This window comes from Amphiura filiformis, chromosome 13, assembly GCF_039555335.1.
Source record: "Amphiura filiformis chromosome 13, Afil_fr2py, whole genome shotgun sequence".
Lineage (NCBI taxonomy): Eukaryota > Metazoa > Echinodermata > Ophiuroidea > Amphilepidida > Amphiuridae > Amphiura > Amphiura filiformis.
Window position 1 is genome coordinate 50759154 of NC_092640.1, and position 72089 is coordinate 50831242.

At 36.2% G+C, this 72089-nt stretch overlaps 1 protein-coding gene across 1 annotated transcript; it reads right to left on the minus strand.

Moving 5' to 3' along the window:
- Positions 1 to 8230: 8230 nt before the first annotated feature.
- Positions 8231 to 38434, minus strand: LOC140167750 (roundabout homolog 2-like). Its single transcript, XM_072191044.1, has 19 exons — positions 38361 to 38434; positions 36244 to 36414; positions 33874 to 34096; positions 31075 to 31110; positions 28568 to 28707; positions 27833 to 27974; positions 27154 to 27281; positions 26224 to 26371; positions 25753 to 25838; positions 25685 to 25720; positions 24684 to 24808; positions 24083 to 24245; positions 23227 to 23338; positions 22278 to 22450; positions 17241 to 17525; positions 16655 to 16867; positions 15833 to 15962; positions 15246 to 15410; positions 8231 to 10329 (listed from the first exon to the last, which is right to left on the minus strand). Exons 1-19 carry the CDS (start codon positions 38365 to 38367, stop codon positions 10137 to 10139), a joined length of 2676 nt encoding a protein of 891 aa, XP_072047145.1. The 5' UTR covers positions 38368 to 38434; the 3' UTR covers positions 8231 to 10136.
- Between the last annotated feature and the right edge of the window lie 33655 nt (positions 38435 to 72089).

The following is a 72089-nucleotide window of genomic DNA, read 5'->3' on the forward strand; positions in this document are numbered from 1 at the left end:
ATAGAATTATTGTTTATTGTTAAAATTATATGTTTTTATTATTCTATTTTTATTTTGTATTCTACCGTAATCAATGTAGTAATGTCCGATTTGTTTTAAACAAAAAACGTATTGATAAGTGTACTAAGACATCCTCAAGAAAATGCCTAATAAAATACATAAACATTTAAGAGAAAGGGTATGAACGTTTGGACAGTATTTATTGTGGGACATTTGAGCAAATCAGACATATCGAATTGCATTCTGAATACGAAGAATGTCCTTCTGATATCAAATAATTTTGATTTTTGAAATTCGCAATGTAATACACATTTTATGGCAAATCATTAAAATTGATATTTTGATATTTAACAGTACTCGAAGTAAACTTTTATAAATCTGATGATTTCTACCTAAAGTGTATGTAGGTGCGATGAAAAGCCGACGATCAATTGAAAATTTTGACCTTTCGTATTGAAGATATTTTCCCAAAACACCAAAAAAAAAAATAGGTCTTTAGGGAAAAAATCCATATCTTCAATATAAAAGGTCAAAATTTTCAATTGATCGTCGGCTTTTCCTCCCAACTACATACACTTTAAGACTATATTATTAAATTTATAAAATTTACTTCGAGGACTGTTATAAAATATCAAATTTTAATAATTTGTCATAAAATTTGTATTATATCGTAAATTTCATAAAATGAAAATTATTTGATATCAGAAAGACATTCTTCGTATTCAGAATGCAATAGGTCTGATGTGCTCTCATGTCCCACAAAAATGCTGTCGAAACGCTCAAAGCGCTCATTCCGGTTCCCTTAACTGAATGTGCACTTTTCATCATTCCTAATTTCTGATTTATTCCGAATAAGAATATTATGTTGGTGACCTAATACGTGCGCTCAATTATATTACGACTTGTTATGTGGTCGTTAATTTGCTCAGGGTTAGATTTGCTTTCACGATAAAATATAGGAAACTATTCAGTTAAAAGAAGTTAATAAAATCACACATTTCAGAATAAAATCAAGGTCAGGAAGGAATATTTGACACTTATTGAAGACGTTAAATCGACGATAAATTTAGATATTCTTCATCATGATTTGGATCGTTAAAGCCATAATGTACGATTTCCTGCAAATTTTTAATTTTTATTCTTTACTCAAAATGGTGAGATAATACTGGTAATAACACACACTTGCTTGGTGTATGTTTTAAAAGACCACTTACTGCATGACAGTAATCAACCTCTTCAACACAACCTGGGAGTCATTTGCACCATAAAACATCGCGCCCACGCCATCTCTTCGGACAACGAGATTCTGGAGAAAGAACTTAGTCACATTCAACAGTCCCTCTCTGTGTGTGGATATACTAAGCAGGTATCATGAGGTATGGGACTCGTTTGCGCGTAACAAGATCACTCCTAAACCGAGTAGACCAGACTACACCGCCCGGTAGGCAGTATAGCCCTCCCCTACAAACAGGGTGTTACAGAAGGCCCCAGGTAGCCTATACGTAAAGCGGGTACTAACTTAAGAAATGCGACCATGCGATATCAGAAGGACATTCCTCGTATTCAGAATACAATTTGATATATCTGATGTGCTCTCATGTCCACAAAAACATATTGTGCAAACATTGTTACCAGAGCCCTTAAGTCCAGTTCAGAGAACAATTTACGACGCAAGTAGCTACAAATTTAAATATCAATTTTACTATTGTTACCATGGTTACACAACAGATACAAGCTTTTAGAATATTATTCCTTCTATAATGATAAGCAAGTATAAAAACCCTCAGTCTTTGGACTAAATATTATTTCAAATGAAGTACATTTTAGAGCACATCTTACTGAGCTCAGCTATAAAATTTAAATTTGCTATTGTAATTTTTTTTCGTTACATTACGGACATGACAGATAGGGCTTTTAGGGCTTGGTTCTATACTGAAAAACGTGATAAACATATTAAAAACGAGCCAAGAAATTGTCAAGTTTTGAAATTGTGATTATATTTGCAAGTGTAAGGATACTTTTTAGCTCAGTATACTACAAGGTATGGATCTACAATTAGTGATATTCGTGGAAACACATCGTCGCCAGAGTGCTACACTATCGAAAGTGACATTTTTGGCCAAAATGAGATTTTGACGATATGGCAGGCCATATAAAAACGCACATTTTTTAATTAATAAAATAAAATATCGTAAGTGCAATGCAATTTTCATTAATGCCTGCAAGACTATCGTATGTGCCACTTACGATAGTCTTCCACGCTAATTTTGTTTTTCATTTGCTGCAAGACCATCGTATGTGCCACATGCGCTACTTTATTGGGCCTAAACAACAAAATCACGGAATGCTACACCATCGTAAGTGCAAAAAGTCTCTAACACATCACGCTGACGGCTGTATGCGTTGTCACCATGCTGGCTAAGTTCATAGCTCCCATGACTGGTAATAGAGACGATAAATCCGGTGTTTTTAGTTTTAGATTCAGTAATAACAATAACATTACGGCAAAAGGTGTCATACTATTGTAAATAGTATGTGCCAAAATAAATTAACACTTGTTAAGAAACATAAAATGACAAAAAATTTGGATATTTGAACCGATATTACGCATATCCTAATTTAGCAATGCATGCTACACTATCGTATGTGGCACATACGCTAGTGTTGCACTCTACACTTATTTCTATTTGAGTGTAACACTATCGTATGTGGCACTTACGACATCTAAATCAGTAAATAATTCATCGATTTATTAACTTTAACACCATGTATATAGTTTATATTATTAAAATCAAATTGCTTTACATTCCCATGTCATTTTATGGCTACTTGGACACAAACGGCTACGCTAAACACAAAAATGCTCCTCTTGTAAAACTGTCCAAACTGCACTTACGATAGTGTAGCACTCTGCCGCCGACATTTTTAGTAAGAATGGTAAGCCTGAAGAAAAATCTTATTCGGTTATCCCTTTTGAAGGACGTTTTGTTGAATCAATAATAATAATAATAATAATAATAATAATAATAATAATAATAATAATAATAATAATAATAATAATAATAATAATAATAATAATAAAACAGTATTTATATAGCGCATTGTGAATCTCAGACCCCTCAATGCGCTGTACAGACAAAGTCTCGTAAAAGTGGGGACAGAATTAAGTATATTTTGCTTTCTATTTATCTGAATTAATTCCAGTTCATAGCACATCTCACAACAAAAATTTTGTTTACTTTTGTTACACCACAAATCATAGTAAAAGCTTTTATGAAAGGCAAGTACAAAAAACTTATATGAATAGAAATTGACGCAATTAAGAAGTAGCTACAAAAATTAAATATCAATTTTCATATTGTTATACCGCAGATAAAAGCTTTTAGAATTTGTATTCCTTCGATGATGAAAAGAAAGTCAAAATCCCTAACTTTGACCTTATATTATCTGAAATTAAGTCCAGTTCAGTTAGTTGTTTTGTTACCCTACTGATAAAGCTTTTAGAGCTTGGTTCCTTGTTTAGTGAAAAAAGAAAAGTTTTTGTATAGAAACCTTTTCATATGTTTTGCCACAGTCTAAAGGCCCTATAGTAGGCGTTAATACGTACGTTATTTGCTTTTAGAATTCGTCAAGTTTGTCAGAGGAAAATATGTCCTAAAAGGGGAGAGAGAATTAAGTATAATTATTTTGCTTTATATTTACCTGAATTAATTCCAGTTCAGAGCATATCTCACAACACAGGTAACTAAGAAATCAAATATAAATTTTGTTTACTATTGTCCACCACATGTCATAGTAAAAGCTTTTATGAAAGGTACAAGTACAAGAAACTTATCCTTTAACTTATATGAATGGAAATTTACGCAATTAAGAAGTAGCTACAAAAATTAAATATCAATTTTCATATTGGTTATACTGCAGATAAAAGCTTTTAGAATTTGTATTCCTTCTATAATGAAAAGAAAGTCAAAATACCTAACTTTGACCTTATATTATCTGAAATTAAGTCCACTGAGTTCAGAGCACATCTTGTGGCACTATAAAATTAAATATATCGTTTTGCTATTAGTTTTTTCTTTTGTTACCCTACAGATAAAGTTTTTAGAGCTCGAATATCAATATTAAAAATGTACACATATATAAACTTAAGGGCTGGGGTATGAACGTTTGCATTCTGAATACGAAGAATGTCATTCTGATATCAAATAATTTTGATTTTTTGAAATTCGCAATTTAATACACATTTTATGGCAAATCATTAAAAATTGATATTTTTTATATTTAACAGTACTCGAAGTAAACTTTATAAATCTGATGATTTATACTTTAAGTGTATGTAGGTGGGATGAAAAGCCGACGATCAATTGAAAATTTTGACCTTTCGTATTGAAGATATGGATTTTTTTCCCAAAACACCAAAAAAAATTAGGTCTTTTTGGGAAAGAAATCCATATCTTCAATATGAAAGGTCAAAATTTTCAATTGACCGTCGGCTTTTTCCTGCTACATACACTTTAAAATATATCATTAGATTTATATAATTTACTTCGAGGACTGTTATATATCAAAATTTGAAAAATATCAAATTTTATAATTTGTCATAAAATTTTATTATATTGTGATTTTCAAAAATGAAAATTATTGATATCAGAAAGACATCTTCGTATTTAAAATGCAATTCGATAGGTCCGAGGTGTTCTCATGTCCCACAAAAAATACTGTCGAAACGCAATAAACGCTCATTTTAGATCCCTTAAATGAAGAACCTTGATTACAATTACAATTTATGTGCATAAAATTTAGGTATGTTGAACTACATAGATGCTAAAAATCAATATGAATTTTTATATCACAACAATCAATTGTTGCATGATAATGTTCACGATTCAATTATATGTTGTATACTTACCTGTACAATTAGCTTAGATTCTTGAATTTTTAAGATATTTGAAAAAAAAAAAAAAAATGTGGTCAAAGTCATCAAAGAAAAGTGTTAGCACAGCTTTAGACCTAACATGATTTATACTTTTCAAATTCTAAAGTTCAATTTAAAACCCCATTTCTTTTCAATTTTGGTCTTTTTCCGCGATATTTTTTTATAAAAAGCCGTAGAACGTCGGGTACCATAAACTTTTTTGAATCAATCCATTTAGAGCAATGGGGAGTAGGGGACGGATGTCACAATGCGCAGAGATAGTATTTATTCGACCATCCGCATCAGGAAGTATTGTCCAGCAAAATATTTGCCAGTATGCCTAATTTGTGTTGAAACCCTACTGTGAAACAATACGTTATTATGTATGAACTAAGGTTTTCTAAAATAGGCACAGCTTATATAAATACATTCCTTGCGTATTTATTTATTTATTGTGCGTATGGGTCTGAGAATGGGTCTGAGAAGGTGTAGGCCTATAGGCCTATTATAAAACTACACATTTATTTTCAATTTGTTATTTCGTTTTATTTGTTGAATACAAACTGAAAAAAAAAAACGTGAAACAAAAGAAAAAAAAATATTATTTAAAACAATCAGGTTACAGAAAACAATTCTTGTAAAGTCACTGTATCTGAAAATGTCAAGCGAATGCTGATATTCTTGGGAAGGAATGGTGGTATTTGTTTAAAAACAAACTCAATTTACATTGAAAACCAGTTGAAGAACGTAATCCATAATTTTAATGTAATTGTTTAGGGAAAAATAATGCTCAGAATAATGTTATGCATAAAACGTAATCGCGGAATATAATTTCGTGTAACAAAAACCGGTGGACCATCATCACCTATAGAACCTATCCAATACCGGAACGGTATAACAATAATTGAAATGGCAGGACAGAATGGTGGACAGATTGTTTTGCTAAATTGAATAGGGTCTATGCCCTAAGTTGAGAATGGACCGTCCCACTCGATTTCGGTGGACCCAAATAACTGCCTAAAATGAGGCAAAATTGAAAAGAAATGGGGTTTTAAATTGAACTTTGGAATTTGAAAAGTATAAATCACATTAGGTCTAAGGCTGTGCTAACACTTTTCTTTGATGACTTTGGCCACAAGTTTTTATTTTTCAAATATCTTAAAAATTCAAGAATCTAAGCTAATTGAACAGACAGTAGTTCTTTCAAAATGCATGATATTGTACAGAAAATTCCATCAAGTAATCAGTATTGATGCATTTTAACCATAAGATATCTTGACGCATATACATTGTATAAAGTGTTTAAAAATGCTGCATAATAATTTATGAGATCGAGAGTATGCACATTTTTCCTTCTCCACTTCTCTTTCTCCATTTTTCTTTTTGCCTCTTTTTCTTTTTCTTCTATATATTTCCCTTCACTTTTTTATATTTTCTCTTTACTCCTTCTCTTCTTCACCGTCCACAAATTAGAGAAGACCCACGGATAATTGGCTAGTCTGGGGAGAAGCCTGAGGGTATCCCCTCCTCGGAGTAGACATTTTGCACAAATTGTCAGTGTTAAAGTCACCTAAAAATGGAGCGGGCCGGTCCCATCCCCGAGCTCCTTGCTTATATAATGGTCTCAAAGCCATGTATGGTAAATATATCTGAGCTAAACCACCTTCTTCTTCATATCCAGCGCATTAAGATATCATTCAATTTTTCGAGTCAAATTTGACCTGGTTGGTAAAATCCTATAGACATGATTTTGGTTCCAATTTGACTCGAGAAAATTCATTAGAAATTAACTTGGTCGTTCTTTAGAGTGTATGTTTCTTTCTAGGGCTATTAAGGGTCCGAGAGTTACTAACCAAGCCGAGCAATATCCTCATATTCGTTCTCTCCATGAACGATCTTTACGGGACTTACATATTTATCATCTATGGTATACCGATATTATTTACACTCGGCAACCCTTACGGGGGAAATTGGATGCCGTTTGAACTCTTTGAATATACTATTATTTTGAGTAATTTACTTTTAATCGCAATAAGCTTCGACCGTGTACTTCTGGCTGCGCTTAACTATTCTAAGTATGTTGCGTTTCAGACTTGGCGTGCATTAATCGAGATTGCCACTTTTGTAACAATAGATGAATACAATTTTTGAATATATTGCCCTGCGCTACAATGTTCTTGTGGTACCTATGCATTGAACCGCAGATGTCAAAGAACAGGGATAAAGATCTGGATCGTTTTTCTGTAGAATGATTAATATATTCGAAAAGAGTGGTATTGTATTCAATCAATGATTGCAGCCATATACAGGTGATGAGTGCAACCTACTTGTAGTGCAGGGCGATAAATTCAAAAGTTGTATTCATATATTGCTATGGTAATTAAGATGTGTACGTACTGTGTCAGTCGTGAAAAAGATGATTGTTTCAAATGTGGTGTCATTGTAAATGGGAATACAGTATATATCCATTGATATGCAACATGATATGAACGTGTCACAAATGATCTGACAAATAGATGTTTGAAAAAACTTCCCAAACTTTTGTTGAGGAGTTTTATTATAATATTTAGATATTGAGCCGCGCAATAATGTGTACCTGTTGTGTCAAATATCGCTAATTACTCCCCACACCTGATTGTCAAACAATTCATTGGTATACCAGCCTTTGGGTTGTCAAACATCATGCCCGGGGGAACTTCCATACAGATGACGGGTATTTTGATAATACCAGCCCTCAAAATAAGAGCCTTTCGGTTTAAATTACATTTTCTAAGGGAGTCATTCCGCCGTACAAAACATGAAAAACTCGAGGGTGGGGTGGGGGTATTGTATATAAAAGTGTAAAATGTGGTAGTTACTGCGGGTAGCTGATTTGAAGGAAATAAGGGGTCTTTGGGTTGCTAGAAATAAAAGGGATCATTAGATTGGATGTGTACTTATAATGCAAATAAAACCACAGTAGATCATATTATACTATATTTAAAATTGTATTTTATTATTAATCAAAACATATAAACAATAGAAGTTGTAGTTTTTACAAGTATCTGTAACCTTATCAATTAAGCCATATTATAACATTCTCATACACAATAGACTTCTTTGCCATACAATTTTAGCTGTTACTGTATATAGATAGATATATATTTTAGATATATCCCCTTTTAATTTTGAGCCGAACAACTAAGGGAAAGCAATGAAAGTTGGCATTTACTACCAGCGCCGATGTCGCCAATACGTATCACTAATTCGGTCGTGTTACGATACGAATCATACGATCCTTTGTTGTGTATATCACCGTCCCGCACGCCATGTACGTACTGTGTTATGAACATCGCGTATGCGTTCGACTTATATTTCCATCGTAATAAATAAAACGACGGTTCCTGCGTTTTATTCAAAATCTCGGATTTTGACAAAACTACAGCACCTATGGTCTTGATTTTTGCAGGGTATGTTGCTTTTAATAAGGTACAATATAATCGTGTAAAAAAACGAAATTTTGAAAAATATTGAGGGCGTCCTCCTCAGCAAATGTTATTATATGGCTTCAGTGGCAAAAGTATTCCTACTATATTTATTAAACATGATTTAATAAAGCATAAGACCAAGCTTTATATTTATGAATGTAGATAAACATAAATAAATACTAAGTAAACCAACTACTAGTATCTTTTATACACGTTATGCTGACCAAGGTGTTTTTCTATAAATTTGGTATGTTTCATGTTTAGCCCCTGCACACGTGTAGTCCTATGAAAGAGTCAGCATGTTTATAGTGGGAGCAGTTTTACCGTACTTTGGCGTATAAATTCTGTCCGGTCAGAAATTGTCCGGTAACTTGCTCACTAAAAACACTAGCCGTGACGCCGGGCCGTGACGGGTATCCTTCTATTAGCGCAAGATATTTGCATTATAAGCACACGAAGATAAAATTGTGTGCTGTATCACCGGAAGTAGCAGCCTCTTCACGATGCGTTGGATGCGCGCAGGGCATTTGTAACCTCGTTATTTGTTTATATAACGTAACTCGGTTATTATATAGAGCAAATATTAATGTCTATTTCAGTTCCAAACTGCATTTTGTACATGCAGAAAGCCAATTTCTTCTACGAATCACATTTTGACCGAAATACCCATTCCATGAAAACATTCCAAACAAACGTTTGAATGAATTCAATAACTTACTATAATATACAAGCTCATACATCATGATACATGATTAAGATGCGGTAAACAACGAATTAACCTCGTTTTTGCTTTCAATTGAGAATAAAATCAACACCGTACTACATCTACACCAACAATTTTAGCCTTTAAGCAAATTTAAAAATGGGATACCACCCTACATTATTACAAGCAAAATGATTTTTAATAATTATTACTTAACTTATTAGCAATGTACAGCTATATGTAAAACATATCAAATGCAGATCAATATTTATACAAACATCACAATAATAGACACAACTTTATTTTGTATATAAGGCAAAAACAATACTGGCATCTTATTATATCATTTTGAAGATACTAAGGCGTATAATAAAGGGCGCCACCAGAGGAAAAAGGTTTTATTTCCAATGACCGGACTTATATAAATGCCCTGTCGGAGCTAGTCACGTGCCTGACAAAAATAGGCATAGTTGGAAAGGAACATAAAAGATTTCATATTACACTATGAAATATTATTACTTGGATCACAGAAGTGCAATACAACAGGAGTGGCGTAGCCAAAGCAAGGGGTACCTAAACCGCATCTTGTTTTTTCTCTCTCATTCATTTATTTGATCTTTGTTTACTCATGTGTTAATAAATGAGGGTACACCTAAATAGGCGTGTAAATCCGTGATGCCAGTTTTGAGTCGTTGTAACGTATGAACATCTAGAACAACAGTTCAATTTGTTTACATTTTGCACTCTAAGTAACAAAATGTGCTTTAGATTGGAGAACGGATGGTTACTTTGTGAATGAGGCCTCACGAAGTTATCTCAAATCTATCAAAAGTATCTCTCTCATGTAATGCTCTCACGGCTGACAATCAAGTTAGAGCATTTTCTCGAAGCTGATAATCCTGTTAGAGCAGCAGCGATATTTACACAATACAAACAGGCAAAACTGCCAATTAAGTTACCATCCACATTTGCCCAAAAATGTGAGAAAACATATTGTAAATAATAATATTACTCAACTCAGTCAGATATTAGAAAAGACATAATTCTGTTCTCACGAAGGTGGAATAACTGGTAATCCAAAGAAAGGATCGACTCTCCTTTTTCTACATTTTCTCATTTCTTTGCGATCTCCCGGTGCTTTAAACGTAAATTGATCCATGTATCCGCCCTCTATATGTCCAGCAAAGCCATCTTCTGCCGCCTTCATACACCATACGTATTTGTTGTCTTCAATTTCGACGCACCTGATAGAATATAAAAAGTTAAAAGAACATGAATACAACGTGCATATCATTCATTACATAGTCGATCACCATGATCACTAAAATAATACAAAAGAGGCAAAATATCCTGATAAACTGCGATTTCATTAATTGTTGAAAATGCATTGTATTTAAAGTTTTATGGCAGTCTGATAATTGGTATGGTACATATTAAAATAACACTAAATTCAAAATGTTCGTATAAATAGAAGCGATAATAACATGAAATAACATAATTCCATTACAATAATCTTTGAAACGTATTAAAAGAGATGGAAGAAAATTTACTTCGGTTGAAAGGAATGAATACACAAGAGCTTAATTTGAGCGGTATAGGACATATTGAAATAATAATAATAGTACCATGTAAAAATAGGAAATACAACAACATCATACTCTGAAAGCGAGAGGTAGCTTGTGGAAGTGGTTATAACAGCCTGAAATATCAAAGGACCTTTAAAAGTATTGAAACAAAACAATAAAGCGTTTTAATCAAATTCAGTGTGTTACATACAAAAAAGTAGCCAGACAATATGTATTGAGATACAACATGTAACTAAACAAAAAAGTGAGTTCCTTGCTCTTCACTGAACTAAACACTTGATTGTAATACTCATGACTCATCCCATGTGTAAAATACTATAATCATTCCCGAATATCCTCCCGTGTTCCCTATATACGTTACATGGGATGCTATTCGCCAGCGTAGTGTTACGTGTAATCCGATTATCACTATGTCAACTGGAGTTGCCAGTTTGTTGTCGCGCCAAGAGGTTGCACTAGTATATCAGCTGGAGACATGCTTAAGATTTTCTACTGAAATTAGTTTGATTTTCGCCTTGTAAACTTAACTACTGTATGTTTGTAGGACCAGGACAACACCTGACTGTGTCATTTTATGATTTATGGTGCCACTTTCCTGCATTTTGGAGACATTTTCTGTGTTTGAACCTACATCAATTTCAACTGATCTCCAACACACAGTACAGATCTGACCAGTTGTCTATTTTTTACTACTGGTCAATATAATCCTTCTCAAGTAGCAGTTTTGATTTTAGTGTTTTCACACTTGACTCTCACCCATGGCTAGCTTGCTTTGGTTAATCATCTTATTTTGTACAGTAACTGTGAACTATACTGTCAACATGCCACCTCTAAGCTACTGTAGAGAAGAACTTATGCAGTTAAAGCCTAAAACTGGGATAAGAGTACCAATTGATGTGTACAAAACTATCAGAGAACTTGATATTTGCAGTGTAAAACCAACTAAAAGAGGTCACCGCTCCTTTTTGAAACAACAACAGCCAATTTCTACTGTTATAAGTAACAGACGAGTATGCACCGGGCTCTCAACTGAACGTGGTGTCAACTTTTCAAATCTCAAAACATTTCAAAATCATGACTTAGCCCCTACAAAACTCTATGTCTGTCTTTGGAATGTGCAATCCTTAAGAAACAAGGATGTCTTATTCACTGATTATATATTGGAACATGACATCGATGTCATGCTTGTTACTGAATCATGGCTTAAAGCAGATGAACATGTTGTAATTGGACAATGTACTCCACCTGGATACGAGTTTTTACATATTCCGCGTCCAGCAGGGGCTGGATATGGTGGGATCGCGGTTGTGTTCAAAACTCAACTGAACATTTGTCTTAGAAGTAATCAGTTGCAAACAACATACTTTGAGTCTGCCTGCTTAACCGACAGTTCTTGTCAACTGAATCTAGTTGTCATTTACAGACCTCCACCTTCGAGTGTGAATCATTTCAAGGTTTCAGATTTTCTCAATGAATTTGACAGCTTTCTGGACGATATTGTATTATTACCCGGTAAACTTCTTCTCGCTGGCGATATGAATGTCCACTGGGATGAGCAACAAAAGCCAGATGTTAGACAGTATATTAACATCATCTCTTCGGCAAATCTTGTGCAGCATATAAACTTGCCAACTCATAGGTCTGGACACATCCTTGACCATGTGTTGACCTACAAGGATGACGATCTTTTCGTGGACTATGAGGTTCATGAGAACATAATCACATGGCATCATTGTGTTAACTTCAAATTGAACCTGAAGAAACCAGCTCCAAAACGTATTACTAAATCATTCCGGAACTACAAGAACATTGATTCTGATCAGTTCTCAGCCGCTCTTAGTGACCAATTAAATCCTGTTCCTGAGAGCAATGTAAATGAACTGTTGAACTGGTACTGTTCAGTTTCTAGTGATGTCCTTGACAAATTTGCTCCAGCGGAGATCCGCACGTGTACAGTAAGAAATCATCAGCCCTGGTATGATGATGAAGTTCATGCCACACGACGTGAAAGACATCGTGCTGAACGGAAATGGCGGCATACACGCTCTGAAGATGATCGCGATAAATATGTATCTGCCAATAAAGCTGTTAGTGACTCCATCACAAAAGCAAAGAAATCATATTATGCTGACAAACTTGCTGACGCAAACACCAAAACCGTCTTTCAAGTTGTGAATTCACTTCTAAATAACCAAAACAAACATTTGCCCACCTTTGATGATCCTAAAGATCTTGCCACACGATTTACTAGATTCTTCACGAACAAGATCAGTGACATTCGCGATAATCTGGATAATGATCCAGACAAGCTTGATGTTTCACAGTTCATTGATTATAGCCCAGCAAACTGCGGCCCTCTCACTGGATTTGTTGAAATGACTTGTGACGAAGTTCGCAAAGTGATAACTGCTTCATCAAATGCGTCTTGTTTTCTAGACTCACATCCAACTTGGCTACTTAAGCAACACATTGACCAACATCTACCTGCAATCACTGCGATTGTTAACAAATCCCTCTGTTCGGGTATTTTTCCATCTGCTGCTCACAATGCTATTGTGACACCGCTCATCAAGAAGCCTTCATTGGATAAAGAGATACTGAAGAACTACCGCCCTGTGAGCAACCTGAGTTATGTTGCTAAAGTTATAGAGAAGTGTGCTGCTACCCAACTTGTTGAGCATCTCAACTCAAACAATCTTACTGATCCATTGCAGTCAGCGTACCGCGCTCAGCACAGTACGGAGACTGCTATGATCAAAGTACTGTCTGACATTACATCTGATATTGACTCAAGACGGTTTGTTTTTGTTGTACTTCTCGACATGAGCGCAGCTTTTGATACTGTTGACCACAAAATACTACTGGACCGTCTTGAACAGAGCTATGCAATCACTGGTACTGCCAAAGCATGGTTTGAGTCTTATCTTAAAGGCTGGGCTTCGAAGGTGTGTATATCTGGCTCGTTATCAGAACCTGTCACTCTCAGTTATGGTGTGCCACAAGGGTCAGTGCTTGGCCCTCTTTTGTTTACTTGTTATTCCAACCCCGTTGGGGAAATTGTGCGCTCGTACCAATTAAGATATCACATCTATGCTGATGACTGCCAGATTTACGCATCTTTTGATCCTCGCATTCCTAAAGATATGGAAAACACTCTCATCAATATAACAAACTGTATCGCTGAAATCAGGAGATGGCTGTCAGCAAATTACCTTAAACTCAATGACTCAAAATCCGAGTTTTTCATCACTGGATCTAACTACAACTTAAAACTTGTTGATACTAAAAACACCGAACTTGTCATTGGTGGCTCAAGTATCAAGCTCTCCCCTGTCATCCGGAATCTTGGCTGTTTTCTTGACGTAAACTTATCCCTCACGGCTCACGTCAACAATCTTCGCAAGACAATCCTGTTCCACATAAAAAATCTCTGGCACATACGTAGATTCATTGACAAAGAAACATGTCACCATGCAGTTCGTGCTCTAGTTATTTCCAGGCTGGACTATTGTAATGCTGTCTTCACTTTACTATCTGCCAGGGATAAGGATCGTTTACAGCGACTGCAAAATAATGTTGCACGTCTTGTGTTTGCGGTTGGACGTCGAGTCGAAGCTAAACCACTTATTCATAAACTGCACTGGCTGCCTGTTGAGCAGAGAATTCTGTTCAAAGTCCTTTTGTATGTATACAAGGCTTTTAACAACTTAGCTCCTAAGTACATCGCTGAACAATTTACTGTTTATGTTCCATCCCGGCCCCTTCGATCAGCCATGGACACAAATCGGCTTGTGATACCAATGTCTGAATTGGTCACTGTTGGTGATCGAAGTTTCAATGTTGTCGCTGCAAATGCCTGGAACTCTTTGCCGAGACAACTGCGGACTGCTGGATCTACAGAAAGTTTCAAGGGAAATCTTAAGACTTTTCTATTTTAAGAACTTTGTAATTCATTTATTTGTTGTAAACGCTATGGTACCTTGTGAATAGCGTCCTAAATACCTGTTTGTTGTTGTTGTTGTTGTTGAAAGACCGATATATCAATTTGGACACCAAGATGAAATTCTATAATGCCTGCGTTCATTCTACCCTTCCATATGCTTCTGGATGCTGGACTCTCACTGAGAAAGATGAGTCCAGATTAGATGCATTTGATATGATATGCCAAAGGAAAATTTTCCGCATCAAATGGACTCTGACAAAGCAACAAGAGCTCACCACCATCATTAGAAAGCGCCGCTTTATACAGTGGTTTGGTCATCTGCTCAGGATGGATGAGAGTCGCATTCGATCCAAAAAAAATCTACTTCTGGAATCCAACCCACGGGAAGAGAAGGCCTGGACGCCCTAGGACAACTTGGAAAATGTTATTCAAAGAGACTGGATAGACTTGGCACCAGGTGGTCTGTATAACAAGCTGAAGTTGCTACCAAGGACCGGGCCATATGGAAGTTTCTCCTACGTCAGGCAGCAGGTGCAGAAATGCATGATGCTGTCTGGTAGGTAAGTATGTCGGATGAAAACAAACCTTCTTAGGGCGAGGGTTAATACTATTTAATATAATTAAAACGTACCTGCAATAGTCGTCGCGCCCATCATTGTCTTCATCTTTCATATACCATGTATTGGGCATTCCCTGGTCAAAGCCTAGCATCGATACATAGTTGTACTCGCTGTCGCCCGCCGTTCCTGCTAGAGCACAAACTAACTGCATTCGACCTTCTTCTGGTTCAATCATTCTGTAGAGATTGAGATTATGTGTCAATAGTTTATACCGTATGTTTTGTTTGTTTGTTTATTTGTTTATTTATTATTTTTTTATTTTTTTATAAAGAAATTAATGACCTTTGATGCTTTGTTGCATGAAATGATTTGAATTAGGAGTGTGAGCGTTCATAGGCCCAGGGTTTATAAACAATGTTGTCACCGACTGGCCAGTTGGAGCTGAATCTATCTTTCATGTACGCGTTCATGGGATTAGCCTATTCTAATAACGTCATTGAGGGATTGTTCGGTTTTTTTGTTTTTTTTATTTAGCCATCATTGACTGGCCGATAGTAAAACTACTTTAGTTCGGAATCAGGATCAAGAAACAATATCCACTTGTGAAAAAAGGTCAGCCTTCAACAGGAAGAAAGGAAACATCTATATCTCAGTATACCTGCAGAAATCATTGGCGGCGCCCTGTCCCAACACATCCACCCAACCTCTGAAATAGCCATCTTTACCTATGTCGGTGATATCGTATCGCCGTGGTAGAATACTTTTCCCAGTACAAGCTGCTGGTTCCTCTGGAAAGAATATAATAATTGTTTATAAATTAGTGCCAGTTAACGCACAGGGGTGTCTAATTAAAAATATTTAATAAAATTATTATTAACTTCACTTTCCCGCTAAATTAATTAATGCGAAATTTAAACATTTTTTGTATACTTAGATCAGATTACTTTAAACTAAGTGATTTTCTTCTTCACACCATTATTATAAGAAACTGAAATGAAAACTGAATATCCTTACTATAAATTTTAAGTTTCTAGCAAAGATATTAATAATCATGTGAGTCAAGAGCTTAGGCAGGATAATAGGAAACCACGTGACCAAAACCAAAACTAAAACTCAATATTTGAAATGAGGCACTGCCGGCAAAAGTCTTTCAAAGTACCTTTTGTCGCGAACAATAGTATTTCACCAAACAAGTATTGGATCGATTCCGGTTCAGTGGTTAATTTTACTCCTCATACGGAGGTTTTCTCAAATGAGTACTGAGGATGGCAATGACGTCCTCGTTGAATACCGAAGTTTTTTTTGAACAATCATACTCAAGGTAATCAATTAAAAATCATTGAATATTATTCAAAGCTTTCCGTATCAAAATGGATACCGCACAAAACAACTGAAAGAGTAAATCGAATTTAAAATCTGATGAAGAACAGCCGGCCACACAGTAACTAAGTGGCAACAAGAAGTGCTAGCCAATAAATACCTTCACATGGTGGACAGGTCAATGTATTTCCTTCCGGTACAGTTCTCATTGGCTTGACTTCCGGTGCCTCGGTAATAGGCATGATAGTGCCTTCTACAGGAGGCTTGACTGTAAGTGGAATTTCTGCCTCTTCTTCAACGATATTATTGCTTTCCTCGAGTGTTTCAGCTCGTGTGGTGGTTGTTTGTAGGGTTGTTGGTGCAAATGTTGGTACTTTTGTGGCGCAAAATAAACACACATGTGAGTATTAATTAGTCATCACTTCAAAACATCAATCATAAAGCATTCATTTAATCATGCAAGTTAATCATAAACACTCATTTTGGTGGGATGAATTTTGACAATGTTGCTAAGCATGCGATATATGGCCATTTTCTAATTGTAATCATGATAATAATGGTACTTGATTTATTAAATCCAAGATACAATAAGATATGACGTATATAGATAATATAGGTCGAAACACTATTACGCTAAAATTTCACCTTTGACCTCAGTCAAAGGACAAACATGTTATGCTCAATCTCTAAATGTTTTTGACAGGAAGCGCATGCATATGTAGACATTTAAAAATGGGGGAATTTACCAGTATCAACTACAAGCAAAGCGGAAGCAGAGACTTCTAAAAGGTCGTTGTCGAACACGCATTCATACAGTCCCGCGTAGAATTCCGTGACATCTAGTAAAGTCAGCTCTCCCCCTTCTAAAATAAACTGTATGTAATCGTCGTATTCTTCGCCTAGAATAACACCGTCGTGAAGCCACTGAAGACGGGGTTCGGGATCGCCCTTTGCTTCACAGACCAGTATAACGGTGTCGCCCTCTATCACGGTGGCATTTTCTGGCGCAGCAAGGAGCTCAAGCTGAGGTTCTACAATAAGGTGTTAAATATAAAGCAGGGTGCAGTTTGCCATCTTATTATGCAATGATTAATATAGGGTGGTTATAAATAATGCTAAAGTCTGCACAAAAAGTAACTCAGCTGTTATAAATACGCCTATAGTTTCAGAACTAATAATTGTTTTCACAATATTTCAACATAGAGAAGGATGATTTATTTACACGCATTTTGATACCCCATTCATCAAATGTCCTTCAATATTAACAACACAGTAGTGCTTTTACAGAAAAATACCCAATTTAAAAGTAGCAGTTTACAGCGATCAATTGTTATGATGCCAGCACTGTAAACACGTAAAGCCCGCCATTATCTTCGCGCTTTACTTCAAATCAATACAAATAACTGCAACTTTTAAATTGGGGCATTTTTCGTTCAAAACACTGCTGTATTGTCAATATTAAACACAATTGGACAAATGGGGTATCAAAATGCGCGTAAATAAATCATCCTTCTTTCTATGTTAAAATATTGTGAAAACACTTATTAGTTCTGAATCTATAGGGCGTATTTACAACAGCTGAGTTACTTTTTGTGCAGACTTTATAATACGTTACTATAATGTAAAGCGTTATAATTATCCTCGTTTTCCAAGCATAAAATAGAGACTATAATATTTTGCAGTTATTAAACCACCTTTGAAGAGCGCGTACTACCTTGATGTTGCAAACTCGGTGCTAGCAACGCGTACGGCGCGAAATTCATTCATAAATTTCCACTCGGCAACAACAGATCGCCTCAGCAGACAATCCGAGACAAGTACGTTTCAACGTAGTAAACACATGATGTACGCTTCAAATACGCTCTCGCCAAAGGTTTACTGCAAAATATCAGTATCCAAGCAAGCAAAAGGCTTTCCCGATGCAATAATGTCTGTCAAACCCTGCTCGGTCCTCCACTTAAGTGGAAAAAGAAACAACAAACGGCATTTTTTTATCGTTCTTTCAGAAACAATAATTAATGCACTGCAAGCAAATAATCAGGGGCAAGTCAGCATGCAGACAAAGAGGCAAAAGGAGAGGAGAGGATTAGTGGCAAAAAAGGCAAGGCCCGGGTTAAAAAGGCAACGCCCGGGTTAAATGTGTTTTTGAACACATTGGAGCTTAATAAGGTTTGATGAACAAATTAAATGGGAGACAAATTGATTAGGCACCGTTCTAAAGTTGAACCAAACCAACGTAACTACCCATCTGATTGTTAAGAAATTGATTGATTGATTGATTGATTGATTGATTGATTGATTGATTGTGTGAATATTAAGTGAAAGGCAGTTTTGTTCACAATATCAACTCAACTGGAAGGTCTCAATATCGCACGCGGTGAGTGAGACTACCTTTTGAATAAGAGTGCTCAATCCCAAGAAGGGAGAGCGTATAAAAATTCGAAGTTAAGATCTTCCTGAATAGAAGTCGTTACACTGTGGTTCATGCCTACAGGCGATCGTCAGACGACACGATGGAGAACATTTGGTGGCTGGACAACCATTCCCTTGGAATTGGAGAATATACATTCCATGGTTTTATTGGGGATTGAGCACTCTTTTTCAAAAGGTAGTGTCACTATGTATAAATGTTGTTATTACGCTCATGTTATGCAGTTGAGCACTCTTTGACTATATTTATAATAGTACAGGCCAACCTGTTCTTTTTCTTTCCACATTTGTTGTCTAGCCAATAATTCTCCATTGTGTCGTCTGGTGATCACCTTTAGCCGTGAAACTCAGAGTAACGACTTCTATTCCGGAAGGTCCAAACTTTGAATTTTTATCATAAATATCTTCAGATATAACAATATTTTGTGATTTTTAGAATCAGGTAAGTCACGTTGATTTGGAGCAACTCTAACTGACACAGGCACCTACCAGTTCGATTGAAATCCCGCGTCATATTTCTTCCCCCTGATTATGGGTGGATGACATGCAATGAAATGAAATGAAGTGAAATGAAAATAAAATGATTAAACGTATGCACTATTCAAGAGCTTACCTCACCACAACCATATCCCAGATTGCGGGGAAATGATGGGTATACGCCGTAGAAGTGACGTCATAATCGGATTAACTACCATAGCAATAGATGAATACAATTTTTGAATAGACCGCCCTGTACTATAAGCAGAGAGCACTAATTACCTGTGTATGTCAGCAAACACAGTTTGAATACAATACCGCTCTTTTCAAAGATACTTATCTTACAGGTGCGAGTGATCAGCCTTTCTTTGACATCTATGGTTCAATGCATCGGTACCGCGTGAACGTTGTAGTGCAGGGCGGTATAGTCAAAATTGTATTCATCTATTGCTATGGTAGTTAATCCGATTAACTACGTCACTTCTACGGCGTATATGAAGAGCTTGCTTTCCAATCATGTTAAGTCCACAACCACAACCACAATCCCCGGGTTGCATGATCGGGAGATTACAAAACACTGCACGCCCTAGGCCTGGAGGAGCGTACCAACCAGTTCATCCCTATTTCAGCTTACAATCCCCATGCACCAGTGCTACACATTTCCCGGGATCATATGGAAAAGTTCTTGGATAGTGCATTACGAACATAAAAATACGAACAGAACTTGGGAATGCTAAACTTATATTGCAGCTAGCATGGACAGTGATAATTCGCGATTAATTTGGCATTCAGACGAATCGCATAATGCTTTATTTTCCTGAATTTTCCCAATTTAATGATTCTGTAGGTTTGATTAAGGGATGGGGTATGGACGTTTGGACAGTATTTATTGGGGACATTAGAGCACATCAGACATATCGAATTGCATTCTGAATACGAAGAATGTCCTTCTGATATCAAATAATTTTGATTTTTTAATTCGCAATGTAATACACAATATGGCAAATGATTAAAAATTGATATTTTGATATTTAACAGTACTCGAAGTAAACTTTATAAATCTGATGATTTATACTTAAAGTGTATGTAGGTGGGATGAAAAGCCGACGATCAATTGAAAATTTTGACCTTTCGTAGATATGGATTTTTTTCCAAAACACCAAAAAAATTTGGTCTTTTTGGGAAAAAAATCCATATCTTCAATATGAAAGGTCAACATTTTCAATTGATTGTCTTTTCCTCCCAGCTACATACACTTTAAGAATATATCATTAGATTTATAAAATTTACTTCGAGGACTGTTATATATCAAAAATGTGAAAAATATCATATTTTAATAATTTGTCATAAAATTTGTATTATATCGTGAATTTCAAAAATTGAAAATTATTTGATATCAGAAAGACATTTTTCGTATTCAGAATGCAATTCGATATGTAAAATGTGCTCACATGTCCCACAAAAAAACTGTCGAAACGCTCAAAACGCTCATTCCAGATCCCTTAATAGGGTGATATAAATTATTTATTAATTTACAGGGAAGAGTGCAAACAAAAGCCTGTGGTGAATGGACATTGAAAGGTCGGTCAAGGTTTTTTGTTGTTTTTGTTTTTTCCTGGAAGAGGGTACCAAAAACATGCAAAGATATTTAACAACAATTCAGTTCAGATCAACCTACTTCGGTCAAAAGGCTATCCTATTTACTACTAGTCTTCCATACAGCTAAAATAAATCCATGAAACGCATAATCGAGGTGGGTAGGTCAGGTCCTTAGCAGAGGGGTTTTTCGTCACCTAAAGAGCACTATTGTGGTTCGTTTGAATACCAACTTAATTGCAAATAAAGAGATAAGTATTGCTTGTCTGAAAACATGGTAAAATGACAACACAGTACAATGCAAGTTACAACTGACACATCAGTAGTATGGACAGTGCCGAGTCTAGCTTAACTGGTGATTAAGACCCGGCACTAGGTAACAGTTATGTTCGCCCCTGTATAAGCCTTAACCGGTAACAAAGACAGAATATGTCAAAATTAATACAAGAAGCCAACACCTGTAATCTTTAGCTCTGATTTTAAGACCTCATTTGTTGAAATTAATTGAGAATTAAAGAAATGACATCTAAAACCAAGGGAGGGACGAAATTGTACTTTATGTTCTAATCAATGCAAGCACGACGCTAGTTTGAATGTGCTTATCAAAGGAAAGCACGCCGCTAGTTTTCTAGGGCGTGCAATGAGCAAACTACAACTTTTGAATTTGCATCTTCCTTGGGTTTTTGGATCATCGTGTCTTTATTTCTTGAAAAATTTCAACGAATGAGGTCTTAATTCCGAGCTAAAAGATGCTGCTATTGGCTGTTCTTGTTTAGGATATACAGGGGGTGAACATAACCTTGCTTATATTACTGTCTGTATGCATGCAAACAAATTGAGTATTTACAATTTTCCAAATCATAACAGCATATATTAAGTATTCTTTAAAAGTAACACAACACCTACAACAACAGTATGTGTACGCATAAACTCGCAAATGGGGTTTGCACAATATGGTGGTGAATATTGCGCAACTAGACCTACTTCTAAGCACCAGAAAGGAAATTTAGTACTGCAGATTGGCGAATCAATTGAGCCCACTGTGATAGTTTTTTTTATGTGAGACACAAGGAGAGTATATTCCAATTCTGTTGCTTGCATCACCTTGGGCTTAATTGTGACTCCAAAGTAGATTAATCTGCAGCACTATTAGGACAGAAAATACTAAACACTATGTCGACATAAAATACATGGTCTCAGCTCAAATGTTTGCAACATCTCTAACTCTAAATCTATAGTTGTAATTCCATTAACTCGATCTTCTTAACAGTTCGACTCACCTGTTACAGTTAGTTGTGCTGTAGGACTAAACTTCATACCCAATATACTAGCTGCAACACAGCGGTATTCTCCCGCGTCCCTTTCATTCAAGTCTTTCACTATAAGGCTCGTTCCTTCACGACTGAATCGCGACTCGCCGAAAAGTTCAATATCTATCTCATCTAAGAACCATCTGGTAGAGAATGATTGATAAAATTAAAATGCATTACAGTAAACCCATGTGGTAATGCAAGCAAATGAACCTGTTTTGTGCATGCAACATCGGAAGTTTAAATATCCTCGTGTTCTCAAAGTGTCCAGGTATGTCAGACACAAATTACAGTGCGCAAAACAATTAAGGTACATGTAACAACTACCTGTATATCCTAAACAAGGACATATAATGTCATAATTAGAACCAGCAGCAAATAAGGCATTTTTGGACGCGGATTTAAGACCCCATTCGTTGTAATCGTTCAAGAATAAAGACAGGATGATCCAAAAATCTAAGGAAGATGCAAGTTGCAGTTAGCTCCATTGTATGCCCTATTGATTTGCACAAAGCGTTCTCGAACAAGAGAAGCACCGTGCTTTCCATTGATTTTAACACATTAAAACTAATGTTGCGCTTGTAATGTTTGATTTCGTTCCTTCCCGGGTTCTTGTTTTCATTTTGACACAATTTTCTTTTTACGGATACACAGGTGTGAACGTATACTGGTACCTTAATCCTATTGCGCAGTGTCTGGGAGTTGTTGGGATCTTTAAAATCTCTCATCAGTCCAACTCTAGAATATAAATTTTCTGACCGTGGGGCTAATTATTCGGTTTTGTAACCCTCTTGATTCCAAAGCATCCATCAGGCCATATTTAATTAAATAGTTTGACTCAGTACGAAGTTCTTCAAATATTCCTCGCTCGTCTAGGTACTACTTCCCCTGAATCGTGGTGGAGGAACGGAAATCTTACCTGACATCGGGTACAGGTTTGCCCGTTACGTTACATGTGAATACAGCTCTTTGACCAATGTGTGCTGTGACATTCACTGGACCTTTTACAATATATGGCAAATCTTCCTTCGCTGTGAATGAAAGAAGAATACAAAGGGATAACATTTTAACAATCACGACTTTTCCACAACATGTATAAATTACAGCTTGTAGCATTCGTGATGGTATTAAAGTATATGTAAAGATATAATAACATCGATTATATTGAATACCTTAAGACGGTTTTTAATTAGATGTGCCCGACTTTATAATGTGGTTAATAAATATACACAAATTTTGTTAAATATCTGCATATACATGTAGGGTATCAGTCAAAATTGATTTAGGTAACAGACACTATTGCACAAATTAGTTGTCCAAATTTCCCTGAGAATTTGTCGCAAGCATGTTCTATAGGCATACTTCAAAAATATCATCTTGATTTCAGCATACTATTTACGGATTGTTTGAAAACCAAAATGATGGTCGACCGCCGGCACCCTGACAACCGACGATTTTTCCTGGTTTCTATTGTCTGGAAAAATAGAAAACAGCTCAGCCACCGGTTCTGCAAGAGTACCAGCGCTCTACCAGCGATTGGGTTTTGAACCTTTCCGTATGATAACATGCTGTACTTTGAGCTGTATTGGGATATTCCAGTTGACATCCATCCACCTCCTATATGCAAGACATTACCGCAATCTTTCATTTCAAATGGAGTCACCCATTTAGGTACCTATTTGAAGATCACACTCCCTGAGTGGAAGATTAAGGTCATGTCTTCCATAAGGGTGTATGAAATTCGACTGGAATAGCCCATTATTTATATCACTTACAACTAACTCTTAGGGCCATTGATCCAACGATGGAATCAGCTGCATTTACAATCCCACAATGATATCGCCCTTCATCCTCCTCGATCACATTGACGATATTTAAATCCATACCTTGATTATCCAAAGAATACCGCGGGAAAGTGGCATCAGGAAGACTTAAATTCTGCAAGAAAAAAAGTTGTTAAGTTATGCACTCATAAAGCCATAATGTACGATCCGGTTGTATTTTCTTTTTCTAAACCTGATTTCTTGTCATATTTGGCTCTGATTTAATTCCGGCCAATCCACCGCTTCAAGGCAGGTTAAACTTACTGATGAAATCAAACCTCGTCCGGCGGTCGACGTCGGTTCCATCTGTTTGGCGACGGTTTTTATTGTTCTAAACAATGGAACACAGTTCAACGGAACACGGTTCAACCGCCGGTAACCGCAGGTCAACCGGCAGTCGAGTTTTTATTTCATCACTTGGAGAAACAAAGTGGTCATCGGGATCAGGATTGATACCGATCTGGATCCACTTCCTACTGATGATTTTCAGTAAATTGGTTATTGTTGAGTCTAGATCTCTGTTATCTTTCAAAAACACAATAAAAATACTTACCCCTGCCCCTTCCTTCCACCAGAATATATGCAGTGGTGGTGTGCCAATGGCGGAACACTGTAATGTAACATCCTCTCCTATACTGGCAAATTTATCCATTGGTGGTTTTTGAAACGATGGTGGAACTGAAAGTATTAAAGACAATTCTGAATCAGTATACCGCTTTAAAAAATCTTATAAGAACAAGTGTCTCCACAACTTACCATCTGCGTATGAAATCTTCGTGACACAACATGACCTTTTTGAGTTTCAAAGAATGCCGTTTGGCTTACATAATGCCCCTGCTACCTTTCAAATGGTTATGCAAGACGTTTCGAGAGGTCTCAACTTTACACAGTTTTATGCTATTTAGATGATGTCATCATTTTCAGCACCTCATTGACTGAGCACTAAAGTCATCTTAGGCAAGCTTTTGATCGATTTCGTCAAGCTGGCATAAAATTAATTATAATTATTATTTATAAACATAATTGAGGACCTGAGCACAAGAAGACCGTAAATCCACTTGGCCCCTCAACATGTATTCACTAAAGTTACGTATAGTTTCTTAGGGTTTTATATCAATGTTTCATACATGTTCCAGGGTGAAAACATCATGAAATGTTGTGAAAGATTTGTTTTGGCCCCTGAACACGTATAAAACATTACCAAACTATACGAAACTATACGCAGCTTTAGTGTATACATGTTGAGGGGCCAAGTGGACTTACGGTCTTTTTGCGCTCAGTTCTTCAATTATATTTTGGCCACGGCGACCAAGATGTTAATGACCGCACTTACAGTATATCGACTACTCAGTGCCAGAAGTGGGTAAGTGCAATAGCTGACCAGTGAAAATTTGGCAGTTTAAACACTGTATATTGTACTCATCTACACACATGGCAGCTACACGTTGCAGCTATTGCACTTAACCACTTCTGGCACTGAGCAGTTGATATTAGACCTTGCTATGACATGTTTGAAATGATGTTCAATTTTACCCATGCTTTTATATTAAATACCTTGTACTGTGATAGTCGCTGTCGCAGTCTGGTTACCTAATGAGCTTTTGCTACACATTCAAAAGTGCCTGCATCACTAGCTTCTACATCGTAGATTCGTAATGTCGATTTGACTCGACCTATCACCAATCTCTTCCTGATGTCGAACTCATATCTTTAAAATTAATAAAAAAAATAATAATGCAGGGGCCTTACAACTGATATTATTATTATAATGATAGCAAAAATATTATGATTGGCAACAATAAAAAAGGGTTCTTCAATAAAGTTACTGCTTAATACCAGTAGTTTAACCAGGGAGACAAAGGGGGAAAGGTGTCAAGAAGCGCAATATTTGACCAAAAGTCATGGCAGGCTGGATTCGCTTTTTTCACTCTTTTACATTAAGAGAGAACAACCACTCACACACCTACGTCACCTACCATCTGACTAACCCCACACACCCCCATCACACATCTCATAGCCTACACCACACACCTCCTCTTTCCCTCTAACCCCACTCCCTTCCCCACACCCCACACATATTATACACCGTATACCTTCTTTCATCAATTTCTCTTGCTCCGTCTAGTTTCACCCATGTAATACTCGGCAACGGATCACCCATGGCGGTGCATGATAAGTTGACGGCTTTGGAACCCGCAACAGCCAAAACATTGCTTGGTTTTTCTGCAAGATACACTGGTACTGAAAGATGAAATTAAAGCAAACAACTTATTCCACCTGGTAGAACATGGTAATTGGATTGATAATAATTGACAAAAAACATAATGCATCTTCGTCTACGTTCGAACGTATCTGTTCGAACGTCTTTTGACCATATGGTGCCCGTGAGATGATTTTGTTTTATCAGCTCACATATTGTTTTTTTTTGTGTCACAGAAATCTTTCAATTTATACGGGTAATGTGTCGAACTTTTTCAAAGTGAAGTCGGTTCTGGATAAGGCAATGGAGCCAAATCCGTTCGATATTTTGAACGATTTTTATCGATTCCACTGACAAAGGCTGAAAATTACGGTAAATGTTTTTGTAAACGGATTAAAAATTTAAATTCTTCTATATAATGGATTACCAATACAGATGAACTTTCAATTAAGTTAAATTTTTGTGTCATAAACATATTGCTCAATTACATTTGTACCATATCCGATTGTTGATAGCTCATAAATAACAAGGATCACAAATGTCATAACAATATCGACGGTCGACAAAATACTTTGGCTGTCGTGCATAAATCTAGCGCTGGGGTGGGGGCGTGTGTGCTCAGTTTAACTCTCTTCACGCGGGTGTCGACTGCATACGACATGTTTTCAAATCAATTTAAAAAATTCAAAAATTTAAGAAATGTAAATTTTCATGACCATATTTGACAATTGCATTAAAATGAGTACAAACAAGCCTAGTATTGGTTCAGTAGTTCTTGATATAGCTCTAGCATGCAGAGCATTAATATGTTTTTTATACTTACCCAATACTTGTATGGATATAGATTTGGTAGCAACATCCCCATATTTATTGGATGCTCGGCAATGATACGCTCCCTCGTCACTCATTGATACTGAGCGAACCTCTGCTGTTGCTAATGAACCATTCAGGCTATAAAATTAGCCAAAGAAAAAAGAGAAACAAATATGGTTTATTGTTCACTGCGCAAAAGCATTCCAACCCGCAGATCATCACACATTGGGCTATTCAGTGGCGGCATCAGGAATTTTTTTTTTTGGGGGGGTGGTCATGGGTGGAGTGAATTTCAGGGGGGGCAAAATCGACTAATTTTTCGCAAAATTGCCGCAAAAAGTGGAAATTTACGTCATTTTCGGTTTTCTTCCTCAAAAGTGGGGAAAACGGGGGGAAGAAAAATATTTGGAGGACCCCCCCCCCCTAGTGCAATTTAAAATGACTTTGGCATTAGTTAAATGTGGACCCGGACCCTTTGATGACTTGGTGCATGACATTCAAGGATAGACAACAATGATTTTTACATAACTTCGAAGATTTCACAACCACTTCAACAAATTTGTGGGTCTTTGATAGACACCCAGGTTCATCAGATATTACCGTAACAGACCCGGGCAGCATATTTCATATCCCCCCCCCCTCGCACACACACATTTTGGCATTCGGAAAAGAACAATAGATATACTTACGTTTGCTGTACCGGTGTGTTGTCAAACCTAGTCCACTCCACTTGAGGTGATGGTGCCCCCTCAGCGGCACAGATCATAACAAACGTACCTCCTTCAACTACGGAGACGGCGATCGGGAACTGAGTGATTACTGGTGGTAAAGCTAAAAACACACATAAACATACATTTTAGATGTATTCGCAGGTGAAACATTTCACATAAACTCCAAAACCTAGTGCATTAAACAGTATGCTTCGACTATATTTATAAACACGTATTAATAAATACGCACGTGACCACCTAGTACATCCGCGCTGCCATAACAGCTTGTGGCCAGTGAGTCTCGAAGAGATCTTCTATATACATAGCGGGTGGTCTCCCTGTACATGTACATTTGAATGCAAAGGCGGTAAACAACACAAGTATGAGCAGCAACATTTTCTATTTTGTTCAACTTATATTGTAAACGTTTCCGTCGATAAATATTTTTTCCGTCGGCAAAAAAATGTTGTTTTTGATAACATATTACAAATTCAGAATCCCCCATGTGAAATCATTTCAATACTTAAATTTGATGGATTTATCTAAAGAGTTCCTATCTATTTCAATGACATGAGGATTTCATCACGCTTGCTGGTCTTAGTATGTCGTGCCCATGGGTCATATGCGTATTTATAAATACGTATTTATAAATATAGTCGAAGCATATTGATCATATTTGGTATTGATCTTATGAAATATTGTACCGTGTCATACCTTGTACAGTAAGATCGGCTACGCCCTCGACTACACCGCCATCGTTCTCTGCAGTACAGCTGTACATGCCGGAATCCTCGGGATCGAGATCACGAAGGACCAATTTGGCTCGTCCAGACATTGTTCCTTCCTCCACAATCCTGAAAACAGGTGAATGTTTAAAAATGTTATGGAATAAATTAATGTTAAGGTATGGGAGCACAAAACAGGCTGCGCTCTTGTGGTGCGGCTCCGCTGTGGGCGACCCTGCTGGAGCACAGCCAATTTGAGCTCTCGTGCCTAACTGAAATTCACCTGCTTGAAGCTGTCTCCATTGTATGCATAACATCTCCAAGACTCTCATCAATTAATTTATCATTGTGATGCCAGACTTTAGTTCACCGAGTGAGTTTAGTGTAACAAATAATTAATAATTATTCTAAATGTCATTTTTAAACATTCAGTTTTTGGAGGGACGTTTCAACGATTATTATACATGTTATAGGTCTGCTCTTTTAACTTAGCAGATGATGCGTTAACCCACTTGCTCGAGCGGACTGCTAGTTTACAAGGGCTTTTTGTTGGTAATGTTACCTTGAATTCTCAAAAGAGTTTGCCAGCAGTTGTTTTATGAGCGTTTTATGACAAGTTTATTTTGAGAAATTAATATTAGATTTCATTATTAAGACATAATTCAGCTGGGTTTATTGATGGCGAATTGTGTGTGCAAATGTCGTGCAGTGCATTTGGGAAAAAACAAGGTGTCTTTACTATGTTTACGATAGAATATCAAATGTGTGCGTTTGGTAAAAAGAAAAAGCAAGTAATCGACTGCCTGAGCATAATTCCGCGTAGTTTGTATTCGACTATAAAAAATAAATTTACCCTGGACTTCATGTCATCACACTATAGATATGCTTTCAATATTGACCTTGTCAGTAAATCCCAGAATTCTTTGCAGTTATACCTGAGATGTCATCATTTTAACGTCACGCCGATGTGCACATCGTTTAGCGAACATCGTTCCTGCGCATTTGAAAGCCGTGAAGTGCGCAAAAACGATGTGCGCATCGGGGTGACGACATCACAGGTTTAACCGTAAAGAATTATGGGATTTACCGAAAAGGTCAAGTAATTATTTGCCCTCGTCTTTCTGGGTGTTTGCTCAAAAACGGGGACAGGGTGATTGGTAAAATATAGAGAGGGAGGTAATTGCTGAGGCCCAGCGATTTTGATCTTACAAACATCTTCCAAGTGATAGATACTTGCAATAGATTTGTGATTCCATTAATATATACTAATCCGGTGAAATAGCATGTTTGTATGATTTTAAGCCAAAAATACCTTTTTACGGCCCGTAGGTTTGTACATACATATCCCAATTTTGCACGGGCGCACTCACAATAATATGGAATAATTATGCTGGAGCTTATTTTAATATCACTGGGCGGTAGAACTAGAAACCCCATAGCTGTCCTTTGATATCCGAAGAGAACAGTATAGAGGAGTTTGGGGGTTGGCACGTCAGGAAGTCCAGGGCTAATAACCAGACGTTTGGCAATAAATTTCAATAAAATTGCTTATATTTCTTTAGTGTTATACGTGTTGTGCATACCATGGTCATTACCATTAATATAATAATAATAATAATAATAATAATAATTAATATAAATAACAATAAAAACATTTTGAAGCAGCTACCTACTGGTGCAAATATGCTAAATCTAAAAGACATTTAGTAGCAATTTGTGCAAGTGCATGATCTATGGACGCAGGGAGGGACAATGTTCTAAGTGCTGTGTTAGTATAATGAAAATCCGGGATGAATAAGCAGAGCAGCTCCAAATCATTGCATATTCTTCATAAGCGTTTTGATAATAATGATTTACAGTGAACTCTTTGAAACTCCAATTGAAATATTCGTATTTTTCTCCACATTGATTACTGTGTGTATACAGTAAGCCGGAAAATTATGTTCACCCCTGAATTTAAGACCTCATTTGCAGAATTGTTCAAGAAATAAAACCATGACATCCGAAAACCGAAGGAAGATGCCAATTTGCAGTTTGCTCCATTGCCCTATTCATTTGTACACAAGGCGTTCTCGAACAAGAGAACTAATGCTGTGCTAGTGTGCTTCCATTGATTATAACACGTTGAAACTAGCGTTGTGCTTTCATTGATTAGAACACAAAATTGCAACTTTGGATTTCATTTCTTCCTTAGGTTTTAGTTCACCGTTTCTTTAATTCTCAACCAATTTCAACAAATAAGATCTTAAATCATAGCTAAAGAGTACAGGTAGTTGTTGCTTGTTTTAGTTTTGAAATATTTGTATTGTTTAGGATATACATAACTGGTACCTTAATTCTTTGGCTTACTGTATATAAATTCAAAGCAAAATTCCTAAGCCTTTATTGTAAGAAACTACAAATAAAAACCCTTATGTAAAATAATTAACAATGCGTGAAGCTGATCATACAAATGAGGAGTATATATTGAAAACAAAAATTAATGTCAAATTTTACTTGTTTGGTGGCAGGACGTCGTTGATAGTGCGCCCTCTATGTTTTATCCGACATGCAATGAAAATGTGAAACAAAACATTAAAAATGGATAAAAACAAACCATTAGAACTGCTTTAAATAATGATTGTTATCATTGATGAGTTGCGAGAATTGACCTTTTCGGTAAATCCCATAAGCCTTTGCGAGTACACCTGAGATGTCGTCATTGGACGTCAATGCGCGTCAGGCCGATGCGCACATCGTTTACCGAACATCGTGAAGTCATCGTGACGTCAAATGACACCATCAGAAGTGTACTCGCAAAGGCTTATGGGATAATACCGAAAAGGTCAATACAGTTAACGACGATGGTCATGTCAAATAAAGACGAAATACTCAAAAAAATTACGGAACATAAATCAAAGTAACACTTAACGATGTGGAAATTTGGTCGCACTTGATTTTTAAGTAAACCCCATAAGCCTTTGCGAGTACACCCGAGATGTCGTCATTTGACGTCACGCTGACTTGCAATGCGCAGTAACTATGTTCGCTAAACAATGTGCGTATCGGCGTGACGCGTACTGACGTCAAATGGCGACATCTGAGATGTACTTGCAAAGTACAAATGTACTTATGGGATTTACCGAAAAGTTCAATTTTAGAATCTGGCATGCCACTCTTGTTATGCACCCTCTCATTCTTTTGAGAACGACGCAGCTCATGGGTGGCAAAAACTGTCCTAAAGTGTTGTCCAACTGTTATACGTGAGCAAAATGTAGAACACCAGCTTACATTACCATTAGAGTATATTGGCATTTTTTGTAGTGATGATTGTTTCGATGCAAATTGCTTTTTTTTAAAGAACACTTAAAACGCACAAAATCATAAATCATTTAAGTATGTGTGTTTCAGGCATAGCATGTTGCAGTATGGGACATAATCAAGAGAGAGATTGCGATGTTCAATGCGGCACGCGGAACGTCCGTTTAAAACGTGCGTTTATACGCACGTTTATACGCACTTTATACGCACGTTTATATCCACGTTTATACGTGTATTGGCTGTATATAGTCGACGAGATTGGATACGGCGTTCGGTCCTCCTGTGACCTAAAATCTTCCAAACTGGCTAGATACGGGATTGATTTTGAATATATAGGCGGGCGTTTTGAAAATCGCAACCTCTCTAAGTACTTAGACTGAACGCGGAGCGTAAGGCAGCCCGGAGAGCTGGACCGAGCTACTCTCTGTCTGCGTGCCTGGATATAAACTGAGCTCAAAAAGAAACTTATAAATGTTTACAACGCGTGAATCACAAGGTCATATCTTAAAATACTGTCAATCAAAATGAACCAAAATTACACACACGATTACTTTAATACTCTACTCAAAACACATGTCAGTAACCAAGCAGTTGTCCAACAGACACAACAGCAAAATGCACTGTCATGGGACAGCTTCCTGGACTTCCTCCACTTTCACAGCCCAACATTTGGCACCCAACACAAAAAATCTGTGAGAATGCACACAAGATCCTTGCACAGATGATAAAACGGTGCTGCTTTCTGTTTTTCATATACATTTTTCATGAACAGGGCTGGGCTGTGAATGTGTTCCATGAAGCTGTTCCATGTCAGTGCATTTTGCTGTTGTGTCAGTTGGATAACTGCTTGGTTACTGACATGTGTTAAGAGTAGAGTATTGAAGTAAACCTGTGTGTAATTTTGGTATAGAATTTGATAGACAGGATTTCAAGATATGACCGTGTGAAAAATTATAAGTTTCTTTTTGAGCTCAGTTTAGTATATTTATGCCTATGGGTGGTGTATTAAAGTGACAGAGCCCAGAAGTCGTCAAAGCTTTACCCTGAGGACTAAATACCAAGTGATTGGTGCAGATTACAGTGTTCTCATGGTTCACGCATTACCAGATGGTTGGACACCGCCGCTTGGGTATTATGTGTAACATTATTCACTAGGAACGTTGAGGGCGCTGTTATCATTGAATAAAACACAACTTGAAAATTACATGCAAAATGTGTCTCGTTTTTCAAATTAAATAATGATACAACCAAACAGCGGTCAGTACAATATTCCATGCAATGAGTGCAATGGTCGTGAGCACAAAAAGTGAAAATAAAAGTATTATTTCAACAATCTTGCTTATCAAAATTCCAATTCATTGATTAAAACAAAGATACCAATGCTCAGAGCAAATACTACGATGAAATGTGGACAAGGATATCTATATGCAAAATCTAGAGAAACTCTACCCCGAGCACCATTTTACATATCTTCTTCTTCACTCTTCATGACCTTCAATCTCTCTATTATATTTAAATTTTTCTGCATTTGTATGTTTCCCTGTTTCTCACTTTGACCTTTGACCTTTTCGGTAAATCCCATAAGTCTCTGCAGGCAGACCTGTGATGTCATCACGGCGATGCGCACATTGTTACTGCGCACTACCGGCTTTGAAATGCGCAGTAACGAAGTTCGCTAAAAATACGTTTTGGACATCGGTGTGACATCGAATGACGACACCTCTGGCCTACCCGCAAAGGTTTATCATTTTATAGGATTTACCGAAGAGGTCAATATCTGTGTCTGTCTCCTCTCTGTCTCCTACCATCTGTGCTCTCTGTTCCTGTCTTTCTCTCACTCTCTCACATCATTCTACACGAAGCGTCAAGGTACACGCCAATGTATAACTATAACACAGTCCCATAATGCACTACGTCTAGGTCGATAAACATCGATAATGATCAATATCTTGTCTACAGGTAAATATTTAAAATTAATATTAATTGATTCCATACTTATCCTCTGGCATAATGCCATCCACACGATTCCATGTGTATTCGATCGCCCTCGATGCGGCACATATGAACGTTACAGTGCCCCCTGCTTCAACAACAGCGTCCCTTGGAGGCTCTACCATATCGGGTGGCAACACCTCTTTAGTTACCGAGATCAGCTTTGAAGTTGTTGGTTCTAACGTCGTGACATCTACTACGTCGGATGCTGGAGTTGTTATTGCACCTGTTTGTAATAGATAAATACTGTCCTGGTTAGGCACAATATCTAATTTGGTCCTATAGCTCTATCGGTGCCCGATAGGTATATCGATGGCCCTTTCTATCGTACCCTGAACATTTGCATAGTGTTTTTTTAATGCAAAACGTTAACACTGTGCAAATGTTAATTATTATGCTGGATACAATTTATTACATCACCAGGGTACGATAGAATGGGTCATCGGTGCCTAACCGTGCACCGATAGCACTATAGGACAAAATTAGACGTGGTACATTCTGTGTAAACATTCTTCTCTGATCGGGCAAGCCAGATTATTACTTAAATTTTTCAATTTAGATAATCCCGGTAAATATATAAACTATTTTAATAGTCGTTTATTGCTTAAAAGCAATAAATGACCAACACTTACTATAAACAAATGTGACCTGCTACCAAGACATGAGCTTTAAGTCGCAAGCTGCTAGTATCGAGACGTCCAGCCCAGCAAACACAAAAACGTTTTAAAAACGTTTTAAATAAGTTATATTTTGGCTTTTGGTTTAGGTAAATACGTTTTAATAACATTAAAATGTCGGGTTATATAAAGGTCATGATAACGTTTTAAAACGTTTTGTATGAAAACACACTACAACAATATTTTTAAATGTTTTCAAAAAATGTTATTGTAAACTATTTTTCAAACATTTTTGCCAAATATTGTGTCAATACTTAAATAACATTATGTTAAAATATTTGAACCCAGCAAACACAGAAATGTTCTTAAAATGTTTTTTACAAAACCTTTTAATAACATTTAAATGTCGGGTTATATAAAGGTCATGAAAACGTTTTTAAAACATTATTGAAAATATTTTGGCCAAATATTTTTCGCAAAATATTTTTCAACCCCAAAATAACATTTAGTTTAGAATGTTTTGTATCAAGTTTTCAAGAATGTTTTTGGAATGTTATTAAAACGTTTTTATACCCTTTATATAACCCGACATTTAAACGTTTTCTGTAAAACATTTTTGTTTGCTGAGCAGTAGATTATCAAAAATGTTTTTAAGGTTATGAAAACGTTTAATACTCTTAATATACCCTTTATATAACCCGACATTTAAATGTTTTCTGACAACCTTTTATAACCTTTTGCGAATGATGTCGAAAACGTTTTGTGTTTGCTGGGAGGCTGCTATGTTGGTGTGTTTTGTTTCACACCCGCTTGTTTAGGCCATAAGTATGTCTGCATGTCCTTTGTGAATGGGTACACCTGGTCATTCACAAAGACATACTACTGTCTTGTACAGATGTGCGACAAACACGGAACATCAAGTCAGCAAGCAGCCAGGAAGTCTCAAAACTACCAACTTGCGACTTTATGCTCATTGCGTGGTAGCAGGTCACAAATTATAATATAACACTTATTTTAGTGACGGATGTGCAAACATACACTTCTTCTGTTGAATACTAACATTAAAACGACTACATCTATGTGCGTGCAAGACCATTCGTGAATAATTGTGTTAAAAAGGGTAAGTTTTATAGTGAATGTCGTCTAGGCATGTTAGTTCCTCTATCGTACTCATACTAAACGAACAAGGACGAAGGGACGTACAAACTTTTCGTGATCAAAAACAAATATTGATGTAAACAAAATTGTAATTTTGTAACATCAACATAACTATCATTATAACTACAATGAAAAGTATAACTCGGTTATTTCATTTATAGGTCAGAGATTATATGATGTCACGTTTAACGAATCACGCCTTCTTTTTATGGTCCCGGTAGTGCAGTAGCTAAGAATTATAAAATATCATGACGCGTGTTTACATTATTTTGGTAAAAAGCCCTCTGTTGGTCTGAGATTTTAAAAAAGAAAAGAAAATCGAAATGTAAAAAGACAATAGCATTCATTTTAGTTTCAAAGCAAATAACACCAACAATGTTATGTTATCAAACTTGCTTCCAGGTGCTACAAGCTACATAACACAATTAAAACAATGGTTTTGCAAGTTGGGTTTTGAAGACATTTTATGTAATCTGCCATAAACACCCCGTATCGTTTTGCCCTGCGTGAACAACAGAGGGCTTCCTGAATGTAAACACGTGACGTCATATGCCAACTCATCTCGAGACTAAACTTATTGAAATGTTTTCATGTTCACCTTTTCCATTTCCACACGTTCTTACGCATGCTTCTTTTGTTGAGAACCTGTTTTTATTTCCTAGACATCCCCCGTACGTAAATGGAACGCATCCTTTGGCCACGTCATCATAATACCAGAAGGGATAATACGTCTTACAAGGACCAACATCTTTGTGAAACATGCAGAATTCTGTACAGACAAACAAACAAAAACATAAAGCATGCAAACCAAATGGGTATAAACACTATTTTGTAAGTAACGTCAGGCAAACTTTGCGATTTCGTGTACTAACACCAACGGTAACTGCAACGCGAACGCTAGTTGAATTTAGACATGCAGCCCTATATATGTACATTGCCATTGATCAAACATAGCCAATTTTTCAGTCATATGGAAAGGTTTCTATACAAAAACGATTCTCTTATAAACCATCATGCGCACAGTTTCCACATCGATACACCTGAGCACACATTTTCGTCCAAAAGCTTCGAAGCAGAGACCAACAAGCAGTGGAAGTTTCCACCACAGTCTTTGATTACACTACATGGTTGAGTGCAGAGCAATGTAAGAGCTGTGTAGCGTCTAGCTGAAAAATGGGCCTCTTTAATTGGTTTTTGTCGAAACCTCAAGTGTTTCCTTCATCCAATCAGAATTTTTTTTATATCAAACGAAAGCTAACACTTCCCCCTAAAAACAAATTTTCGTCACTAGGTCAACAGATAACGCAATCCAATGTTATAGCAAGGCGAATGTGGAAAATCTGTTGAAAACTACCTCTCCAAGCACATTTTTTGACCAAAATGTAAGTTTGAAAAGTCAAAACCTCAAGTGTTCCTTGCAATATTTTTCAAATTTTATGTCATTAAATGAAAAAGCACACTTATATTGTCCCTATACTAGCGTCACTAGAATGAGCAATGGTTAATTCTCTTCAAATTGCAAATCTTGTGCAAAAAGTTACTATTTTCGCCTGTTTTGTCGACGGTTGTAAATTAAATGAACTATGACTTTTCAAAAAGAGCGCTTACAAATTGAAATGTTATGTGATTTTCAACATGCATTATAAATCTATTAGAATAAATTCTCTGCATTCAAAATTATAATTATTATGCTAAACATAATACCAATGATTAAACGTGCAATTCAATGCTCTAACAATTCAATGTCTTTAAACAGGCATCATACAGAACATTAAAGACTGGCATGCAAAGTGTGTCGACCCGCCGGGGGGGTACTACTCACGTATATTATAGGCCCTTTATGGGGATGTGCCTCTCTAATGTGTCGCTTTTTTGCAAGAAAACCCTAAACATGGGTCCCAATTTGGAGAAAAAATCCCCGGGAAAAAATCCCTAAACATAGATCCCGATTTTTTTATTGTTGTTGTTGTTGTTGTTTTTGTTTTGTTATCTAAAAAACTTCAGCAGCTGCATAGCGCCTTCATTAAGAAATCAAACTACTAAAAGTATTCTAAAGCATTGTCAAAAACTATCAAATCAGCCGTTTTTTAGGGGGAAAAACCCGATTTGAAAAACCAATGTCAAAACTGTCAAATCAGCCCGTTTTTTGAGGTAACACCATCCCTAAACATGGGTATTGGGATTTCAGAGTTCCAGCGGCACACCCCTGTCCGAACTTTCAAATTCTCTTTTTAGCAAATTTGTATTGTAAATTTGGCAAATTCGGGAAAAATATCATTTTGTTCAATTTTTCAACATTTTTACCCGTCGCGTTGACCCTTTTTTTTTCAAAATTGTTTACCAAATGACCCCTCCCCCTCCCCGTTTGTTTAAACCACAGAAAATATGCGACAGGTCCCTACTTCCCCTTCCCGATAGGCACATACCCGTCAAGTTCTGAAGTTCTGATTGCCCTTCTCCCCGGTTGGCTGTAAATTAAAATCAGCACAAATGTAACAACAACAAATCAGAAAAAAAATACTACATGAATTCGTATACCGTAAAAATTGTTGAACTTTTCCATTTTTTTTTTATTAACAAATCCGCGTTATTGAAAAAAAAACAATGAAAAAGTTTAACAAACTACCCTAAAAATTGTTCTTCTCTGGAGCAGCTCGTTAAAAGACACATGTTATGCTTATTCTCGAATATTTACGGTATTCTACTAAAGCTCACCTGGCATAGGTGGTTCATAATTGATACACCTATCTTTCTTTGAGGTTCCCCTTGTCCGTCTTGGCGTTGGTAAGTTATCGTGTTGTTTGTTTTTTTTTTTTTTTTTTTTTGTTTTTTTTTTTTTTTTTTGTTTTTTTTTTTTTTTTTTTTTTTTTTTGTTTTTTTGTTTTTTCAACATGGGTCTGCAATAATTCGCTGCCGCTGCCTAAGGGTCGCTTAACATGCGCTCTGATTCCAAACAGGTACGTATTGAGACAGGGCAGCACGCCCTCTTCCAAAGTTTTAAATTCTGAATACGAAAACTTTTCAACTCTTCCACAGAGCGAAGTTAAAATTGAATGCGTATATTAGGGTATATAGCCTATTCTTGGAAAGCTTTTGCTTTTAGTTTTAGTCGGACTATAGGTCGACCCATGTGCAAATATTTTATGACCGATGCTTTGTGGCAAATTCGTTTTTTGCATAACAAATGGTAGTAACATATTTGAACAAATCGAGGTGTCATCGATAAAAAAAATGTACTGTGTTCCCATTTAATTTGCCCACAACACGGCCACCTCAGCCCTTGTTGCTTTTTTTCTGCTTTTATTTTCCAAACATGATCAATATTAATTTTGTAATGTTAACAAAGCAATATTGACTATCATAATGCCGTATTCAAACATTAAGTAGCCCACAGAACTCCACTTTAAACGGCCAAAATAACCAGTGGGGTTGATTTCACTTATTTTGGCTTAATTAAAATGGTCATAACAAAATCACCTTTCTTGGCAGTTGTTAAAAACATTATTTCCCCGATTATTTCAGCATTTTGAGTAAAGAATAGCAAAATTAAAATTTGATAGAAATTGTACATTATGACTTTAATCTTGAAGTTGTTTTCATGATTCTTTTACAGACATGTGGGACATCCTTTATGAACCCCGGGATATGAACTTTCTGGTGAAATAGGCCTATTTAACAGTACTACGATATGTCTTCAACATCAATTTGTGTCTCCCGTTATCAAATAATATCATATAAAGATCTGATCATCGCAACAGTTTATAATGCCAGGGCAAAGACGTAAGGCAATTCATCTCAATCGACCATATGGTGTGTGTAAGAAACTCTGGCACAAAAGTTAAAGCCCAAAGGTAATCATGATTGGTAATGATCAGTTCTGCATTGTGACATTTTCGCCAGCCCATAGGGCTGGTACCTAATTCTGAGATGGGATTTGTGTACACTAAAGATTAGCTAAGATTATAGCCTTCTTCTATTGGTATGAATTATTTTTTTACTTCTTGTGGTGGAAATGTTTTTGATGTCTGCTAATTCGATTTGCAAGGAAAAGAAAGTATGTTTTGCCGTTTCAACGAACGAAAACGATTGAGTATTGCCAAAGTTATGTTTGAATTAATTATGACTTTAAAAGTTATCATAGGTTAGGCCTACACATATAAACATAAACTTGTTCAGCAATCAGCGGGGAATGATCACTGGAACGAGGTCATATCAGTGGACTACTGAGCATAGCATGATGTGTGGTTGCCTGTGAGCGCATAATTGATATGTTGATAACAGATCTAACTAGAGGCAAATGGTGGTCATAGACCACAAACCTAGCTGGGGCATGTTGGTGTTGTGGAGGTATCTGACCCCTGCAAAATGTTCCAAACATGTTCCCCTGTCATGAGGTTTGTTGTCACCGAGTTTTGAGTCCTGTACTCCTCACAGATGTCCAGAAAATGCAATTCTAAGATTTGACCCAGATGACCTTTGACCAGACCCTGCAAGATGTTCCATAATTCACTCCTGGTCATGAGTTGTCACCGAGTTTGAGCCCTGTACCTCTTACTTAAATACTTGTATTTCCCACATTGCCTCTGTCACATATTTCCTTCATATTATTGCCAGCAAGTCCTAATTTTGACTTTGCAAATTGCAAAATGTCATTTCATATCAAATTAGTAGACTTTTTTGAAAAAACATATCACTGGTGCCTGATGGGAATACCCGTCCGCCATTTCATTAAACTGGATCGTTTTCGCCTGGTTTGTGCCCAGATGTATTGGGGGCGCGCTATACTCTCATTGAACAGGCAAAGTTCGCAAAACTAACAACGTTGTTATTTGCGAAACTCAATTAACATGATCCAAGGGTCGAACATGAATTATTCATAACGAGCTATAACGGATCGATAACTGGCCTCACTTTCTAGCTAGTAAACCAGCTGAATTTTTCATAGATTTTGCGTTGCTAATAGAACAACCGTGAATTTAGTGTCACCCCTTGATTTGCATTTTGTCGGCGAATTTGGCTGACTAGCAAATGTGTTAACTAAGGTTTGCCTGGGATGAGTACATCATCAGGTTGTAGTAAGCTACAAATTTCAAATGTTTGAGGACTTGTTCTCATTGCTTACCTGTGTTTTCACATCATATTTTGTGGTCAAAATGATTACAAATGTGTAATTTGCCCGGGGTAATTTGCAATCATTTCCGACGGCTAAGTAAGATGGCCTTGAACAGGGATCTCTGATTTGAATGCACACTAACCAGGGCCGTGACACTCGTATTCAATCCCTGTATATGGGTCACTCCATATCAAATCAAGGAGGCGCCCCACCTGACCCCCTCAGATTTGCTTTATATTTTAGTCATATGTTGTACCTGTAAAAATATAAAAAATCTGCAAATTTGAGGTCTGTAGCTCTTACGGATTTTCTGTGGCAGGCATTTAAAGTTGGAGTAGGGGGGTCTAAATTTGGACCCAAAAGTTACCCCTTCAATAAATTTCATCTTTGGGAGTCTGTGCCTTCTTTATAAAAAGAAAGAGAGGTCTGAAACTTTGCATACACACTAACTGCATGCCCAATTTGTCAAAAATAAAAAATAAAAAATTCTGTAATTGCGCGTTGTGTCACGGGGTCATTAAATATGCAAGAAAAAATGTAATGTTTTGTAAACTGGCAAGTTTAGCCCCCCCAAATTCACATTTTTTGTCAGATTAATTATTTTTTGTTGTCACCGATGCTATATATAGGATAAATACAATGCATACCAAAAAAATTGGGGTCACAACTCATTTACATTTCGAACAGCGCCCTCACGAAGATGAAATTTATTGCAAATTCAACATTTTCAGGGGCCCAAAGTCGATGTGGTCCACCTTCAAAATTTATAAAACATCACTTTTATATAACTACTAGTCTTAAATTACAACTTTGCTAAGTCCCAGTAATTGTATAGGTTGACTTCATATAAAATGACAAGCCCAAAGTTGACCATTTTCTTATGATTGCATGTAGTGCAAATGTGCCGAATTCGGAAGGCTTGAAAGTCAAATTGGCCACAATATTAAAAATAAATGATTAGATGAGTAGTTATTGGCCCTATTAACTATTTCCATTTCGTTTTCAATATATACAGATTTTCTATGGTAGCCATTTAAAGTTGGAGTAGGGGATCTAAATTTGGACCCAAAAAGTTGCCCTTTGAATAAATTTCATCTTTGGGAGCCTGTACCTTCCTAATAAAGAGAGAGAGAGAGAGAGAGAGGTCTGAAACCTTGTATACACACTAATTGCATGCCCCCCCAATTTGTCAACAAGTAAAAAAATAAATGTCTGTAATTGCGCGTTGTGTCACGTAAGGGCCCGGACACGGGGTCATTAAATATGGAAAAAAAAAATGTAATGTTTTGTAAACTGGCAAGTTTAGCCCCCTAAATTCACATTTTTGTCAGATTAATTGTTTTTGTTGTCACTGATGCGATATATAGGACAAATACAATGCATATCCAAGACATTGAGGTGACCATTTATTTACATTTCCAACAGCGCCCTCCCGAAGATGAAAATTAATGCAAATTCACCACTTTCAGGGGGCCCAAAGTCGATGTGGTCAACCTTCAAAATTTATAAAACATCACTTTTATATGACTACTAGTCTTAAATTGCAACTTTGCTCAATCCCATTAATTTTATAGATTGACTTCATATAAAACGACAAGCCTAAAGTTGACCGTTTTCTTATGATTGCATGTACTGCAAATGTGCCGAATTCGGAAGGTTAAAAAGTCAAAATGGCCACACTATTGAAAATAAATGACTAGATGCATAGTTATTGGCCCTTTTTACTTTTATTTCCATTTTATTTTCAATATTGGGGCTAATTTGACTTTCAAGCCTTCCGAATTCGGCACATTTGCACTACATGCAATCATAAGAAAATGGTCAACTTTGGGCTTGTCATTTTATATTAAGTCAACCTATACAATTACTGGGACTTAGCAAAGTTGTAATTTAAGACTTGTAGTTATATAAAAGTGATGTTTTATAAACTTTGAAGGTGGACCACATCGACTTTGGGCCCCCTGAAAATGTTGAATTTGCAATAAATTCCATCTTCGTGAGGGCGCTATTCGAAATGTAAATGAGTTGTGACCCCAATTTTTTGGGTATGCATTGTATTTATCCTATATATAGCATCGGTGACAACAAAAAATAATTAATCTGACAAAAATGTGAATTTAGGGGGCTAAACTTGCCAGTTTACAAAACATTACATTTTTTCTTGCATATTTAATGACCCCGTGACACAACGCGCAATTACAGAATTTTTTTATTTTTTATTTTTTGACAAATTGGGCATGCAGTTAGTGTGTATGCAACGTTTCAGACCTCTCTTTCTTTTTGTAAAGAAGGCACAGACGCCCAAAGATGAAATTTATTTAAAGGGCAACTTTTGGGTCCAAATTTAGACCCCCCTACTCCAACTTTAAATGGCTGCCACAGAAAATCCGTAAGAGCTACAGACCTCAAATTTGCAGGTTTTAATATTTTTACAGGTACAACATATGACTAAAATATAAAGCAAATCTGAGGGGGTCAGGTGGGGCGTCTCCTTGATTTGATATGGAATGACCCATATCAGTAAGCTTAAAGACGAAATACCTAGGGGAAACTGGGGAAAAGTGGAAAACAATTTTTTGTCCAGCCCAAACAGGATTACGAAGCAAGGCAAGGCAAAACTTATTAAGGTTTACAAGATACATATTTGGTGCATACGCACCGATATGAACCTCGCGCCAATCAGGCCGTCTTCACGTATTAGAGGTAAAGTTTGACATATCAGATATCGCACGACTCTGTGGTATATTTGGTTAACAAGATAGAGGGTTAAATGCACAAAGTGCTATATCTCATTAACCAATGATCCTACAGAGATGTGAGCACTGACTTTTTTGTTCTTTATGACCAGAGGAAAAGTTTGACATATCGCACGACTCTGTGGGATATTTGGTTAAAAACATAGATTGTTAAGTACACAAAGTACAAAAAAGTGACTATATCTCATTTACCAATGATCCTACAGAGATGTGACCACTAACTTTTTTGTTCTTTATGACCAGAGGAAAAGTTTGACATATCGCACGACTCTGTGGGATATTTGGTTAAAAAGGTAGAGGGTTTGGTGCATAAAGTACAAAAAAGTGACTATATCTCATTAACCAATGATCCTACAGAGATGTGACCACTGACTTTTTGTTCCTTATGACCAGAGGAAAAGTTTGACATATCGCACAACTCTGTGGGATATTTGGTTAAAAAGATAGAGGGTTAAGTACACAAAGTACAAAAAAGTGACTATATCTCATTAACCAATGATCCTACAGAGATGTGACCACTGACTTTTTCGTTCTTTATGACCAGAGGAAAAGTTTGACATATCGCACGACTCTGTGGGATATTTGGATAAAAAAAGATAGAGGGTTTGGTGCATAAAGTACAAAAAAGTGACTATATCTCATTAACCAATGATCCTACAGAGATGTGACCACTGACTTTTTGTTCCTTATGACCAGAGGAAAAGTTTGACATATCGCACAACTCTGTGGGATATTTGGTTAAAAAGATAGAGGGTTAAGTACACAAAGTACAAAAAGTCACTATATCTCATTAACCAATGATCCTACAGAGATGTGACCACTGACTTTTCGTTCTTTATGACCAGAGGAAAAGTTTGACATATCGCACGACTATGTGGGATATTTGGTTAAAAAGATAGAGGGTTAAGTACACAAAGTACAAAAAAGTGACTATATCTCATTAACCAATGATCCTACAGAGATGTGACCACTGACTTTTTTGTTCCTTATGACCAGAGGAAAAGTTTGACATATCGCACAACTCTGTGGGATATTTGGTTAAAAAGATAGAGGGTTTGGTACACAAAGTACAAAAAGTGACTATATCTCATTAACCAATGATCCTACAGCGATGTGACCACTGACTTTTTCGTTCTTTATGACCAGAGGAAAAGTTTGACATATCGCACGACTCTGTGGGATATTTGGTTAAAAAGATAGAGGGTTTGGTGCATAAAGTACAAAAAAGTGACTATATCTCATTAACCAATGATCCTACAGAGATGTGACCACTGACTTTTTGTTCCTTATGACCAGAGGAAAAGTTTGACATATCGCACAACTCTGTGGGATATTTGGTTAAAAAGATAGAGGGTTTGGTGCATAAAGTACAAAAACATGTGCAATTTCACTTAGTTGCCAGCGGAAGAAAACGGGAAGATTACAGTGGTTTGTTGCCAGCGGAAGAACCCGAACGATTACAATACCTAGCTGGGGGGTGTAAACCCCCCAGCTAGGTAATAATGTTGTAGAATCAAAATCTTCATTATATGGACCACATTGAAGTCAAAGTAATTATCTATCCTATCCTGTATCGTTTTATGGATAAAATTGACTCAAAATGTTATTGATGATATTATTGCTATCTTTAACATCAGTTTTGTCTTTTCAACAGGAAAAATCTGATGGAAAATAAAGTTTTAGGGCTAGCTATAATATTGAACAATATATCCCATATTTTGACATGCACTTATAGAAAATAAATATTATAAATACTGTAAAATGACACATAACTAAAGTGAGGCCACTTTCTATCTTTTTTATTTGATTCATAAAATTACATTCAACAAAATATTTGAAGACTGAGAAAACACACAATGCAGACTATTACAGAATGGAGTAGGTAAGATGCCATTGTCCATAGCTTTGCAGGAGTTTCGGACTAACAATCAACACATTAAAAAAATACAGTTTAAAAGTGAAGATTGTAGTGAATGATCAGTCCTTTATCATGTGCTTGCCACTATCTACTTTATAGTAAACTATACATTGCGAAATAATATAAAATCATTTTAAAATAAAACGTGCATGTAAGTTGAGTTTACATAGCGAATTAACTAACAACTGCAGTGTATTTCTTGATTTTAATAATAAGCATGGGTAAAAAGCAGTAAAGACAAAAATACAGAACAATTTGGAGTGATGAATTAAAGAGTTGACAGGAGTTATAGGAGTTAATGCTTTTTGCTGTTTCAGTGTGCATGTTCTCACCACTGATGGTATGGTGAACTGTCATGTAACATGGATGTAAGCGTGATCCTAAAAAATGCCTTTCACGGTGACCCAAACTATTTACAAGACCTCTTCTGCACTGAGGCTGGCCTTCCCTTTTAAAGGGAATTTTTATTTAAGTGAAACATATCTGACTTGCTCATCTCTCAGATGAAGAGTGCAGTGGAAAATCCCATATACACAGGTGTAAAAATACTTTCGGGTTGATGTTTTAAGGTGCATCCTCTTTCCCGAAATAGTTGGCCAATTCAGTTTATTTGAAAAGATGTGTACATAATTTTTCAGTCGTCAGAATACTTTTAGTAGGCCTAGTTTGATTTTCAAAAATGCAGCTGCTGAAGTTTTTAGATAAAAAAAAACCCAAAACAACAACAAAAACAACAACAATAATAATAAAAAGTGAACAACTTTATGATTGAACTATCATTCGACACTTTAATTGAGTCATTCGTATATCAAATATATTTGCTCCAAATCTTTAAAAATTCAGGTCCATTCCAATGTCAAACATTAAAAATTGAGTTAAATCTGCTTATTGTTTTAAAAAATGGATTAATTATCTGGGGCTATTTTTTGTTTGTTTGTTTATTTGTTTTTTGTTTGTTTTTTGTGGTTTGTTTACGATTGTCTTCTTTGAATATATTATATACTTTAAAAGTAATCATGGCGTACTTCACATGAAGACACAATATTGAAGAGTCAAACATGCAGAAATAAAAAAAACCATGTTTTTCGTAAAATAGCCCATGACATCAATTTATAATGTGTTTAGAAATTCCTGTCATTTTCATCCAAAGTGGCGATTTGAAATTATTACACATACAGGCGTTGTAACCACGTTAAATATGATCTGTAATTATCAAAATGCATTTTGACATTTTGACATGATTACATGTTTAATTCTGTCGAAATGTCTTTCCCAAATTAGGTGAGTAATTTCCTTATACAACAGAGCTAAAGGGATGTCACCGTACCACTATTAAAATACAACAGTCAAATTATATTTAAATTGTAACAATAAACTTTAATATTTTGATGCTGGTCCAGAGAATTTTCATGAATTGATGGGGGAGGGAAGGTTGTTTTTTTCTTTTAATGTAAAATGTAAAATTAGCATTTTTAGTAACCCCCTAGAATACCACAAAGAGACTTGGAAGTGATCCTTATTTTCTAATAAACTTAATTATGTGTATGAAGTTTTCCTAAAGGAGTTCAAAGTTTAATTATTTTTGAAAAATCTGAAAAAGAAACTAAATCAAACAAATCAGACAAATCCCAGAAATTCAGGACGGAGGGGAAAAGAACCCAAACATTATTTTTTTAGGCCTATTGTGTTTTCATTGGGGAAGCAAATATATTATGTTTATTAATTTTGTTTGCTTTAAATACATTTGCCCTAATTGGACAAATAATATTATTCATAAATATATAATATTAATATTCGAATACATTATTTATCTATATACAATAAAAATGACAAAGTCATTCTCACAGTCACAAGTCTATCATTATACTCTTAGGATAAAGTGTCAGGAAGTGATTAAAGCTTATATCTAATACGTATCCTAGTCACTATATAGGATCTTCGTATAAGATACTTCTTTTATCATGCTTATCACTTGAGCGACATAATTATGATGGTATACCCTGTTTGAAATGTGTTAAACGTTGACACAACATAGAATCCTGCAAACATTACTCAGAGGTTGTACGAAGTTCATGCCGGGTTTGGTTATGGTTTAAAATACACCAGGCACAAAAAGAAACTCGTCAGTTATATTCATCCTTGCTGTTCAATAACTTGATAATATTGGATTATTCTGAAATATACATTTTGTTAATTGGACTTTGCTTTCTCATTTGACACCCTGTTCGTGAAAAACGAACAAGAATTAACCAAGATATGCCGGGAGATATGCATCTCCAAAGCCTCAAACCCCAAAATCAAAAGTTGCATTTTCAACGATTTTCAATGGGAACGCATCGTTGTATTGCACACAAGCACCACGGGCCAATCAATAAAGCACACAGTACAGGCACAATCGAATCGTTAAAATTGCAACTTTTCATTTTGGGGTTTGAGAGTTTGGAGGCGCATATCTTGGTCAATTCTTGCTCAATGTTCACGAACAGGGTGTCAAATGAGAAAGAAAAGTCCAATTAACAAAATGTATATTACAGAATAATCCAAAATTATCAAGTTATTGAACAGCAAGGATGAATACAACTGACGAGTTTCTTTTTGTGCCTGGTGTAGTTCTTTGAGATTAAAGTTATTTCATTATTCAAATCAATATATTATTGAAAAATAACACTTTCATGTTTTGCAAAGGTTCAGTCTACAAATCATATGCTTTGAAAACGTGCTTGGTTTATTTGTTGTTAACGAAACTCGTTGTTGTTGTTTCAGCCCTCTTTACAACATAACTCAAGAACCACAGGACCTACAAAAGCATATCTGTGAATTCTTCTACACGCTCGCTATGAAATGATCAATGCATTTTTTGTCAAAGCTCACTACCATTCGCAAGATGCTGTGAACTACCAAATCGCAACAGTTTTAAGTAGTTTGCTAACCTTAAATCATGTTATGCAAAAGTGCTATATACGAATACCATAACCATTTTTACACTTGTTGAAAACATTTTCTGGAAATTATGAATGCTCTTATGTTGTAAGTGGGTCACCATTCCAGTTAAAATCCATACACCCCCTATGGAAGATGGAGTCACCCATTCAGGGCCCTATACTCACTCCCTGAGTGGAAAATTAAGATCATATCTTCAAAAGGGGGTATATGTATTTCAATTGAACCAATTGAATAACCAAGTAGATTCATCAAGTACACCTGTAAACATAGTCCGACGAGTAGGACCTGGGTTTTTTTTCTTAGTTACCAACTATACTCGAACTCTGATCGCTCAAGAAAGATTTAACCACAAAAATCCACTAACCGCCCCTCCCCTACCGAAAAAGGGACTTTCGCGATTCGTCTTTCTTGCGCCATGTTCGAAAAAAATTTAGTGATTAGAAAAAAAGGTCCTACTCGTCGGACTATGTAAATGGTAAACAATTTGCCTTTGTTTTGAAACAAATCGGACTTACCGTTTTCATATTACTTTTATCAAATAGCATGCAAACTTATTTGCTTTGAACTGTCTTCTCGATTAATCTATTTAAATTATGCTAAGAGCATTTCCTTAATTTCAATCAAATTACCTTTATTGCAAGGAAATAGTACATCAATCTACATTAATCAAACTTAAATTGTATTTCAGGTAAAAAACAAAATACTTTTATAAACAAACAATACACGTTTCCGGAAGCATTAGAACAGACCACTTTAATTGTTGATTACAACCAAGACCAGACCACAGATTCAATTTTATCAATAATGGATCAAGATATAGGGTCAATGAAGTAATCAATCAACATATATAATGATCATAAAAGCGTCTTTACAAAAACACATTTAAGGCGAGTCGGATGCCGGAGCTATATTTGTCCAGTTTTAGCCATTTAATTAAAAGACTGCAGAGTACTTCTTAATTTTATCATGAATATGCACCTTATATAAATAGTTCAAGGAAGCCAACAATCATGTTTATATTTGCAAAGGTCTTGCGGTTCTTGAGTTAATTGGCCAATATCGAAACGAAATTTTGTGCGTTTTTCCCCTTCGGGAAGGGAAAAACGCAGCCCTCCCAAGAAAAATAATGCACACAAGGGAGGAAATGACATCCTTATATCAAACCAGGCAAGATCCCAAGACATCTCATATCATTCCTCTTGTATGTCAGCTTTACTTGTCTCAATATTTCATTTACACCACTATATTAAGTCATGCTCCCCTCAGACCCGCCTTAACTCAATTAAACCTTTGCGTGAGAGTACGGACGTTCCTCGTCGTCAAGTTTTCAAAAGAACCCATGCAGCAGAAACTTCAAGAAATTTTTAACTATTTATTTGATATACCAGTTGGCAGTTGTAATATCTGTGATTTCATATGTATATGAGTATCCATTCTCATAGCTTCAGTGACTCTGAAGATACCTCTCAAATACCAATTTGAATAAATAAAAAAAATATTAACAAATTGGTAAATCGATTCAAAACCTAGAATTGACACCATGAACACGACCAAAATAAAAAGCTATTGTTGATTAATGAGTTACATGTATCAAAAGGGATACGAAGTAGACCTCTTGTTGCATGTGGTTTCCTGAAACGATTCTTTAATTATGGATCAAAAACAACTTGTTTGTTACATTTCTGAGTGCGAGTGATAATTGGTTCTCAGCCCCCTTACATGCCTTAAGGCAAGATTCGAGTCATTTTGATTCCGCAATTTTTTAATGTGTTGAGTATCTGTTTTAAAAGGTAATAATTTTGCCTAATTTTGAGATTTGCATCGTCATGTCAATGTCAATGTCAATAAACCAGAGAATACATACCGTATTACCTTCAAAATCGTTTTAGCATAATGAGTACTATGCATTGTAGCTTACATGGTTCGCAAATTTTGGATATTCCTAAATAATAATATCGATGGGATATGACATATGGGATATTATTATGACATCGCGACGATTTGTGATGATTTTATGATGACAATTAGACTACACAATAATATTTTCCTCTACAGAAGTTGGTCAAATTTATTTCAGTCTGGAAAAAATTAGAGGACATTAAAATACAATCCAATGATGTATATTCGATCTAATGCATGTAATACCGTAGTTGTCCTCCTCGTTTACACGTTATAAAGTTAAACAAAATGGTGAATTATACAGTTAAGGGATCTGGAAGGAGCGTTTTGAGCGTTTCGACAGTATTTTTGTGGGACATGAGAGCACACCAGACATATCGAATTGCATTCTGAATACGAAGAACGTCTTTCTGATATCAAATAATTTTCATTTTTTGAAATTCACGATATAATACAACTTTTATGACAAATTATTACAATTAGATTTTTTTTTCACATTTTCGATATATAACAGTCCTCGAAGTAAATAAATATATAACAGTCCTCGAAGTAAATAAATCTAATGATATATTCTTGTGTGTGTAGTTGGGAGGAAAAGCCGACGATCAATTGAAAATTTTGACCTTTCATATTGAAGATATGGATTTGTTCCCCAAAAAGACCTACTTTTTTTTTGCTGTCCAAACACCCTACCACGCGTGTCGTGGAGAAAACAGTGTAGATTTTGTGACTAATAATTTGTCAAATTGGTCAGCTATTAGTATTAGTTAACCGTAACCCGAATCACGAAACCTCAAAATACCGTTTAATTCGATATATTTACCTAACATAGTAAACAAACCGCTATAATAGCGAAATTTGCTAAATAAATCTGTGTTTCAGCAATGCCTGCTTTCGTTCCAATTTGGCACTGTTTGGTCAGGTGTAATGCGTGTAAGGTAGTGGTAAAGGCATATAAGAACTTATGAATTGTGAATAAAATGGTGTTCTTTTATCTTCTCAATTTGAGGTCAGCATTATAGCAAGATTCTGTATCGTTCAAGTCCGGAGAGGAATGTGGACGGATTAAAATAAATATCATTTCTGACCGCATTCTAAAACCACTGTTGAATTTGAAAGTATATTGAAGTGTGTCACTTTCTGCGGTGATAAATCTAAAAGCTTTTCTAAAATTTCCTTTTCAAGGCATAGAATATCAAATAATGATTGTTCGTAAAAGGTTTAATTTAAAATCGATTCAGTGTTCGGATTGGCTATAAATGCTCAACACATTGCTTAAGTTTTTCCTCAACGCGTTATAAGAAGCAACACGTTTTGGCCCGTATGGCTTGCTATACTAAAACGCAAAGACTGGTTTACAATTAATACATGTTTGGAGGAGGCAATTTTGATACAGATCGGAAGAAACGAAATCAAAAGTTGCACTTTCGTGTTCTAATCAATGGAAAGCACGGCGCTATTTTTTAATGTGCTAATCAATGGTAGCACGGCGATAGTTCTCTTGTGCGGTTTATGTACAAATCAATACGGCATGCAATGGAGCAAAACTGCAACTTTTGAATTTGCTTCTCCCTTGGGTTTTGGATCATTGTGGCTTTAATTCTTGACCAATTTTAACAAATGAGATCTTAAATTCGAGCTATAAGATGCAGCTATTGGCTTCTAGTTCCAGGTATGACATATCTACCTTTGTGTATGATATATACGGGTAAAAATAACTGGTACCTTAATTGTTTTGCAGACTGTATTCATGGCATTAAGAGGTTGCTGAGTAACATTTGAGAGTTCTGATGTTTGAGTGACAAGAAACATATCAAAATAAAAATTATGAAAGTTTCAGGAAGTGGTTGGGTATAAAAGAAAACCTTCCTTAGAAAATATTTTTAAAGTCTTTTTATGAATCCTAAATATGTATATTTTCAAAGAAATTTGTTGTGGTGGGTGACTTACTTCATTTTCAATAGTATAGGTCCTTTGTGGGGATAAAGATATCAAGTATCCTTTTGAATGACACATTCTCACCAAAAGGTATCACAAAATTGAGTTTTTAAGGTTTTCGTAATGGTGACACATCTCAAATCCCCAAATCGTATCTGGTTACTGCAGTGTACTACTATAATAGACTACCCACGTTTCTATTTTCAACTTTATTTTGATTTAATAAAATAATAATATATATAATAAATAAGTGCATGAATCATTTAATACCACTTAAATGAGCCGTGCAAGATTAACTGATATTTGAGTTCATTTCATTGGTATTAATCCGGATGTGTTTTAACATTCATGCATTGTATGTCCCAATACTTCTGAAGCTTTTTCTCAAAACTTAAATTGTTGAAAGTGTAATAATGGTAGGCGTCAATATCATGATAAAAACACAATAATAACGAAATCTGACCACCCGCTTTTCGATTAGAAATATATTTGTCAAAATTTAAGCATTTCCCAAGACTTAGATCGAGCATAGACTCTTGATTAATAAGCCAATCACCAACTCGTGAGGGAGAGGATAAAAAAAAACCTTTTGAAATGCACAAAAATTTGGTATTTAAAAAAATAACTGCGCCCGGTAAGGGCACAACCTATGTTTGAGTTTAGAGGACTTATAGAAAGCACTTGAATGAACTACAAAACTCCCTGAAAAAGTAATCAAACATTTAGAAAGCTCATGAAAATCTCAAAAAATATATACTTCAAAACATTTCTATATAATGCTTTATAAAACGGAGAGTGTCATTTGTATTCTTTTTAAAATAATCAAGGTGGTCTCATATATCTTCTTCCCAAATTTATTCGATTTCCTTCTCCTTCTCCTTCTTATTCTTCTCCACGTCCGTCGATCTCCTCCTCCATCGTCGTATTCTTCTCATTTCACCTTCTTCCCTCTCTTCTCCTTCCCAAATAACTTAACAATGCTTCTTCGTCTTCTTCTTACTCTCCTCATTTTCCTTCTCCTCCTTCTCCTCTTTCTCCCGCCTCATTCTCCCGGTCCTTCCATCCTTCTTTCATGATCTTTTCCTTCTTCTTCTCCTTTTTATTATCATTCTTCCTCCTCCTCCTCCTTCTCCTCCTCCTTCATGATATTTTCCTTCTTCTTCTTCTCCTTCTTATTATCATTCTTCCTCCTCCTTCTCCTCCTCTTCCTCCTCCTCTTCTTCGTCGCCACCCTCTCTTCTTCCCTCTTCTTCTCCCTCTTCCATATCGAGCGCCTTCTGCAGAAGTGCATGAGTAACTAGCAGGTTGTGTGTACATAATGTTGTGCATCGTTGCACCTGATTGCACTCTGTATTATGCAAACACTTCCTTTAACCAACAATGGCTAAAAACCTTTAAGGCAATACTTAAGTACAATACAGTTTAGCTTAAATAATTCCACAAATATGTACCCAATTTGTACACCTCAGAGCTATATCACCATTCCCCCTCTGTGTAACCTCCTTTATGCGCATGGGGTGGAATCACAGGTTTAGAAATTAGTATAAGTTTGACAATATTTTAAGTAAGCCGCTAAATAGATTAATTAAAGCACAAAATGTTGGTTGAGTGGGTCTTTAGTCGTCACAATTTTGAACACAATTTTGATCAGATTTTTATCATTATAATGATCAGATGATACCAAAACCCCCAGAAACGTACATTTTTAAGTTACCACAAACGGATGCGTGGAATTCAGGGGCTACACTCTTGTTCCGGCAGTTAACAGTCGCCAAGTATAAGAAGAAAAGTTTAAGATTAATGTTCAAAGGCGTGATTTTGCGCTTAATCTGCAAAGTTTAACGTATGTTAAAAGACTGTTAAACTCGAGCGTATAAAGGTGGTTATTTTTTGTTACGTTAAAAGGCGTTAAACTGTGTAATGTTTAGTGGAATTGTACTTTACCTGTTTAACGATACATCTCGCGCCACGGAATTTTAACCAATTATTGTTTAAAATGACAAAAGCAAATGGCGGCCACGAGTGAATGCTGGTCGTGCTGCTTATGGTCTTCTGAAACTTCGTTCAAATAGGTAGGTTTGAGTCAATCAGGTTGCACCAAACTCGAGATTCGTTTGATAAGTTATGCATAGACATCGTTGAGACATATAAAGGATGGATATTGATGCGTTCATTTGCTAGATTTAACAACGTCATTGGGATTGACATTCTAGCGATACTGTACTGTACTGTTCTACGTGCACGGTACATGTATATCACCAATGTGTGTACCGCGATGTTCAGTTTTGTCCATGACGCACAATAGCTTACAATGTAGACGAGATGCATTGAAGTATCGGTATGCTGGATACCTTATCGAGTGTGTGAATTTATTAGCGTTGATGTACAGTATTGTATTTTAGCATCATGCGAGAGAGAAAGGCTTACTAGATTTTAATTTTTTACTCGGATACATTGCCCGGATACATAGCGGGTTGAACTGATAAAAAAAAAAACTTTATGCATGAAATTGTATTTTGAACGAATCTCACAGTTGACCAAGATCTGATGACTTCAAATCTATCATGAATTATGTTTCAGTATAAAAATTTTTTAAAAAGAAAGAAAGAAAGTCCCAATCATAATTAAATCCAATACAACCATTGATTAAGCAGTTGTATTTCTTAAACAATCCTTAGATAAAATAGAACATATAAATCATTATCTGTTTAGAGTTATTAAGCAAATATTGATTAAAAGACCTTAAACAACCTAGTTGGTTAAGCACTTAAACTTGAAGCTGGTTAAAGTGCTATATGCATTTATTGGTTAAAAGTTTTAACCAACTATTGATTTGAGCCTTAAACAACAAGAAAATTAAGGGCCCTTAACCAATATTTCGACGAGAGGACCACGTAACTAACACGAGTTTAAGATTGATTAAGATTGTTTAAGACTTTTTTAATTGGCGAAATAAGAGTGTACATGATCAATAGGGTCAAAGTAGGACAACTTTGGTTGGATTTTAAGCTTATACAAAACCCCAGTCCTATCAATCACACTTTTGAGATATATACTTGGTAAAAAAGGACTAACGAAGTCTGAAAACTGGCCATCAAAAAGGTAGCCCATAGGGATGAACGTGCCTTAGTGCAAATATTATTGTTACCTGTTGTAAAGACTTCTTTGGTGTCATGAGAGAAGTTTTTTCTTTCCTTTGGACCCAGGACCTAACCAGGGATTTATAACCCGCTTCCAGCACCGAGTTCTCGTATTTATCGATACGTCAAAATGTACTTAATATTCGCATTTTTTCTTAGTTTATCATTTTTCAGCTAGTATAAATATACGTGTCACACGCACATGTACAGTTGTGGTTTAGTTGGTATTTTTAAGATATCTTTTGAATTTGTAAGGTCTATTTTATAGTTTGACTAAAATCTACTAAAGAGTTCTTATAGAATTTTTTGACTCTCATGACATTTTTAAAGGTTCTAGACATATACGGTGGCACCTATGGTAGTCTCAAGGGGTATGTCCCAGACACACAGAAAGGAGGCAACATGGGTAAGACAATTTTGACTTTCAATTTAAAAACTTTCTCACATTAATGTGGACAAAAAGCAGTGTTATCTTTAAACTGGGGACAAACAGTGTTTCTTAACATACTTAGGGAATGTTCTAATAGCAGTAATGCAACTATAGAATTGCTGCGTCCAGTATAAATAGCGTCAGGCAACTTGCTTTTAAAGCTGAAGTTTTAAAATTGTGCAGTATTCTTTGAAGTTTTCCTTATTGTTAGAAGGACATTTTACCCAGATATAGGGAGCGAGAGATATTTAACCACTGGTGTTTTACTAAACTTTTAACCCCTCGTAACGTAAGTATCCCGTCGTAAGTAACTTCAAAAATGAGTACAGTAGGCCTACTCTCTAGTCATATACGGTAACTCTATACGATGTGTTCCTGCAAGTTGATGCAATGGTAGGGGCCTACTCGTATACAGTTGTCAATGTTGATTTACTTGTCACAGAACTGCCCTTTCATACGAATTTTGAATCATGTTGCCGGTATTATTTTTGACTCGTGGAGTGGACGGTGTGCATGGCCATATGCGGGGGTGCATGTGGGTGTGTGGGTGAGGTGGCCGGTGGGGAATGGGAGTGCATGGGGCCGGGGACTAGTCTCAGACCAGGGATGTCTACTCTTCAAATGAACTTTTAGCACTGTACTTGACCATAACTCCCCGTCGTGAAATCGTGTTCTGTCTTTCCGTCCGATTGAATACAATAGGTCGCAAGTACAGAATAATAACAACGGACTTACTACCTTTTTGTAATTCAACTGATTTCCCCACCTTCAAATCGAGTACCTATCACGCCTAATTAGACCTTGATTAAGTTTATCAAAATGATCTGCCAATCATAACACTGATTAAATCAAGTAATTTACACTTTTAACAAAACTAACCAAGTAGCAGTAAGTGAACTTGACGTTCATATTTTGGTAGGCGTGAGTTTAACAGTGATTTACACTGTGACTCAGCATGCACATTTGTGTGGTTAAATTATGCCCTTTCGTGCTATAGCTATAGCCTTAAATATAGAACGTTGAAGTTTTGATATAATTTCTCTAAATATCAAGAGCTACAAGACATTTATTGTAATTAAAAATAAAAATTGGGGGAGAGTATTCGACATGTTCGGCAATCGTCATGTTAAGAAAACTATATCATCCTAAAAATACATTTCACCCGAACTAATTACAACACCTCTTCTACATGGGAATTTGCCATTTGGTCTAATACCATTTGGTCTATAGCCATTTCGTCTACATCTATTTCGTCTAAACCCAGTAGGTCTATATCTACTACGTCCAATAATCATTTGATCCTTTAACCATTTGGTCCGATACCCATTTGGTCCGATAACCATTTAGTCTAATAACCAATAAGTCTAAAACCATTAAGTCTAATAACCATTTAGTCTAATTACTCATTTGGTCTATAACCAATAGGTCTAATAGCCATTTGGTCTAATACCCATTTGGTCTACACACCCTTTAGTCTTACAAGCATTTAGTGTATTAATAAATATACGAAATGGTATTAGACTAACTGGTTATTAGACCATACGAGTATTAGACCTAACGGTTATTAGATTAAATGGTTATTAGACCGAATGGTTATTGAAGAAATATTAGACCAAATGGTTATTAGACTATATGGTTAGTAGACATATACTGGTTATTAGACCAAACAATGTTAGACTAAATGGGCATTAGACTATATGATTATTAGACTAAGTGGAAATTAGACTTTCTGGTATTTGACCAATTGAATATAGACTAAACGGGAATTAGACGAAATGGTATTAGACCAAATGGCAATAGACCTTCTACATTGAAGATGTTCCCTTTTAAAGGGATTTTTTTTTCTCCGGAACAATTATCAGGATCCATAAACATGCTCATCTATCAGGGCACAGGTCTTTAACTCCAATATTTGTACATTCATTGAATGACCTTTGAAAATTTGGGTATTTTCGCAACTTGAGGTCAAAATTTTGCACTATGATTGTTTAATTGAGGTTATTGAACTAGGACATTGGGATGAGGTTATTGTGGTCCATAGTGCATTGAAACTCACTTGTTGTTGATATTTTAAGTTTGGTAGGCCTATACTTTTGGGGTAATCAATTTGGAAATAAAATCCAAATTTAGGCTCACAGTTACCATGGTTACGTGTTTTTATATTTAGAAAATCAGAAGTGATGCATGTATGCATTCCTTTTTTCATTTGAGCTGATTCATCTCATTAAACTCGAGTCCACAAACAGGAGATGCCTTGGCTCGGGTACTTTCGGGCATAGGCCTATGGCGAAAAAAAAGAGCAGGTCAAATATACCCCAACCGCACAAACAAATATACCCCACCCCACCCCCAAAAAAATCTTAGGATCGGATAGTAACGTTTGCACTGTATTATTTGTGGGACCTGAGAGCACATCAGACACATCAAATTGTGCATTCTTAAATGTTACGAGGAATGCCCTTCTGATTTCAAATAATTTTGATTTTTTTATTTTTAATTCGAGATAAAACAAATTATTAAAAATTTATATTTTTGACATTAAACGTCCTCTAAAAAACTTTTTAAATTAATGATGTACTTAAAGTGTATGCATAGCTGGGAGGAAAAGCCGTCCATCATTTGAGAATTTTGACCTTTAGTATTGAATTGAAGATATGTACGTACATTTTCCCAAAAATATCTAAACAATTTAGGTCTCTTTTTAATTAAGGTACGTTCATTAAGATTCATTAAGGGGATGGCACAACCTATTCTTGTTTGTTGGTTGTTGTTGTTTTTTATGATTTTTGTTTGTCAGCTTCAAACTTGTGTCTCACTTGACATTTGGCGTTTCAAGACCATCTAGACCTGGAACTAAGTAAAAGGGCCTGTAATCATGGTAATGTATTTTATTTCAAAGGCAAAGTATCCAGCAGGATCTCAGAACCAAACCAATTATGCCTACATAGTTTCTATCATATATTATTGTAAATACGCCTGATAATTTAATAAATTAATAATGACATCTGGCAATTGTAGATGTCCTCAACTCGAAGAACGAAACTGTGATCATAAGACAATGTCAAACTCTTTCCTTAAAAGGATAAGACAACAAATTATCAACATTAAGATACTAATAAATGACACTAATTAAATGATGACACGAATGACATTTAGTAAATGATCAGGTGTAGAAAAATACGCGGAAAAACTACAAGAAAAGCTTCACTAAAGAAAGGAGGATTAAGAACAATCTCATTTCTTGCTTGAATTAGTTTTTGTACTAATACACACTTAAACACCAATATGACCTTTGTTAACGAGGGAATGAGCCCGGGGGATGAGGTTATAAACACGAGATGCGGAGTATCAGTTCATTTCAAATCCAATGTGCGTGATGCAATGTAAGATGATCTATGATTTAACAGAACTTCGTCTTCGCATGTCACGTAATCGTGTGTCTGATATCTTTCAAGTCATGTTCTGTCGGTCAAGTTTAATTTGAACTGACAAATAATAAGTGGCACTCCACACACAACTGTTTTATAATACATACTTAGGCCCTACCATTCTGAAACAGCTACTGAGCTACCGGGTCACCTATATTTTTTTTCGCAAACCCCCCACCATCTTTTCTAACCAATAAACCACGATTGTTTTTACAAGCCATTTTAACTCAAATTCTAATTCATATTAATAAATAAAAATGTGAAAATTCTGATCATTTTAAAATGTTTTATAACGAAGGCCTTCGCATGTTAATGGTTAGCTGGCAGGTGAGTTAATTGTTGAAATTTGTCAAACAGCCAGGGGTCTCACCTTCAACATTTGATTTCAACCAGTAGACAATTTAAAGTCACGCATAATCATGATATTAATGAACGATCTTTTTGAATATTTTTTTTCAAACCTGATTTTTTTTTTCAAACCTGAAATGTCGTAATTACCAAAGCTCCACAGTCACTGAGTTAGGCAGCCAAGATGTAGTATTCCTGGATATTTTTTTTAATTGACATAAAATCTATTAAGCCAATTAATATTCCCAAATATTCCCAAGCGCTTTGAACACTCCGTGATCTGTGGTAAGGCGCTATATAAATACCGAAATTTTTAGGAAATGCAAATCGAACCCAATTTGCCATTGTGAGACTGATCCGATGAATCTAAAATACACTAATGATTTCGATAATTTTATGAACTTCACAAAGAAGCCAAAACCGATAATTGGGGTGAGAATATAACGCCGCACTTATGCAGCTATAGAAAACATTTTGATAATTTAAACTCAACTTAATTAAATAATCATTCATATGTTTCCTATGCATATTAATATCGAGAGACGGGTGCTTGTGACTTTTCCAAACAATTAATTATGCATGTTTAAATTAGTTTAAAGAATTTGTCATGAAAATTTCAAATAGTCTCTGTCACGCACAATTTATAAGAAAAGGTCTGTAAATTTGTATCACTGCCGCATAGAAATGGTAAAGGATGTGTTCCTGCATGTATTTACATATCTGTGTTTTCTTTATGCAACTTGAGTCATCGATTTTGATGATATATCCCATGCAGGACAAACATAAAACGTTTTGAAATCGTTCGCAATAAAGAAAAAAATCTTTAAAAAAAAGTTGCCAGAAAACGTTTATAATTATGTAGAGTTACATCCCGGGAGTTACATAAATGTATAATGTGATATTACAGAAAATAAGTGCACACGCCCTAATAATAGAGGAGTGACTTTTCAATAAAAATAGAAGAAATGTCTGGATTTCCAAATCTGCTTTCTGAAAATGACTGGAATTAAAGTTGCCAATGTTACTTGAAAAAGCTTGGAAATGCAATTAACATGATTAATAATATCAAATGAATGAAAAATCACGGAAATGTCCAAAATGAGCATTCAAATTGAGGATTTCTGATTTGGAACTATTTTTCTAAAGGATTTTTTCTCTTTTGAATACTTTAAAAGTCTAGATTTCCAAAAATCGTGACTGGACTTTCTTGTAATTAGACATTAAACTATTTCTTGTATAAGGCCTTGTAAACAAAAACACGTTTTATAGCGTTTTGAAAAATCTGTTGAGTTTGTTCATGTGCTGGTAATTCCAATACATTGATTTTCGAGGCCCACAAAATTAAAGCATTAGCATAAAAAGAGTCCAAACATCATTCTCTGTTCTAAGTTTACTGGCTCTTCTCTAAATATACAACAGAGTATTAAAAGTTTCCTCACATTCTTACATTAAAATCTAATATTAAAGCTCGTGTTTCTTAGTATAAAGACGTTCTTAATCAGAAAGAAATAGCTTTTGAATGCTTACAAAAGTGTGGTTTTACTAATTGGTGTCGGTATCGTCTATACATGGTATCAATTTCAAAAGAAATGTTAATTTGACAAAATAATACAAAACAAGTCATCAAAAAGTCTAAAAGCTATAAGCCGCTTTTATGTATCAATTAATCAAGCATTAATTACATACAGTGTCAAAACAAAAGAAGTTTTTGAACGAATGTAAAGCTCGAGGTTACGGCTTGAATGAGACAGAGCTTTCATAAATGAAAACTAGAGCGGTTCTCGGCTTTCGCGGTTCTCGGCATTCGCGGTTCTCGGTAGTGTGGGTTGGTCCGTATGTGACGTTTCTGTTCAGAACCTTGTGTGACCCTTCCCCCAGAAAAAAATCATCCGCCACCACTGGTTATAACAAGGGCCTTGTAAATGCAACTGGTGAGACAGAGCCTCGAATGACGTTTGTGTTTTCAGTCTGATTTCAGTTCCCTAACAGGTACAAAGTTTACGCATTATCATTAGGCCTACCAGGTATTGTATGTCCTATAATCTCTTATGTATGACATGGATCTTTACCATGATTGTGCAAGCCAAAAAAATATCATTTCAATACCCCAAACATGCGTTAAAAAAGACCATGTTTTACACATGCAACCTCAAGTTTAGACATATAATTTAATTTTCCCTAAACCCTCATGCACGGGAAAAATCATGCCGCCACCATTGGTTATGACAAGGGCCTTTTAGGGTGCACACCAGTAAATAACCCTCACTGACTTTCTGTACAGACAGGGGCCGGGAAAACAACTCAGTTCTTCAAAACTTCCCCATTCTGCAAGCAGACGGTCAGATGACGACATCCATTGTAAAAATTAATATATGGATTTCAGGATTTTTTTTCCAGAAATATTGTAAAAAGTTCAACCTATAACCCATACAGCTAACGCCACCTCACAAACAGCTTGGTGTTTCTGAAATGTAACACATTTTGAAAGTCGTCATAAAAAGTCGGATCCTGCTAAATTTACACAGACAATATAATTTACAGGCCTAAATGATGATTAAATATGAATCAGGGCCTAATAGTTGCCTTTTAAGCCTTTTCTAATGTATTACATTAAGTCATATTGCACATTTCCTCGTTTCAAATACTGTTTTTCCTTCCAGGGTGTAGCTAGACTTCTCCGTACTCCACTTGCCAATTGTGCTTCTGGCTATTGCATTTAAGCTTAAAACTCTGATTATTATTTGTGCACAATTGATAGATTTTCACATCTAATCTTTTCAGTCACCGTACGCCCTCTGTTTGTTAGCTTCCCAAGTGGACTACTGACTTTGGATTGCGGATAACTTTTTAACACGGGATTCTATGGAGAGTTAGGCCAATTTCTGGCCTAACTAAAATTGGTCATGATGCAATGCATCTTTAAATGAATCTGGCTTGTGATTGGTCCCCCAGATATCGTTATTGATTCGTAGTATCTGATCCAAGAAAATGCACTTACTGTGTACGTTTCAACAACCACTGTTGTCTTTGTCAACACTTGATGAGGAGTGACTGCAATCTACTGACAACCAACGCTAGAGGGATATGTAAAATCAGGCGGTTTTTGGCGATTTTAGCCATTAAGCCCCCCCCACCGCATAAATCTGAAAGCCCCTCTGAGCCCCCCCCCTGGAGACGCTATTGCAAAATCAAAGGAGAGAAACTATACTACCTTGTTTCTTAATAAAATGTAACGGGGTACATCAGGCAACTATGAGAGCCAAAAAGGCCTCAAATTGAGCAAAGAAGACATTAATTTTCACGTGCATTTCAACCAAGACGCTTCATTAGTGGTGTTCGCCCTTAATGTCATATTATCATGACCGTTTTATTTTGTTTTATGTTAAGGGCTGGGGTATGAACGTTTGGACAGTATTTATTGTGGGACATTAGAGCACATAAGACATATCGAATTGCATTCTGAATACTAAGAATGTCCTGATATCAAATAATTTTGATTTTTTGAAATTCGCAATGTAATACACATTTTATGACAAATCATTAAAAATTGATATTTTTGATATATAACAGTCCTCGAAGTAAATTTTATAAATTTAATGATACATTCTTTAAGTATATGTAGCTGGGAGGAAAGGCCGACGATCAATTGAAAATTTTGAGCTTTCGTATTGAAGATATGGATTTCCAAAAAAAAAAAAAAAAAAATAGGTCTTTTTGGGAAATAAAATCCATATCGTCAATATGAAAGGTCAAAATTTTCAATTGATCGTCGGCTTTTCCTCCCAGCTCATACACTTTAAGAATATGTCATTAGATTTATAAAATTTACTTCGAGGACTGTTATATATCAAACATTTGAAAAATATCAAATTTTAATAATTTGTCATAAAATTTGCATTATATCGTGAATTTCAAAAAATGAAAATTATTTGATATGAGAAAGACATTCTTCGTATTCAGAATGCAATTCGATATGTCTGATGTGCTCTCATTTCCCACAAACAATACTGTCGAAACGCTCAAAACGCTCATTCCAGATCCCTTAAGTATATGTCATATTACATGTTTCACATTTGTACGATTTTAAATAATTCTTTATCATGTTTATAGGACATGCTCTGTTATATTTTTATATCCTCTTTTCATTCTTGAAAAGATAGATCATGCTTTTTATTTCACCCATTGGGTATTTCTTTATTAATTTGTGTTTATATGGCGATTTCAAGTGGGATAATAACTCCTGGATGACGTAAGCATAATGTTGATAGATTTAAATATCATTATAAATAGGCACTTAATAATAATGATATTGAAATAAATTGATAAATAGATAAATTAATAGATAAATAAATAAAAGATATATAAGCCTAGATAAATAATAAATAAATGATAAACTAGGAGTAAATTGCAAACATTAAATATCTTAGAGCAAATGAGCATTTAATAAGTTTTTGCGACAAATATTTTGCCCTTCTTGTACGTTTTATCATTATTTTATCTTTTACTAATTTTTTTGGGACATGCTCGCTTATTTATTTTTTATGTGTTCCTCTTATCATTTGTGAAGTATTTCTTTATTTTTGTTTTAGTACAAGTGATCACTGAGTATGTTTAAATGTGGAAATATCGGTAGATAAGGTGTTTTTTATTTCACCCTTGAGTATTATTTATAAGTGTATCAACATACATTTCACATGTCATGATTTTTCATTGTTTTATTTTAAAGCAATTCTTTATTGGGGTGCATGCTCTCATATATTAGGTGTTTTTTTTTTCATGTTCCTCTTGTCATTCTTGATAGATGGCTGTTTATTTATTTCGCGTGTTAAGTATTTTTTTTTAATTTTTGGTCGAAGTGTATAATTATCATCACATGCTGTACGCTGTTTATTTATTTCGCCCTCATTTTCTTTACTTTTGTTTTTAGATCTTTAGTTCTTTATTTTTGTTTCTGTGAATATCATCCGAAAAGTAGGCCTTCTGCACATTATGATTTTTCCTTGCTTTATTTAACTCTTTACTGGGGTGCATGCTCTCTGCTGGTTTTTTCATGTTCCTCTTATCATTATTGACAAGATAGCACCTGCTGTACGCTGTTTATTTATTTCGCCCTAAATTATTTCTTTACTTTTGTTTTTGGGGCGCCCTCTACGGAGGCGTCCCACAATATAGGCATGTGTTTGTGAGAAGCTTCTAATTTCACTCTTACTAGATTTACTCCGCAATTGTTTTGCTAAAATTATGCCCATGCTCAGAAATAAAACCACAATATGTTTGGATTTTATTTTATTATTGTTTTCTGTTATGCACAGGATAAAATGGTGTGCGTATATTCTTTGTTTAAAAGACAAAATTAATGGATTTGTAAAAACACCAAATAATCCGCGACCTTTGTATGCCTTCAACCTGTTCACCGTTTGTCTTAAAACCCGATAGACGATGACATTTGACCATAAGATCAATGGCCTTTGTTTGCCAATTACCATAAACAAATCTATATAGCGGTTATTGCCAGAGTTGTAATATGGTGGCACAATTGGGCGGCAAACTGTATGGAAACAACACGGCATATACTTTGACCATACACTAGGATCCACAACATGCTTATCTATCATGGGAACAGTTCTTAAACCTTGATGCTACCCAGTAATGTTTGCTAAATTAGATGTTATCTTAATTAGAGCTCTAGTAGGCCAAATGTTATTATTTGCATGGTATAATTGACTTGGAAAGTTTGTTTGCTGGGGAGTTATAGGCATATATGTCAGAGTCAGGATGTAGGTATCATTATGCCTCAAATCACGAATTATTGTAAGATTTAGTGCAGAGTAGGTTAGATATGAAAATGGAAAGTTACAACAAATGACTATACGCCTGATTCGTGAACTGTGTCATTTTGAAAGACTCTTCCTCTTTATCCTTCATCTCTATTTGATTTTCAGTGTATTAGCAAGTAGATGATGTATATGTATCACAGACGTTATACATTTATAAAAACTTAACGTTTTCTATTGGTCAACATAGGCGTAGATCCCGGGTGGGGATACCCCCCCCCCCCCCATATTTGCCAGTGGAGCTTACTTATTTGTGTCTATATACTGTTCATCATATATATACCTCTGCATAACGAAATTCAACAATATTCAATATCTAAAGCAATATCCTCACTATAATAGGTCCCAAAAACAGAATTTTTCCCCACCCACATAATCGCAAATTGACACGAAAGCTTCATTCCCATTTTTTTCATCCAAAACGGTCCTGTCATACATCTTCCCCAATCAAACACATTTCTCTTGCATTTGATCATTTCCTACTCTTCCCTAGAAAAATCATTAGGCCTATAATACCAAATCTACCCACCATGGAATTCACCATATCACGTCCAAGCACTATTCATCATATACCCCTGCATAACGAAATTCAACAATATTCAATATCCAAAGCAATATCCTCACTACAATAGGTCCCAAAAACAGAAATCCCCCACCCCACATAATCGCAAATTGACACGAAAGCTTCAATCCCATTAATTTCATCCAAAACGGTCCTGTCATACACCTTCCCCAATCAAACACATTTCTCTTGCATTTGATCATCTTCTACTCTTCCCTAGAACAAGAGCACCAATGGCGCTGTGGCTCTACGCTTTTTTTGTGGGAAAGCAATTGTTCTTGGAGTCGAATGCGCAACAGGTTGGTAGCTGTATGGAAAGGTTGGGTAGGTCGGCCAATTTTTTAAACCTTCAGTTTGAAAAAATTCCCCACAAATATTCAATACGGTCCTTGAAACTCGATGCGGGGTCAATCTTCCTCCGCCGCATTATTATTTTTTGCCGCATTACTATTAGTTGCAAAATCTGAAAATAATTCATTATTGTGCAAATTACTACTGAACCAGCAAGAATAATTTGTTCTGCAAAATTTTAAAATCCCTTTTTTAGTATTTTTAGTTTTCAACAACTATAGAAAGCCTTGGCAACTATTAGAATTCATCTAAATTGACCTCAGACGACCCCAAAATGACCTCCCAAAAATTTGGCTCTAAATGGTGACCTCAGATGACCCCGAAATGACCTTCCAAAAATTTGACTTCAAATGTTGACTGTACCCACCAAGTTTCATGCCCATACGACAGTTTTAGTAATTTGACCTCAGGTGACCCCTGGCTGACTCGAAATGAGCTTCCAAAATTTGACTCTAAATGTTGACTGTACGCACCAAGTTTCATGCACATACAACAGTTTTTAGTAATTTGACCTCAGATGACCCCTGGATGACCCCAAAATACCCTCCCAAAAATTTGGTTCTAAATGTTGACTGTAGTGTACCCACCAAGTTTCATGCCCATACGACAGTTTTTGCTAATTTGACTTCAGATGACCCTGGATGACCTCTGGTGACCGTGACCCACTAACCAATACAAACTTGTTCTGTACGACCCCACAAAATTAGGCTCCAAATGTTGGCCGTACCCACCAATGCCCATACGACATTTTTAGCAATTTTACCTCAGATGACCCCTGGGTGACACCGGTTGATCCTGAAATGACCTTCCAAAAATTTGACTCCAAATGTTGACTGTACCCACCAAGTTTCATGCCCATATGACAGTTTTTGCTAATTTTACCTCAGATGACCCTGGATGACCTCAGGTGTCCTTCACCCACTAACCAATACAAACTTGTTCTGCCTGGGGTCAAGATGCACCCATCAAGTTCGAGGAACATGCGACCCCACAAAATTTGGCTCCAAATGTTGACTGTATCCAGTTTCATGTTCATACAACAGTTTTTAGTAATATGACCTCAGATGACCCCTGGGTGACCCCAAAATGACCTTCCCAAAATTTTGATTCCAAATGTTGACTGTACCCACCAAGTTTCATGTCCATACGACAGTTTTAGTAATTTGACCTCAGATGACCCTGATGACCCCAAAATGACCTTCCCAAAATTTGACTCCAAATGTTGACTGTACCCACCAAGTTTCATGCCCATACGACAGTGTTTAGTAATTTGACCTCAGATGACCCCTAGGTGACCCCGGATGACCTCAAAATGACCTTCCCAAAATTTGACTCCAAAGGTTGACTGTACCCACCTAGTTTCATGCCCATACGACAATTTTAGTATCTTCCCAAAATTTGACTTTAAATGTTGACTGTACCCACCAAGTTTCATGCCCATACAAGTTTTTAGTAATTTGACCTCAGATGACCCCTGGGTGACCCTGGATGACCTTCCCAAAATTTGACTCCAAATGTTGACTGTAACCAGTTTCATGCCCCTACAACAGTTTTTGCAAATTTGACCTCAGATGACCCCTGGATGACCTCAGGTGACCTTGACCCGCTAACCAATACAAACTTATGCTGGGGTCAAGATGCACCTAGTACCAGGGATCTATACGCCCGTCTATACGATGAGTTTGTTTTTTGGGTGGATCACCGCATTTTACACATAAAATACACGTAACCCACACACAACGCAATTGAATAACAGACCGGTACTGCACAGTGCCGCTGGTTACCAGTTGTTCTCATTTATGTAATCAGCAATTGGAGCCTACAAAATCTGGTGCATTTATAGTGTACGGTACTAACATGTGATATCGGGAATTGACACAAATTTTACGGTAACAAAATCAGTCATAGGCCTACCCAGAAAGGATAAAATTCGAATTGAGAAAATATTGTATGTGACATGGTGTACTAAAGATGCATCCACCCACCAAGTTTGAGGAACATGCTTCCCCTACTATAACTATGCTACTATTGCTAGTCTGACTGCTCTGACGAAAACACTCCGATCGCCATGCAATCTAAGTTTTGTAGGCCAGTGGGACAACGGAATCACTACGTGAACGAGCTACTACTACAATAGTCTCTGAGAAAAGAGGCAGACACAGACAAACAAACAGATAGTGAATTAAATAGTGATGATCAGTTGAGTTGTAGCAACTACAAATTTCGAACGTTTGTCAGGGAGTCAAACCCCCACCATTTATATTTCCCCCACAAAAAAAAAAAAAAAAAATTGATCCCCCACCCTTATGCAGTGTTTGTGACCAAAGCTTACAGCATTACTTATCAAATTCGGAAGACTGAACATCGTCGGCGCTATCGCCGTTTCATACAGTCACTTCCGGGTCCATTTTAGCACTATCTGCGCCATCAATCCATTTCAGAATCCGAATTGATGCAGAATTTATCCTCATCTATCAAACACTCATGATTTTCTTATTCATCTGAAACATCTTTCGAAAAGATACGACTTTAGATTGCACAAACACTACAGAATGATCTTGACACCCTTTCTGTATGGCAAGACAACTGGCAACTCAGGTTCAACCCTGACAAATGTTATGTGCTTAAGATATCCCGTTCAAAGAAACCAAAGACTCATCAATATAAATTAGGTAACACCACATTAGCTCAAACATCATCACACACGTACCTAGGTGTTGAGATATCTGAAGACCTTAAGTGGAATAATCATATCAACAAGATTACCGCTAAGTCTAGTAGGGTTCTCGGTTTCATCAAAAGGAACCTGAGATCTTGTCCAAGCAATTTAAGATCAAAAGCTTTCCAGACACTGGTCCGTCCCCACTTAGAATATTGCTCAACAGTGTGGAATCCTCATACCAAAGAGTTGACTGATAAAATTGAAACCATCCAGAGAAGAGGAGCAAGATTCGTATTCAGTGATTACAGACGTACCAGCAGCGTTACCACCATGCTGAAGAAACTAGACTGAAACCACTCCACCTGCGGAGGAAAGTCGCATGTGTATCTATGTTTCATAAAATTGTCAACAATCAGGTAGCCATCCCGGCACACGAATTCGTGCAGCCGGTCCAAACGCGCAAATCTTCACGCCTCAGCCATAATCAATCTTACAGTAGACTAACAGGAAGAACTGATCAATACATGAACTCATATTTCCCACTCACAACCAAGAGTTGGAACAACCTACCGCAACAACTAGTGGACATTAAACCATCTACACAATTCAAGACAGCCGTGGCTGAGCACATCTTCAGCCAGGAAGAAAGCACCCAACGAGAATAAGTAACCGAAAGCACCCCTCTACATCCTCTCGCCTGACCTCCGAAGGAGGTGTTGAGAGTACCTATCAGATTCAGATTCAGATTTACAGCATTACTTTATCAAATTCGGAAGACTGAACATCGGCGCGCCGTTTCATACAGTCACTTCCGGGTCCATTTTATCATTATCTGCGCCATCAATCCATTTCAGAATCCGAATTGATGCAGAATTTATCCTCATCTATCAAACACTCGTGATTTTCTTATTCATCTGAAACATTTGCGACATATTAAATGTTGGCAAAACTGCATCACTGCAACTGCATCGAAAAGATACGACTTTAGATTGTTTATCATAAACACATGGGCAAATTGTAAAGGGCTGAGATACCTGTGAGATCCTGAATTCATGAAAACGTCAGTCTATACTCTCTACACGGCCGCTGTGGTTCGGATCGCTCCACTTCTAGTGTGAGCGAGCGGGCCAAAGCGGCTGATGTAGAGACTGAAAATTATATTCATTCATAAAACTCACGGCGCGTCGATTCTTCTACGGGTGACGTCGTATGAATTGAAAACATCAGCAAATTAATTTTTGACATTTTCTTTCCAGATTTATGAAGAAAATATGAATGTTTTTCAACAGATCATCAAATTACTTTATTATATTTTTTTTTTTCAATTGGTAGCGTTACCACACGCTTTATAATTATATATTGCGCTTTTTAGAAACCCACCCTTTATTCCGCAAAATTGTAATTTTACAGATTTTCAGAATTCCCAACCCACGCTGTAGAAAGCGGTGCCAGACAAACAATGATAATGAATAGCCAGATGTGACCTTCGCTGTCGAGACGTTGTTTTCAGGGTTGTCAAACCCGCGATTTGGTAACCCAATTAGGTGACTTTTGAAGATTTTCCCCGGGACAATTTCCTGCCCCATAGAATGCAAAGGGTAAAGAAAAAAATTGGGCGACTTTTCGATTATTTGACCTGCGATTCGGGCTGAATTTTTTGGCAACCCTGGTTATTTAGCGTTAATTTAACTAAATTACTACGCCGCTGGTCTCTAAATATTTTGAAGTGTTGTCCCATGGTAACAAAACTCCCGAGAACTCAATAAACAATCTGGACAAAGGAATCATCCAATCACGTTTCTGTCCATGTGAGATCACCGCAAAAATTCATGATAAAAGGTCACTTTCCCAAAGAAAAATAGTGCAATCCGTCAATTCCCGCCATGATCTCACAACTTAAATTACTCAGACCAAAATAATCTCTAGCGCATACAGGGAACCAAGCAAAACGATAGAAATGACTTGTTTCTCATGACGACTTTTGACTTTTCTCACTTCAAAATAAGTACTTTCCCCACCCCAAATTCACTTCTAAAGGAGTGCAATCGATTGCTAAATAACTAAGCAAACCTTGGAACGTAATTTCAAAGCCAAATATCATAAACAAAAGAAACCTTAGCATAAAAAGCAAGAACGCAAGTGGCCAAAATATGTAGCAAAAATACAGTCCTCACTGACTGCAATGACTCAGGCTCACCTAGCTACGCTAAGAGCCAAAAATCATTATAATACCAAATCTACACACCATGGAATTCACCGTCACGTCCAAGCTCACATTGGGCGCCCCATTCCTTTTTTAAAGGAATTTTTATTAGATTTTGAAGTTGATATGTTTGGCAACCGTGGTCTGTGTTAAGTGAATATATTTCGGTAAGAAAATAATTATCATAGACCATGTAGACAGAACGGACAATAGTCATAGGCGCTCTCCTCCATTTTGAGAAATATACTTTTACACACACACTACATTTATAATTAAAATGATCAGCCTTAAAGTTTTACCTTTTAGTGGGTTAAGCCAAACCTAAGTGGATGAAATATAAATCAACACTTCTGGCACTGATTGGTTTCCGTAGTTGTTATATGGAATACGAGCTGTCTGTAGCTACAAAATTGTCTGCAAATCGGCTTTTGCCGGGCCTCTCTTTTTCGGCGTTTTTCTCATTAAATTAGGGTCCCGTTCAAATAAAAAATAAACTGGTGTCTAGATGTAATCACAGTTAACACACCAGGAAAATTATAGAATATACAACAACCTAGTTACACCTGTAGACTGCGAACAAACATGCACCTGGCCAGACCTGGCCGTAAAACAAAGTGTTCTCCCTACGGATACCCTTAAGGGTCACACAACTATTACCATGATTACTTATCATGCTTATAGTAAAACAATGTAATGTGCCCGCTGCCCAGAGCAACTTAACACAAATGACCATGCGGTTATATGTTCCCTGGAAAGACCCAAGTTTTGGACCGCGTAGCTCCGAAAGATCTCTGAATTTGATAATTTCAGTTCTAAAAGACATTAATTGCTCATAGCCAAGAAAGACCCTTTGATTTGTGACCGTTGGCAGCTCCGAAAGACCCCTTTTACCGGTACACCATCAGCTCTCAAAGACCCA

Bases quoted from the DNA above. Each gene is read 5' to 3' on its own strand.
- LOC140167750 (XM_072191044.1), bottom strand. The intron at 28,708-31,074 runs GTAAAATTTGAC...ACCTGTTTTCAG, and splicing joins GACGTCCTGCCACCAAACAA to GATTGTGGAGGAAGGAACAA. The intron at 24,809-25,684 runs GTATTTAATATA...TAATACTTTCAG, and splicing joins AGCGACTATCACAGTACAAG to TTCCACCATCGTTTCAAAAA.